The sequence below is a fragment of the Bos indicus genome, chromosome 26 (genome assembly GCF_029378745.1).
Source record: "Bos indicus isolate NIAB-ARS_2022 breed Sahiwal x Tharparkar chromosome 26, NIAB-ARS_B.indTharparkar_mat_pri_1.0, whole genome shotgun sequence".
In the NCBI taxonomy this organism is placed as follows: Eukaryota; Metazoa; Chordata; class Mammalia; order Artiodactyla; family Bovidae; genus Bos; species Bos indicus.
This window is the reverse complement of record NC_091785.1, coordinates 41,667,644-41,739,732: the sequence shown is the minus strand read 5'-3', so window position 1 is coordinate 41,739,732 and position 72,089 is coordinate 41,667,644. Positions and strand designations below refer to the sequence as shown.

Sequence of the window (72,089 nt, the reverse complement as noted above, 5' to 3'; positions counted from 1 at the left end):
AGCATTAGTCACTCAGTCATGTCTGACTCTTTGCCGCACTACGGACTGCAGTCCGCCAGGCTCCTCTGTTCGTGGAATTCTCCAGGCAAGAATACAGAAACTATAAAACTCCTAGAGGAAAACATAGGCAAAACACTCTCTGACATAAATCACTGCAGGATCCTCTATGACCCACTTCCCAGAGTAATGGAAATAAAAGCAAAAATAAACAAATGGGACCTAATTAAACTTAAAAGCTTTTGCACAATGATGGAAACTATAAGCAAGATGAAAAGACAGCCTTCAGAATGGGAGAAAATAATAGCAAACAAAGCAATTGACAAAGAATTAATCTCAAAAATATACAAGCAGCTCCTTCAGCTCAATTCCAGAAAAATAAACGACCCAATCAAAAAATGGGCCAAAGAATTAAACACACATTTCTCCAAAGAAGACATACAGATGGCTAACAAACACATGAAAAGATGCTCAACATCACTCATTATGAGAGAAATGCAAATCAAAACCACAGTGAGGTACCATCTCACCCCAGTCAGAATGGCTGCTATCAAAAAGTCTACAAACAATAAATGCTGGAAAGGGTGGGGAGAAAAAGGAACCCTCTTACACTGTTGGTGGGAATGCAAACTAGTACATCCACTATGGAGAAGAGTGTGGAGATTCCTTAAAAAGCTGGAAATAGAACTGCCATATGACCCAGCAATCCCTCTGCTGGGCATACACACTGAGGAAACCAGAATTGAAAGAGACACGTGTACCCCAATGTTCATCGCAGCACTGTTTATAATAGCCAGGGCACGGAAGCAACCTAGATGTCCATCAGCAGACGAATGGATAAGAAAGCTGAGGTACGTATACACAATGGAGTATTACTCAGCCATTAAAAAGAATACATTTGAATCAGTTCTAATGAGGTGGATGAAACTGGAGCCTATTATACAGAGTGAAGTAAGCCAGAAAAAAAAAACACCAATACAGTATATTAGCACATATATATGGAATTTAGAAAGATGGTAAGGATGACCCTATATTCGAGACAGCAAAAGAGACACAGATGTAAAGAACAGACTTTTGGACTCTGTAGGAGAAGGCGAGGGTGGGATGATTTGAGAGAATAGCATTGAAACATGTATATTATCATATGTGAAATAGATTGCCCGTCCAGGTTCAATGCATGAGCCAGGGTGCTCAGGGCTGGTGCACTGGGATGACCCTGAGAGATGGGATGGGGAAGGAGGTGGGAGGGAGGTTCAGGATGGGGAACACATGTACGCCCATGGCTGATTCATGTCAATGTATAGTAAAAACCACTACAATATTGTAAGGTAATTAGCCTCCAATTAAAATAAATTAACTTAAAAAAAAAAAAGAATACTGGAGTGGGTTGCCATGCCCTCCTCCAGGGGATCTTCCCAACCCAGGGATCGAACCCGAGTCTCCTGCATTGCAGGTAAATTCTTTACCATCTGAACCACAAGTACCCAAAAAGTGGGCAAAGTTCTATAAGCATTAAAAAGCATTCACTAAGTTTACTTATCAGTAGAATCTCTAATGTGCTTGGAAGCCAAAGTTTAAATTAACTTGATCTAGAAGACCCAGATTCTTTCTCTACAAATTTGAATTATTACATATAACTGCCAAATTTTTTTGTTTTTAATTCTTACACTAATAGGAACCATGGGATATCTAAAGCTGTGAGAATATGAAAGAATCATGCCATTTTCTCCATGTCAAGTCTAGTTAACCTGGACCAGAAATTGCAGGCAGCTGAGGTGTTGGCTTCCATCAGTGTAACCCCAAGCCCTGCCACCAGCTTGAGTGGTTGCCCAGATGGCCTTCTACAAGCTTTGGAATTCCACTCACCGAGTCACATTCTCCCAACCAGGCCATCTTCCTGTTTCCTTTGTCTGGCACATCATAGGCACACTGGTCATACCTAAGTGGTCTAGTGGTTTTCCCTACTTTCTTCAATTTAAATCTGAATTTGGCAATAAGGAGTTCATGATCTGAGCTCCTTAGTTCAAAAAACCAAGATCATGGCATCTGGTCCCATCACTTCATGGCAAATATATGGGGAAACAATGGAAACCGTGAGACACTTTAATTTTGGGGGCCCCAAAATCACTGCAAATGGTGACTGCAGCCATGAAATTAAAAGACGCTTGCTCCCTGGAAGAAAAATTATGACCAACTTAGACAGCATATTAAAAAGCAGAGACATTACTTTGCCAACAAAGGTCCATCTAGTCAAAACTATGGTTTTTCTGGTAGTCATGTATAGATGTGAGAGTTGGGCTATAAAGAAAGCTGAGTGCTGAAGAGTTGATGCTTTGGAACTGTGGTGTTGGAGAAGACTCTTGAGAGTCCCTTGGACTGCAAGGAGATCCAACAAGTACATGGTAAAGGAAATCGGTACTGAATATTCATTGGAAGGATGGATGCTGAAGGTGAAGCTCCAATACTTTGGCCACCTGATGCGAAGAGCTGAATCATTGGAAAAGACCCTGATGCTGGGAAAGATTGAAGGCAGGAGGAGAAGAAGGTGACAGAGGATGAGATGGTTGGATGGCATCACCGACTGGATGGGCATGAGTTTGAGCAAGCTCCAGGAGTTGGTGATGGGCAGGGAGGCCTGATGTGCTGCAATCCATGGGGTCACAAAGAGTCAGGCACAACTGAGCGACTGAACTGAAGTGAGGCGCACTAGAAATAATTTGTCATGATTCTTGATTCACCAGCTGTAGAGAACGTATACTTTGAATAACTAGAAACAGAAAAAGGCTGGTCTTTCCTGGACTTCCCTGTGGCCATAGCTACTAGGCCAGGGGGTCTCAAACCTGAGCATGCTTTAGAAGTACCTGGATGGCTGGTGAAAACTCAGATGGCTGAGCTCCACCCCTGCACCCCCGCCCCCGCCCCGATGTTTCTGATGTGATGAGGCTAAATCGAAGTTGGAAAGAACAGGGCAGAAATGGCCACTGCTCGAATTTATTTATTTAGCTGTAGCAGAGAGACATCTTTCCCTAGGTCACATAAAGGTGCCCTGGGGGATGGGACATTCTGAAAACTCTGCTCTAAATCAATGGTGACCTCGGAATTAATGGTCCTCATTGATGAGAGGAGGTGACAGAGATCCTGATATCCAATAGAATCATCTGTAGAGCTTTTTTAAGATGCTGGTGCCTAGAAATTTGGCAAAACTTGGATACATTCAGTTACTGATAGTATTGAGTCGATGTTGATTTTCTGATTTTTTTTTTATTGTTATTTTTTTTAACACCAAAAACATTTTGCATTGGGGTATAGACAACTACCAGTGTTGTGATAGTTTCAGAACAGCAAAGGGACTTTGATCATTTTACTGTGGTTGCATAAGAGAAAGCTGGTTTTTGTTTTGTTTTAAGAAAATACACACTGGAATATTTAGAGGTAAAGAGCCTTCATGTCTGCAAGTCTTAAATGATTCAGAGATGGAGAATGATCAAGCACGCATAGTTAACATTTGAGGAATCTAGGCTAAGGGTTTTGTACTATTTTTACAGTTTTTCTCTAAACCTAACATTATTTCAAAATTTAAAAAGTTAAGGGAAAAAAGCGCCAGTAAGCACATGAAAAGATTCTCAATATTGTTAGTCATCAACAAATCAATGCCACAATGAGATGCCACTTCACAGACACTAGGGTGGCTAGAATTGAAAAGTCAGATGATAACAAAAGATGGCAAAGATGTAGGGAGATGGGACCCCTCATATATTACTACTGGGAATGGAAATTGGTACAGTCATTTTGAAGAAGAATCCATCTGTTGCACAAATAATTAAATGGAGTTAGAGACAGCACTTTGCCAACAAAGGTCCACATGGTCAAAACTATGATTTTTCTAGTAGTTATGGATGTGAGAGTTGGACCATAAAGAAGGCTGAGCACCAAAGAATTGATGCTTTCGAATTGTGGTACTGGAGAAGACTTTTGAGAGTCCCTTGGATAGCAAGGAGACCAAACCTATCAATCCTAAAGGAAATCAGTCCTAAATATTCATTGGAAGGACTGATGCTGAAGCTGAAGCTCCAATACTTTGGCCACCTTATGTGAAGAGCTGACTCATTTGAAAAGATCCTGATGCTGGGAAAGACTGAAGGTGGGAGGAGAAGGGGACAACAGAGGATGAGATGGTTAAATAACATCACCAACTCAATGGACATGAATTTGAGCAAACTCCAGGAGACAGAGGAGGACAGAGGAGCCTGGCATGCCGCAGTCCATGTTACATGCTATAACATGGATTATCCTTGTGAGAGATTCACAAGACCTTCCGTGGGGTTACTGGATACGTTGCCCTAAACGAAAGAAGTCAGTCACAAAAGACTGTATTATATGCTTCCATTCACACGAAAAGCCTAGAACAGGGAAATCTAGAGACAGAAGGTAGGTTCCTAGCTGTGAGGAGGACAAGGAGATAGAGAGGTAATAGCCAAAACATACAAGGTTTCATTTTGAAAATATTACAAAATTGACTATGTGTGATGGCTGCACGTGTCTATGAAGATACTAAAACCCACTGAATTGTACACTTTTCTAAGGAGAATGGGATGCTATTTTAATTATATCTGAATAAAACTGTTTTTTTTTTTAAAAAAAAAAAACCCTCTGGGACGTGGTTGAAAATCCCTGGTGTCTAGTTTTCAGGGTCTTCCAAGAACTCTAACGAGCAGCCCAGCTGACGACCGCAGGCCATTCCTATATATTGACACTATGCTAACACATGTTTAAACCATCCAGTTATTCTATAATCAGGGTAATATCCCTAGAGATCCAAAATTCGGTGGCACTGGGAATTCCATTTGTCTAAGCCACAGCCCTTCTTTAATCAGCCAAACTGTGTTTGATGGGTCGTCCCATGCCATTCCCCTGCCCCACTTCAAGACTGGAAGCTTCCTGCATCGGCTGCCTGGCCTGCCCATTGAGCCAGACAGCGCCAGCCACATAGCAGACACTGGGCTCATGCTGGCTGACTTGGAGATGCTCGCTCGCAGCTGAAGCCAGGTATTACATTTTCATCTTGATTTTCCTTTACTTTCTTCCGCATGGTTCCGTCTTTGATGTGGCCTCCAGCAGTCACTACCGCACTCCTGGATGCTGATGGCGGGGCACCAGACATGTGTTATCCGTGATGACTCACGAACGAGGTACTTTTCCACTGGGCCCGCGGCCACAGCCCCTCCTCCACTCCATCCTTCTGTAGTCACCTCACCCTTCGGAGACTTCCGTCTCTCTCTCCTCCTGGACTCCACTTCTTAGGGACAGTTTCTGGGCGCTCAAGCCTAGCCATTGCCTGGCACTCTGTTGTTAAATTGATTCTCTATTCCTTTAAAAAAAAAAAAAAAACAGAATAACCACCACTTTTAGAAATCAGACTTGCAAGCTGAGTCTCCGTCTGCCTTCATGACCTGTAGCTTCATAGGAGAGGAGGGAGAAAAAAAACAGAACTCTCAACTGGAGGAAGACTGAGCACGACTCCTTCGATCATTCAAAGGGATTTCAGGAAATCCTCCCGCTAACAGCCCAATTTCCCTAGCTTGAGACTCAAAAGGAAACAGAAGAAAGACCCCAGGGGGTTACTTATACCCCGAACAAGAAATGCAGGATATAAAACTGTGCGTGCTGTTTGCCCCCGATTGTTTTGTTGTTTTTTTTTTAAATCATCAGATGCAAACCTGGAAGGAACAAAGTCTGAGTGTTAACAGTGGTCCATTCTGGGTGGAGGCGTGACAAGTGGTGGAAGGTAGTTTCTGCTTCTTTTTATTTTTTGTACTAACCATTAATATGAGGGGAGAGAGGAGTCGAAGGAAGGAAATGTCAAGAAAGCCAAAGCTCTGAAGAGGGGGCAACCCGCCCAGTCGTGCTCTCCTGGGGCCTGCCAGCTGTGGGCTGTGCTCCATTCCTAGTGGGCTGGGGTCACTCCTAGTCCCTTAGGCATTTCAGACACCTTGTCGCTCCTCTGAGCTCAGCTTCTGCCCCATCCATGACTGCTTTCCATCCATGACTGGACACGGAGTAAAAAGTGTCAAGTGCTTAGCACCAAATAAATACAAAAATTTTACAGAGTGTTCCAAAACTATATTTTCTGACATTTTTAATATGAGGGTGCCTTTGTAAGTTTTTTAATCTATCAGAACATCTCTACATCTTTTTTTTCAAGATTTGTTTTGATGTGGATCAGTTTTAAAGACTTTATTGAATTTGTTACAATATTACTCCTGTTTTATGTTTTGGTTTTTGGGCCACGAGGCATGTGGGATCTCAGCTTCCCAACGAGGGATCAAACCCACTCCCGCTGCTCTGGAAGATGAAGTCTGAACCACTGGACCACCAAGGAAGTCTTTATACATCTTTAAAAAATAAAAAAGCTTAACATCTTTCAGATAATCTGAAATATCAGTTATCTTCATATCTGAAATAAAGTCAAAGTGTTGCTCAGTCATGTCCAACTCTTTGCAACCCCATGGACTGTAGCTGCCAGGCTCCTCTGTCCATAGGATTTCCCAGGCAAGAATACTGGAGTGGGTGGCCATTCCCCTCTTCAGGGAATCTTCCTGACTCAGGCAGGGATCGAACTCATGTCTCTTGAGTCTCCTGTGTTGCAGGCAGATATGTTACCATCTGAGCCACCAGAGGAGCCTTTGGTATCTGGACACGGTTTATCCCTCCAGTTCTGTTTTCCCTGTTTCACCGTCACCATTCCTAAGGGCCAGTGCTCTATGTCCCGATGCAAGAAATTGCCCTTGCAAAATCTATGGAGGTGGCAACTCCCAGGATACCTTTGAAGATGGTGTTTGGATATCACAGCATAATTTGACAATAATCAGAACTGCTGTGTATTGGCATACAAATGAAAGTATAGATCAGTGGACCAGAAAGGAGCCCAAATCAGATTCATGTGTAAATCACCTGATTTCACAAAGGCATAACTGCAATTAAATATGTTATTTTCAATAACTGGTGCTAGATTAATTGGCTGTTCACGTGGAGGGGAAATGAACATTGGTGCCATACAGACATAAAATGTAATTAATCCAAAGTGGATCATAGACCTAAATTTGAAAAATAAAAATAAAGAGGCAGGGGTTGTATGGAGAGCCTAACCATTTACTATCTGGTCTTTTACAGAAAAAGTTGGTAACGTCTCACTTACACAATCAATAAAAGGATAAGTCAAGGCCTAATTTGCAGCATTTGCCAATGGTGTAAATACCCCCGCCAAGCTGCCAACATGACGTCACTGAGTGTGGAATTGGGGTGAGAGAGGGCACAGCATCCCCTCAGGTCCAGGAGTTGTAAATAACCCCTAGATAACCCACTAAATAACCCACTGGGCGAAAGCAAAGTGTGGTAAAACTAGAAAGTGATGAGCTTGAGTTTTTATTACCTTTGTTCCTAATGAAATTTATGTAATTTTAAGTTTATAAGTCTGATTTTCAACTATAGCTGTTTGACAACAGCCAGCTTGCACAATTACCCCAAACTCACAATTGACTCTCCAGAGCCAGCCCCAGCACCTCACCGATTGGAGTGACTCATGGCCAGGCAGACAGATGTCAGCCCTCTGGGCCAGGTCCACACCAGGCTCTGCAGAACTGGGGAGAAGGCCCTTGTCTGCACCCGCTCTGCCGTCTGGCCCTAAAGCAGAAGCATCTCTTACCATCCTATCTCCAAAGGCAGATGTTACTCACAGCCTTCTCTGTGTTCAGAGCCCACACCCAGGCTTCCTCTCTCATGGTGCACAGGGCCTCCTATCTGCAACCTCCTTCTCCCCAAATGCAGCTACCAGGAAGATCCCTGGGGGCGGGAAAGACTCATCTGCCCAGATTCACCAAACACAGGTGGTGTCTCTTCTTAGGTGAACTAGCACCTCACAATAAGATAAACTTGATGTAATTCCAATTTTTTTTAAAAAAGGTAGGATATTTTTGAACTCCAAAATAAAGATCCAGAGGTTCAAAAATTGAATAGAAAAATATTTATGTGCTATTAAAATGTATTATTCATTGTAATTGCTCATATGATTCTGGCAGAGAAATACCCATATTCAGGTTACAGGAAGTTCAGAAATGCACTCCACTATGAGTGATTATCATATCAGGGCCTCCCTGTAGCTCAGTTGGTAAAGAATCTGCCTGTGATGCAGGAGACCCTGGTTGGGAAGATCCGCTGGAGAAGGCATAGGCTACCCACTCCAGTATTCTTGGGCTTCCCTTGTGACTCAGCTGGTAAAGAATCCACCTGCAATGCTTGAGACCTGGGTTCGATCCCTAGTTTGGGAAGATTCGCCTGGAGAAGGGAAAGGCTACTCACTCCAGTATTCTGGCCTGGAGAATTCCATGGACTGTTAAAGTCCATGGGGTCACAAAGAGTCGGACATGACTGAGCGACTTTCACTTTCATGAGTGATTAGTGCTAGAACCTGAATGTCTGTGTTTCCCAAAATTCATGTGTCAAAACTTGACCCTCAAGGAGATATGCTAGGAGGTGAGGCCCTTGCAATGTGGTAAGTCATGAGGGCTCCACTCTCACCCCTATAAGAGATCCCCGGGAGTTCCCTCCACCACATGAGAGAAGAGTCAGGAGACATCCGCCTATGAACCAGGAAAATGATTCTTACTGGACACTGAGACAGCTTGATCTTGGACTTCTCAGCCTCCAGAATGGTGAGAAATAAATTTCTATTGTTTATAAGCCACCCAGTCTAAAGTATTCTGTTGCAGCCACCCAAGCTAAGACACTGATAAAAGCCTTATTTCAAATCAGTGGGAAGAAATAGATTTTAAATACTAACCACATAGAGAAAACTGGAAGAACTCCTGTGCTTGTGTTAAGGATACTGGTCCCATCTCACTCAGCATCTCTTGCAACTTGTAACACATCCACATGACAGGAGCTTCTGAATATTCTATGTCAAGAAGGTTCTCTGGCTCAGAAAAGGTGACATGCTTCTTTCCATCAAACAACAAAGACTTCTAGAACTCAACACCTGGTTCTTCCATTGCCAGGAGGCTGAGCTAGATGGTGTAAGCACCTTTTTAGATTCTTGGTAAAATTCTGTCTCTATAGAAGATATCAGGCTTCCCAGTTGGCACTAGTGGTAAAGAACCCACTTGCCAGTGCAGGAGGCCTAAGAGACTCGGGTTCGATCCCTGGATTGGTAAGATCCCCTGGAGAAGGAAATGACAACCTGTTCCAATATTCTTGCCTGGAGAATCCCATGGACAGAGGAGCCTGGTGGGCTACAGTCCATAGGGTTGCAAAGAGTTGGACACAACTGAAGTGACTTAGCACCCATGCTAAGCTGCTAAGTCGCTTCAGTCGTGTCCGACTCTCTGCAACCCCATAGACGGCAGCCCAACAGGCTCCCCCGCCCCTGGGATTCTCCAGAAAAGAACACTGGAGTGGGTTGCCATTTCCTTCTCCAATGCATGAAAGTGAAAAGTGAAAGTGAAGTCGCTCAGTCGTGTCGGACTCTAGTGACCCCATGGACTGCAGCCTACCAGACTCCTCCATCCATGGGATTTTCCAGGCAAGAGTACTGGAGTGGGGTGCCATTGCCTTCTTCATTAGCACCCATAGATGATATCAAACAAAGAAAAATTTTTATTCCTATTTGAGTGTAATCTCTCAAAGTAGGTGGTTCCAGGTAGCCTTTCTCAGTGGGGTTCCTTAACTGAACCCCAAAACCCAGATGGTGATGTGGGTTGACTGTATTCTCAGTTCTCCTAAGGAGATGCCTAGGAGAGAATTCATTACGCACAATGGATGCTTTAGGGCTGTGATCTCAAACTACTGGCACTAGAATCGCCTGGAGATGTTAAAACAAATTGCTGGTCCCCTCCCTACAGGCACTGGGGAGGGACAGATAAAGTTGCATGTCAAGTTCTCTGATGATGATGATGATGGTGTTCGACCACACTTTTAAGAGCCACTGCTTTCAAGAATTAGAGTTTACTTTCACTGCAGGCTCAGAAGAGCCATTGGGTGATTATGGGTGACCTGAAAGTCAATGTAAAATTGGACGTGATGAGTGTGAAAGGGACCCTTGACCTCCAACAGCTGGGCGTGACTGCTTAAATCATGCATACTTGAGTATTTTTACAGAACTGCCATTAATACCAGGATCTGTTTAAATTTTGCTTCCTGTCTTATTTACTTCTTTTTGGGGCCAATCTAATCAACCAAAAGCTAGATTGGGGTGTTTCCATTTTCTAATCTCTTCCAAATTTTGAAGTCATTGGGTTTTTTTTTTTAAAGACTACAGCGGTGAGAGAAAAAGCTATATAATCAGCCCAGAGTTTAAGAACAAAATCTTAAATTGAATTCCAGTTCCAATTAACTGAATTGAACATTGGCACAGGAAGGGAGAGGCAATCAGGTATTTTGGGGTCATCATGGCTTGTGTTGTGGGGAAGGTGAGAAAGCAAGTTCAACATCTCAAGGAGAAAGTTGCATCTTAATGGAAATTGAACAATGAGTGGAATTAAACATCTAGAAGTGGCATTCAGGCAGAATGACAGCAAGAATGGCAGGGAGGTGGGAAAATCAGGAACGGAAGAATGATTCAGTGGACCTGTTTGTTGTGCAGGAGACACAAGGAGCGGTATTAGGAGGTGGAAATGTGAGGGCCTGAAGCTAAGACGTTTAAACACTTCCCATAAGGAGAGTGTTTCTCAAGTGGGAAACCCAGACTTGTTCTCCTGGGATCACTGATTCCTTATGAGAAATTATACATGTCACACTTGAATTTTTAGAAGACCCTGATATTTGATTTGGGCTTCCCTTGTGGCTCAGCTGGTAAAGAATCCACCTGCAATGCAGGAGACCTGGGTTCGATCCCTGGGTTGGGAAGATCCCCTGAAGAAGGAAAAGGCTACCCACTCCAGTATTCTGGCCTGGAGAATTCCATGGACTGTATAGTCCATGCGGTCAAAAAGAGTTGGACACGACTGACTGACTTCCACTTTTCACTTTCACTGACATTTGATTTAGATGCCTTCCTCACACCTGAATCAGTTCAGTCCCTCAGATATGTCCGACTCTTTGTGACCCCATGTACTGCAGCACATCAGGCTTCCCTGTCCATCACCAACTCCCTGAGCTTGCTCAAACTCATGTCCATCAAGTCAGTGATGCCATCCAACCATCTCATCCTCTATTGTCCCCTTCTCCTCCCACCTTCAATCTTTCCCAGCATCAGGGTCTTTTCCAATGAGTCAGTTTTTCACATCAGGTGGCCAGAGTATTGGAGCTGCAGCTTCAGCATCAGTCCTTCCAATGAATATTCAGGACTGGCTTCCTGTAGGATTGACTGGTTTGATCTGCTTGCAGTCCAAGGGACTCTCAAGAGTTTTTCCAACACCACGGTTCAATAGCATCAATACTTCAGCACTCAGCTTTCTTTATAGTCCAACTTTCACATCCATACATGACTATTGGAAAAACCATAGCTTTGACTAGACGGACCTTTATCGGTAAAGTAATGTCTCTGCTTTTTAAAATGCTAAGTTGGTCATAGCTTTTTTTTCAAGGAGCAAGAGTCTTAATGTCACGGCTGCAGTCATCATCTGCAGTGATTTTGGATCCCCCAAAATAAAGTCTCTGTCTCCATTGTTTCCCCATCTATTTGCCATGAAGTGATGGAACCAGATGCCATGATCTTAGTTTTCTGAGTGCTGAGTTTTAAGCTAGATTTTTCATTCTCCTCTTTCACTTTCATCAAGAGTCTCTTTAGTTCCTCTTCGCTTTCTGCCATAAGGGTAGTGTCATCTGCATATCTGACGTTATCGGTATTTCTCCTGGTGATTTTGATTCCAGCTTGTTCTTCATCCAGCCCGGCATTTCACATGATGTACTCTGCATATAAGTTAAATAAGCAGGTTGACAATATACAGCCTTGACATATTCCTTTCCCAATTTGGAACCAGTCTGTTGTTTCATGTCCAGTTCTAACTGCTGCTTCTTGACCTGCACACAGATTTCTCAGGATGCAGGTAAGGTGGTCTGGTATTCCCATCTCTTGAAGAATTTTCCACAGCTTGTTGTGCTTCATATAGTCAAAGGCTTTGGCGTAGTCAGTAAAGCAGATATTTTTTGGAACTCTCTTACCTGAATTCTCACACCTGAATACCACCACTTTATTTTAGGGTCCTTGTTTGTGTCTGTAATTATCTTGGTGCCAAATAAGAATCAGATATCACAACTTGTCATATAAATGAAGTATTCGTGTTAGTTCATTTATTTTGAAGACATAGTGAGTTCTTGTCCTGTATATTTTGCTCGGCTCATGCAAATACATTTGAAAACTTGTCTAATTTTCTAGGAATATTATTTATTAAAATGAATTCTAGAAAAGACTGGTTCTAAGTGCATCAATTTTCATGGAGGAAATGAGGTTGTCAGGATGCACCCCCACAAAAGGGTCTAGAATGTTTAATGGGGAAAGTTCACCAACTTTTTAATCATTCCAATTCTTTTCAAGTCATTCCAAAACAGTTTAGAAGAAGACAATCTACTAAGTTTTTTCCATGAAGCTATTTTAACACCACAAAACCTACAAAGACGAGACCCATACAGAAGAAAAGTACAAACCAGTATCACTTGTATTTATGCAAAAATTCCTGATAAAATTATAGCAAACAGAAGCAGCTTATTTAAATATAACATATCCTGACCAAATGGTATTTATTTCCAAAATGTAGTGATGGATAATAGGAAATGAATTAATATGATTCATCAAGTTAACTGATCTAAGGAGAGAAACAAGATTATTTCCATGTTAGTCACTCAAGCTGTGTCAGACTCTTTGCGACCCCATGGTCTGTAGCCCGCCAGGCTCCTCTGTCCATGGGATTCTCCAGGCAAGAATACTGGAGTGGGTTGCCATCCTCTTCTCCAGGGGGTCTTCCTGACCCAGGGAATGAACCTGAGTCTCCTGGATTACAGGCATATTCTTCACCCTATGAGCTACCAGGGGAGCCCAACAGATACTGAAGGTATTAATAAAGTTTAACTGTCCTTCTTCATTTAAAAAAATAAAATATGAATAGTTGAATCAAATGTTCCCTTCAGTGGGAATCCAGCACCATGCCCTTCAGTGGGAATCTAGAGGGCTTTTCAAAACAGGAGCATGACAAAAATGACTGCAATGACCTGTTATTTAACTGTAACCTGCAATTCGTGAGCACAGGCTCAGGTGGGCTCTCAGAACTGCCGAGACGTCCTCTATGTCCCTGGTCCCCTCCTTCTCCACAAGCAGGGACAACTCACACCTACTCTTCCCTCAGCTTCGTAATACTGCCTTCCCCATCTCACTCATCGCTGAGGATCACTTCCTGATTCGCTGAGACTTCCTCCCACTCATGCCTCCGCTTACTCTGCCCTCCTACCACAGACAAACATCAATGTTGTTGTATAAAAAGCCAAGCCCTCTACTTGTGCACTAGATTCCCTCTCATCTCCCCGCCAGACTTGGTTCCAACAATCCTTCCCATCTCCTACATCATCAGTCTTCCTTTTGCTATTGGGTCATCCCATCAACCAAATGCCACTATTCCATCTTAAAACAAAACAAAACAAAACTTGATTCTGCTTTTGCTAACAGCAAGCATCCCACTTCTCTGCTCCTGTTACAGCAAAACTCCTCAGAGCAGCTGTGTTTGGCTCCACCCCACCAAAACTGCTCCTATCGATTCCCAGTGGCCTCCACATGGACAAACCCAATTTCTCAGCTGGCTTCTTACTAGACCCGTGAGCATCATTGACACGTCTGACCCCTTCCCCTTGACTCATATGCGTCCCTTGGCTTTCAGTTGACCAGTAACCACACCTTTTCATTTTCCACCACTGGTTCCTCTTCTGAGCTCTCAGCATTGGAATGCCCCATCCATTCTTTGGTCCTCTTTTCTTCTTTCTTCGTCCCTCTAATCCAGTCTCGTAGCTTCAAACGCCATCTAGTATGTTGAAGGCTCCCCAGTTTTTATCTCCAATGAAGATTTCCCTCCATTCCAAATCTGTATATCCAACTGCCTTCCTGATGTTTCTCCTTGGTATCTAATAGTCATCTCAAACCATCACACTCAATACTTCAGTTACAGCCTCTGTGTCCAAACCTATCCTACCTGCAATCTTTGCTACCTCAGATCATGGACTACGTGATTCTCCAGTTGTTCAGGCCATAGGACTTGCCTTCACCTCTAATACATCACTTCCTTTCACTCGTCATTTCTAATCCATTAGGAAATCTTCCACCTTTGCAATACAGACAGGCAAAAGGAGAGTGAGAAACAAGGATAGTGCTAACATGAGGCAAGACGAGAAGCATGTTGTATATGAAAGTCACAAAGGAAAAGATGTTACTGGGACCAATGGTCTCTACTCGGAAATAATAATAAGGATCCACAGGGAACAGAATAAGTTCGTCATGAAGTTACCAAAGACAGGCAAAAATGAGCCTGAGGTGGTTAAGTTCCTAAATCATGAAGTGTGCGTGTGTGCTCAGTCATGTCCAACTCTGCGACCCTGTGGACTGCAGCCCGCCAGGCTCCTCTGTCCATGGGATTCTCCAGGCAAGAATACCGCAGTAGGTTGTCATTTCCTATTTCAGGGGATCTTCCTGACGCAGGGATGGAACCCACGTCTCTTGCATCTCCTGCATTGGTAGGTGGATTCTTTGCCACTGTACCATGTGGGAAGCCCATGGCAAGTTCCCCACATTCCCACCCACTCAGCCATTCTCCTGGCTCCCCCACCCAACGCTGACCAATGCTAAAGAAAACCAGTATGACAGGGTAAAGGGGAAGGGAGAAAGGGGCAATGAAACTTCAAGAGAACAATTTAAATTTTATGCATCAACTTGGATACTTCAAATTTCAGATCAACATTTCCAAATTTACTGTCTGGTCACGTAATTTTTACTTTTTCTCTCCTGGGACCTTTCCAAGTCCCCAGTACTTTGGCCACCTCATGCGAAGAGTTGACTCATTGGAAAAGACTCTGATGCTGGGAGGGATTGGGGGCAGAAGGAGAAGGGGACGACAGAGGATGAGATGGCTGGATGGCATCACTGACTCGATGGACTGAGTCTGGGTGAACACCGGGAGTTGGTGATGGACAGGGAGGCCTGGCGTGCTGCAATTCATGGGTCGCAAAGAGTCGGACACGACCTAGCGACTGATGTGATCATCTTCTCAGGTTCCCTGTGCACTTCATACTGCACACTGAAGACACCAATTTGACCTGACTTTATCAGAAGTTCCAAAGTTTCTCCACATGGAAAAACACCTCATTCTCACCTTACACCCAGTGACTATAACCAGTTTCCACACTCTTTCCAATTCAAGAATTCAACATCCTAAAGCTATTTTAAAATCCTTATTTTGGTAACCTTATTAATTTATATAATGGCAATGTCAGGGCTTAAAATCTTTCAGGGAGGTTATGATCAGGATATTTATCTACTATTGATTCTCAAATATTAGATGCAAATGCATGTATAAAGAAATCTATCATTTGAAATATTATGGTTCTGAAAAACACTGAAAATAAGTTGAAGGAAAGTTCAACTCTTTGGAGATAGTACCATATTAACAGAGCAATTCTCAAGACTTCTACTGTGGCAGCAATACCGTAATGGTTAAGAGCCCAGACCTTGGAATAAAAAAGACTAGATTTTAAACCTAATGTGAATTTAAGCAAATGACTTTTATTTTCCTCCTGTAAAATGGGAGGTAAATGTGATTATAAAAGGGCAATAATGAGAGATCCTTGTGGTGATGGCATTGTTCTGTTTTATGGGTAGAACTGAGTGAAGGGTATACAAGAGCCCTGGATTATTACTTACAACCTCATAGGAATCTATGCTTATTTTCAAATAAAAGGTTTAAAGAAGTCACTCACAAATGTTGCATTAAATTTTATATTAATTTCTAAGTCATCCTAGGCAATTACATGTTTTAATTTTCTAACTGAAATAAAGTAAGATTTCAAATTACTTCAAATTTAACAATGATACAACCAGAAGGTGGCGCTATTACTCCATGAATATGCCACATCACAGACCTAGGCACTGACACAAAAATACCACACTAGGACCTTATGGATCAAAATCGTAAATGCAACAGTAAATTGCACTGAATACTGTAAATTCAGCAGTATTAATACATGTTTTAAATGAAGTTTGACAAAAACGTGATTTTCATAAGTCATTAAAAAATAAACAACTCATACAATCAATTCTAGACCCGCTTAACAGGGAAGCTGACGTATGGCAAATACAAACCCATCTAAGTGAGTTTACAGCCATGTCCTGTGTGAAATGTCAAACCCCCCCATAACAAGGAAGATTGTTATGAAATCTGGTACTAAGCTGTTGCATCATTCCATTTTTATATGAACATTTTCTGCCTCACTGTTAGAACTGTTCATACACACACAAGTACGGCTTTAACTACAAGTAAAAAGACGACTGAGAAAGGGATCTATTTTTTCCTTTTTTGTAAAAGTAACGGAAGTTTTTAGAACTTTCTCATTTTTTTAATTTAAAAACATTTAAAATACTTTTCAGAGAAAGAAATTAAGTTGCACCAGTTAATATATCCTTATCCAGTTTCATTAGATGCTGGATACACAGCAAAGGTGGCCTATTTGTTATTAGTAGCAGGTTTGCGAGAAGCAGCCTCCAGCACTTAATGGGGTGTTTTAACGAGTCGTGTCCACAGCCCACGTGTGGATCAGCACGTCCTCTGCACTCATTTGTAGTCATCTCACACCCATCTAACTAATAACCACGCAATACAAGTGCAGCCCGGATGATTCAAACGGTGCTTTGAATCCAACATTGTTGATATTGCCTTTGAGAATATGTTTTCTAATTAAGCAAAAATAAGCTCATTTTCCCCAAAACACTCATCTTTCCTTGCACAATTTCTTATCAAGTTATGCCTTTCCAAGGCTACCAACTAATTAGCCTGTTCTTAAACATGTAAATTCACGTCAATTAACCAAACATATTTTGTATTCATTTTATTTCATTGTTTACACAAGAACTGAATCAGTCCTGAGAAATAAGTTAGAATTAATTCTGAGTTTATTTTGAAGCATTACAGTGTTTAACCAGTTTGACGTATAAAGATACCATACCAGACATAAAAGTAAACATTGGGAAGCACACATACATTCCCATTCTGAGAGAAGACATGTTACATATACAGAAAAAAATGCAGCAAATATTAAGGTATTCAAAGTAATTCTTTGACAATTCGGATGTGACATATTTACAAGAAAAGTATATGTTTTAAAATAATTAAATAATTTTCATAGAATTATAAAAGTATTGAGATAAATATTAGAAGACCCTGACAATCACAAGAACATTTTCCTATGCTACTGAATGCAAGGGTAGTTCTATAAAAAGTCCCAAAATAGAGCTAATATTTTGCCACTATGAAATATATCAAATTACCAATACCAAAATATTAAAATGAACATGCAGTGTGGAAGCTGTACCAAAGAAAACAGCATCAGGCTCCTGAATATCGCCCACTGTCTGCATAAGACTTCTTAGGCGTGCTCATGAGAAAAGAGCTTTCTAAAAGAGCCGACGAAATGGATGCATCTGCAGAGAAAATAACAACTTAACACCTTTTCATTCTACCATTTTCAAATGTAGCTGCAAAAAAAGAAGAAAAATCTAAATATAAGTTTCAAAAATAATAGCTTATGAATAAAAATGTTGAGTGGTGCATTCTTTATGCATTTGGATTTTTAAACTGATGCTATGATAATTCTAGTGTAACAGATAGTAACCTCTGGACCACACTCTGATTTAAGAAATCCACTCCCACTTTCTCGCTCTCAAACAAAAAGTCTTCTGAGAAAATGAAAAGGAGAAACAGCGACATGTATGAATTCAAAACAAAACAGTACTGTAATATGGCAAAATATCATAAAAAATAGCAGCATATGAAATTCAAGACTATTTTCTTAAAGCGAATGTTTAAGACTGAACCGTAGAAACAGTACTTGGTCAAACTGGTCTGTTATTCAACACCTGAAACTAACGATGTTTTTTAGAGAGGAGCTTATGTTTTTGACATCCCCATGATTAAATGTATACTCAAATTTGTGCTTAAAACATGTATTGCACAGACAGTAGAATAACAACATTCTGGTATCTCTAACACAAAATGGTATGCTATTTAGCACATTAACTTATGCTACTAAAAATTAATTTTATCCCAATTGTTTAAAACCAATCACATAGGACTTTTACGCACATTAATCTCAAAACATTCCTAAACAAGATGAACACTTGAATACAGGTTACTAGTGACAAAAAGCAGAGGCTACAACCACATGACTGAGGGCAGTATCTTTACATATAAACGAGGTCTTCCACTGATTCAAATATAGAAGAACTATTTACAACATTTTGACAAGAAAATCAGGCCTCCAAGAAATTTCATACCAAATAATTTTCACTGAATAAAAAGCAATGACTGTGCTGCACATCTTGACTAAGATTTTACAAACAAATGTCCAAGATCTACCTATCTGAATTCTAACTCTCCCCTTTTCTCCAACAGTACAACCCACAACCCTCACTAACAGTTCAATAATACCCTCTCTATGCAAAATGCACTGCTCACCTTGAGATCCAGAGCAACAAAAATGGTTATCGTTTCAAAACTGTCCACACTGTAGTATAAATTTTACAGCACCACAGACATCACGAGTTTAGACATCTTTGTCTGGCAATATTTCAGTCAATAATATTAACCAGTAAGAATGTGTAGAGACTGAACATCTAATAGGAAGTCACAGTAGCATTTTTAAAACAACCAAAGTAATTATAAGCATTTTTCATGTTTTAAATTGTGAAGCGGCTAAACCGTCAAATTCACTAGGAAAAAGTGTCTCTCTCACACACACACACACACTGTTATCATCCCAATGAGAACAAAGCTTCAGACAGTTGATACTAACAGGGCATTTTTCTTTCTTTTTCTTTCTTTTAAAGAAATTACATTTAGTTTGGCCACTTGCTAGCTTCCTGGCTTACCAGCTTATAAAGAAGACAGCGACGAGGCAGGATATTCTACGCATTAAAACCCACTTCCCCTTTATCATCTTTGGCGAGAAGCCTTGTGAAAAGGACACTGAGGGCTGATGAGGCGGGTCAGGCTCCACGAGCTTCCACCTCACACGTCACTGACCGGAAGGCTTGCGTCATCCAAGTCCACGGGGTCACAATCTTGTTCCTGAGGGCCATTTTTACTTCGAGGTTTTAGCAGAGCTTGTTCGGTCACTTTGGAAGCTGGTTCTCTTGGAGAGACAGTCTGGACCTTGAAGTTCCCTGGCTTGACCTTGGCAAGAGATTCATAAAATCCTCGCTTCTCCATGGGAAAGCTTGAGACCAAAGAGTTGCTGCGAGAGGCTGTGGAATGTGGGGTGGCTGCTGCGGCACTGGCAGAGAGGAGAGCGTGTTTGGGCTCGGAAGGACTGTTGGAATGCTCCTGCAAAGAGGAGTGGTGGTCAGACACAGGCAATCAATAACGACAGGGTTAGTAACTCAGTGTGAGACTTTATTCTCTGAAAAACAAACAGAACAAGACACACACAGAGCAGAAGCATGAGCCGTGCAGCATACGTGTGCAAGTTCTTTCCCAAAGCAGTGCATTTTTAGGGGTGAGTTTAGAGCGATGACAGCCAACAACCATTTCCACTGAGAAACCAGTTCTGTCACCAAAGTCCAATCTGGCAGCTTTGACACTTCAAAGGCTCAGTCAGCCTAGACTGGAATGCAGTGTACCAACTGCAACTGAACTGTGTTTAACAGGGGGCCTATCAGCTTTACCATTTTTACTTAAGAGTTTATTCTCAATAAACAGTAGGAATTATCCCATATGTTTTAGAAAGATTAAACAATGAAAATGTAGAATATAAAAATAAAAGGCAATTATTTCTTTAATAAGCAGAATTAAACATTTTTCAAACCCATTATTTTATCTGGTAGCCTCATAAACTTAGTTTTTGCTTCCCTGATATCATAGTCCTTTTGCTTCTTATTTAACTGCATTTATTTATTTTTGCATATGGCACACATTCACATGGCTTGACATTTTAAAGAGAGCAAAGGGTACATACTTAAGCATTTATTAAAACTGTTATAAGATAATTTGAGTTGTGAGTATTCAACACGCTTCTGACTAAATCAAATCTGAAGTTAACCTTAAATATGACCATTCCAAATGCACTGCCATATAGTTCCTACTTCATTGTGTTCATTTGTGACATTGGTGGCTTTGAAAAAAAAAGGGCTATAAACAAACCACCAAAACACTACAGATTCCCATTACATGGCTAAATTTCACCTAAGAGCTAATAAGCCATGCAAACTATAGTAATATAGAGTTTATCCAATGCATGTGCACCTGTGAGTTTGTACATATTACCACAAAGGTGCATGTCAAGTGGTGTAGTATAAAAAAGTTCCCAAATACATGAAATACAGAAATCAAAATTCTTATGGCAACTCAGGAAATTAAGCTTTAGAAAATAGACAGGACTTTTTAAATTAGTAAAGTTCTATTTTTTTTCCATTATTTTTTTAATAGACATATTCAACCTGATAACTATAGTGAAATAGTTTGCGTTAGTGTTGACAAAGTCAGTTACGATAACTGCAGAAGGCAGTTTGGTTAACTCAACTTTCTAGAATCAGTTGTGAGTAGTGAGTAAGTCCGGGCCCTCTAGTAAGAAGGCATGTGTGCGTGAGAGCCCACATACGTGCTGCATTCCCCAGTTCTTGACGTATACCTCTGTATACAAGGGTTCGACAGCCTTCTGGCCTGCCGCATCTGGAACACAGTGCAAAGCTAAGATTAGAGTTAACCTATCCTGGGAAGGGGAGGAAAAGAGACAGTTCTGCTGACAGAGACAGAGAGTCCACTTTGCCCCCACCACAAAGCACAAAACACAAACACCCTTCTCCAGCTTTTCCTCTTCCCAACAGATATTGTTTTTGCAGAGAGTCTCATACTTGACCGCTGAAAAGGTCACATAAAACACAGGTGGTTACAAAATTAACACCTCTAAAAATAATTTCTGAGCTATTCCAAAAAGGATATAAGAATAACTTTAAAAGTGAGAAAAGATGGGTTTTTTTAATATTTACTGACCTAGAGTCATTTCTAACAAGAAAAGATTAAAAGACAGTATTACTGCAATACTAGCACTGCAGGAAAATACTAGAAGTGCAGAATATCAGCACTGACAATGAGTCCCAGTAATAAAGGCTATCATGCTGTGTATTAGTGTTAGACTGCCTTCTGTAGACAAACATACTGCATTTTAAGATGCTTGCAAGTTTTTCATTCCTTAGTAGATTTGTATTTTCAGACCACAGATCAGTGACCAAAGTATCCTAAAGCTAAATCTTATTCTTATGATGTACATGTTAAGTTAAAAAGTAAAAACATATTCCTTACTGAGAATGTTTAGCTGGTTTAATCTACTATACTGCCACAAAGATAATTAACATAGTGAAAAGAAGCCTTTTAAATTAACCAAGTAAAAAATGAGAATGAAATGCAAAGAGAACATTATATTTAAGGTTCAAGCTGCTCAACTGTCTTATGGCGCTATTAAGGCAAAAAACCTAAACTGAAATTACAGGAAGTTAAAAAGGAAACTGAGAAAACTTCACAAAATTGTGTAATGCTACAACTAAAGGTGCCTTAAATGATTAGGTCAAATACCACACTAAGACTTGGTAAAATTATACCAAATCTGGACTTACTGACAAGTAAGAACTCCTAAAACAAAACAAGGAAACGTTCATTCTTTAGTTGCCCTGTTTGTGCATTTAAGACAATACAATGCACAGAAAAGTTATGTATACATAACACTATAGGAAGCATTAAATTAGAAATGCATTATTTTTTTTTTTGCAAGTCCAATCGGTATGAAAGTCAACATGCAGATAAATCTCAAAACAGAAAGAAATCAAAAGGATTAGGGGGAGAGGAAGAAAAATAACTTGACAGGATTGGGGATCCAAGGGAGTATCACCCCAGAGAACAGGAAACATACAGAAGACGCTGATCTGCCGGGTCCCCGCTGAGCTACAATGGCACCCGAGACTGCTTTAATCCAACTGTGCATCTCTTCAGGGCTATCAGCCTAAGGGGAAGGAAGCATTCATTCAAGTTTTCCTCAAAATCAGCTCTTGTGTCTATAAATCCAATGTGTTCATCTTGGTAATTAACCATCAACAAAAAAATCAGCCTAAGGCAATGGTTTCTAAGAAATTTTAGAAATCGCTTTTTTGAACCAGGTTTTGCCGGGTAAATTATAACACACAGAAGTAAGTTGGGCACTTAATGTTCTAAGATGAGACATGTCAAAAAGTGTCAACATGAACAGTTTTGGAGAGAAAACAAGAGGAGGAAGTCAAAGACCTTCTCATTTTGCTCTCCAATCATTGTACTTGTCTGAATTTTCAAGATGGATTATTTATGTAATTGTGCAGTAAAAAAAACAAAAACCACTGTGACATCATTTTATGTTATTTTTCTAAAAACAATTTCTAATTGTACCCTAAAACCCTAAAAGTGGTATCGGCAGTCCTATGCCAAAGCAGGCTCTTCCTTGATAGGACTGTGGCTTCCAATGTGCATTAGAAGCCTTCCGATGACTTCAATTAAACAAGGCCCTCAGAGGGGTGGCGAGGTAGGGCCCCTTCTCGATTAAGTTTAAAAATTCTAAAGACACAAGTAATATTTTTGAACCAATGATAATAACAAAGAGATTTTAAAAGGGAAAAATTCAAAGCAGGCAGAGGTAGAGTATACTTTCGTTCACTACAAACAAGAGCACCAGTCTAGAAATCAGTTTGGTAAAAGACAGGTTTAAAAAAGCTCGTGCTCTAATAGTGACTCCTGATCTAGAAACTGATCAGAAGGAAGTAAGAAATCCAGACAAGTTTATTCACAAAATGTTCACTAACACTTTATACCATAGTAAATGTACAAAAACTATGTTAATGAATGATCAGTAACAGTACAGAAATAGTTTAATGGTAAAACACTCATATGAGAGAGCATAGTTCTAAAAGGCTTTCAGAGAATTCTTAATGACGTGGGAAAAAGTGACCATAATATAGTAAATAAATAGGATATAACACTATATTTCATATGATCCCACTTGGTATAAAAAGATATAGCCTAATAAGAACAAACAAAAAAAAGAACAGCTGCCTGAATGTAGAATTCTATGTTTTATAAAGTACCTTTCTCTTCATATTTCTGTATTTTTCTATATTTTCTGCAAAAAGCATATGTAATAACTTTTAAAAACAAAACTAAATGTTCTTATAAAAAAAACTTTTAAGTAAATCAATGTGTTAAATAAAAAGCATATTTTAAACTTAAACATAGGATACCTATCCACCATTAGTGAAATAAGATCTACTATTTACTTTTATTACGGATATTTGAGTCCCTTTTTTTAGAAAATTACCAAAAAAGTGATATAATTGAAATTCCAAAATATGTGCAAATATAATCCAAATTGAAAATACAGACAGCATATAAATAGCACATTTCCCTTCCTCCATATAAAACTTAATTCTATTCAATTAACTTACAGCGAAGAATATCTCTTTGCTGAACATATGATCTACCAATAACCTTAGATACAGCATCATTTTTATTAAGTTGGCAATTACATTTGTCATATTTTTCCTTACTTCTATGAGAAACACGTTTATTTATGTTATTTTCACCTCTAAAATTATTAATTCCTTGTTAGGAGGATCTATAATCTCGAAAGAAGTATCCTACCTGCACATAGAAAGTTCGAGATGATGTTACAATTTCAAAGAGGTTGTCTCTCATCATTATGTCACTGTTAACAAAACAAATTTTCCAATTGTACTCAAGAAGCAATTATTTGATAGTTTTCTTTTCACTTATTTACCCAGTACCAAATATGTGTTAATAAATATTAAAGGTAAAATATTAATTTACTTAAAAAATACCAAATTATCATTTTTCAATTTATTCTTGCATTGAATTCTATACATTTTATACAGTTACATGTATTTTTAGAAAAGTGCAAAAACAACTTTAAAATCCAAAGTTTTCAACTGTGAAGAAAGAGTGTGCTCAAAGAAACAGTGGTACAGTTAACATACTTTCTTATTAAAGCTCTATTTTGCAGCAACCTTGAAATATTAAAATTATTAATACATCCATCTGTCAAGTATGACAGAAGTTGTTCATATTAAATTCTGTCCTTTCCATTAATAAGCTTAAGAATTGTTCCCTAATTTGTAGTTTTCAAACAAACAAAAAAATCTCAATATTTAATCTGAAGGCTTTGAAAGTTTTAGCAAAACTCACTGGCAGTAATATAGGAAAACATCATCTGAAAGTGCATCGATTAAGCTGAGGAACTATATACTGTGGGCTAATAGTTGTGTTAGGCACCAAGTCTGAGGGGGTGCTTACCTTTGCTTACATTCCTGGACTTTATGAACCTCCTTAAGTGGTATTACGCGGAGAGGTTCCTTTTCCTATCGTAAAAAGGGCAGATAAACAGACATACATTTTTAAAATCTCTCTGATCATTAGTTGTCTTATTTGGAGATCTACTGTGAAAATCATGCTTCCTTCCTGACGCACATCTAAGACATAAATCTACCTTCTTGAACCATCTAGCATTAGAAGGGCTCAAGTATTATAACTGTATACACACTGTGGTTTGAAACAAGGGAACTGACATATAACCCATGTTCACACTACTGATGTCCTGAACGATACTGTAAGCTTATTAAAAGCCAACAACCATCCATCTTTTCCTCGATGAACCGCTATGGACCCAGCGAGTATTTCCTCTTTTTTTTTTCATATAGAAGGGACCAGAGTAGTAAATAGCCAGCTTCTCCGAGTTAAATTTGTCATTTTAAAAAACAGAGTTTATTAAACATGTACTGCTGCCACTGCTGCTGCTGCTGCTAAGTCGCTTCAGCCGTGTCTGACCCTGTGCGACCCCATAGACAGCAGCCCACCAGGCTCCCCCGTCCCTGGGATTCTCCAGGCAAGAACACTGGAGTGGGTTGCCATTTCCTTCTCCAAAACATGTACTAAGTGGAGACATTACTTTGCCAACAAAGGTCCGTCTAGTCAAGGCTATGGTTTTTCCTGCGGTCATGTATGGATGTGAGAGTTGGACTGTGAAGAAAGCTGAGCGCCGAAGAATTGATGCTTTTGAACTGTGGTGTTGGAGAAGACTCTTGAGAGTCCCTTGGACTGCAAGGAGATCCAACCAGTCCATTCTGAAGGAGATCAGTCCTGGGTGTTCTTTGGAAGGAATGATGCTAAAGCTGAAACTCCAGTACTTTGGCCACCTCATGCGAAGAGTTGACTCATTGGAAAAGACTCTGATGCTGGGAGGGACTGGGGGCAGAAGGAGAAGGGGACAACAGAGGACGAGATGGCTGGATGGTATCACCGACTCGATGGACATGAGTTTGAGTGAACTCTGGGAGATGGTGATGGACAGGGAGGCCTGGCGTTCCGCAATTCATGGGGTCACAAAGAGTCGGACACAACTGAGCGACTGAACTGAACTGAAGTGGCAGGACATGTGCTAGGTTTTAAATGCGTCACTTTCCACAATTCTAGAATACATGCACTATTGTTCACCTGAGCAAACAGGATTAGACATACTAATTACCTCAACTAAGGCTACAAAACCAGATACAAGATTCAAGTATGACATAACCAGTTCCTAGTTGGCACAGTATTCACAGTAAACATTTCATGAAATACTATATACTGTATTTCACTGAAAATGACACACCACTGAGTTTAAGACATACCATTATTCTATGCAGCACTAAGAAAATCATCAAACCAAGCACAAGTGCAGCTTCTGAGACACCAAGGCTGGTACTTTTTGAACCAAGTAGCTACTGCTTCCAGCTAAGGCTCTTAGATTTTGAAGTCTAAGAAAGGGTCCCAAGCTAAAATGGCTATTCCTGTTATGCTATGCCATTTTTCAATTCATTCAAAAATACTTGTTGATTATTTTCTAAGTACCAGGCGCTGTGTTGATAAAAGGGTCCAAAAGAGAATCTTTGCTCTCAAGAAGCTCGTGCAGTTAACTGGTAAAGACAAATACGTACACAGTAACAAACCATAGTGGGAAGTGTTATGACCGAGGTGGGTATCGGGTAACACATGTGTAAAGGAAAGGCATACAAGTTTTCCAGAAGAACAGACACCTGAGATGAATTTTAAAACATGCCCTTCCTATTCTCCAGTGCTCTGCTGTCCAAGAGGAGTCACTAGCTCTGCCTAACCATTTGAATTAAAATATTAAATATGACCAGTTTTAACTTTAAAATTAAATACAGTCAGGATCATCAGTCACAGTGGCCATATTTCCAGCTGTATTTTACAGCCACAGGTGCCACTAGATCTGGCCAAGGCAGATAACAGAACATCTCTATTAGTGCAAAGTCCACCTGGGCAGTGCTGCTCTGTCCTGTCATCAAGGCATATGGTTCCTCTGTCAAATGTCCATCAGAGAAGAAGTAGAACTGCGCTCAATTCACCCAACAATCTACTGCAGAACACAGGTCACGTGACAAGAGTATTTTAAATAAGGATGCTACTCAAACAAGTGAAAGAGGGAACTTCAGTCTTTGATTCTACCTTCAGATGGGACGAAAACATCTTATGTGAAGAAACAAAAAAGTCAACCTGAAATAGGAAGAGAAAATGCCAAGGGAGGGCAGGGAAGAGAAGGCAGAAATACAGAGGGTCAAATGTGGACTTTCTCCCATTTCCTCCACAGCCCCTGTAGAGGAAATGTGTAGACTGAGGGGTTCTGATGTTTTTAATTCTTTCCGAGTAGAATGCCTTTGAAGGTACACTCTTTTTACCTAAGATGTATTGAACGAAAATACTGTTAACCAAAAGCATCACAACAAAATACACTGAATATATCTTTGCCGTCATCAAGGCATATGGTTCCTCTGTCAAATGTCCATCAGAGAAGAGGTAGAACTGCGCTCAGTTTATCCAACAATCTACTGCAGAACACAGGTACTTGATAATACAAAATACACTGTATATATCTCCAAAAACCAGAATTTAATTATTTTAAAAATAGAAAACAGGACAAGAAACTACATAATTACCACAGTGTAACACTTCTAAAACCTTTTTAAAGCAACATTTATGACAAAGCAACATACCAGTTCAGATTTGAAGTAGCCTATTGTGTTTTCATCCAATTGAAAATATCTTCTCTTCCAGTTTTTCATCTACCAGAGATGAACACAGACATGAGACTTCTGTTTCTAAGATGTCAAATGTTAATAACCACTTAATTCTTCTGATATGAACCCACAATCAGAAATGTCAAGCACCGGAAAACCTCACCACCCTCCCTTAGAAGAGGAGATACAGGAAATTTCATCTCTTTTGCTACTCAGGCCTTGAACTTCTAATTCAACTTTGGTGCTTGGCTTTTAGCTCTTATTATATGATTTTATAATATAGTCTTATATTTTTGATGCTCTGAAAGTTAAAAAAAAAAACAAAACAAAGAAAGCACTTCTCTATGCCCTGCATCCCCCACAAAGTAAAGACTGTTAAGAGTTCAACAAGCAAGCACAGGAAATGTTATTAAACTATATCAAGCTTCTTCATCTATAACATGCATGAATCCTCAACAGGAACTTTATAATACTAACTAGTAAAGTAACATGTTTAATAAAGTGAACCTACTCTGTATAAACATTTTTTGTCAATGAAATAATAGTTTTTGTGAAAGCACTTCAGATTTTCTAAGGGTCAGTATTTTGGATTTAAGAGTGCAACAGAAAGGAATGTCTCAAGAGCCCTAATTAACACACAGCCTGATGAGAATTCTGATTTGATCTACAGACATGCAAGAACGAAAAACCTTCAGCTTTCACCTTCATTTCCTGTAGCCTAAAGAGGGTCAAACAATTAGGAGTGAAAGAACTTGCCTTGGTTGGCCTGAGCTCATCAGAGCTGCCAGAAGTTACTATATAAGATCAAGCAGAATTGCCAGTAGATATTTAAGTAAAAAAATTTTTTAACTTTATTTCTAAACTTTGAAGTTTATTTTCTCATGAAAATCTATAGATTTAGTTCATATTTTAGAAAGGGAATTTGGAACTGTAATAATACTGGTGAATGTACTTGCTCTTTCCACAGTTTCTTATCATCGATTTGTTATCTGGGCCAACCAGCTATTACTAATGGCCAGGTGCTATGCTGTGACCTCTCTCAACTGCATCTTTCAAAAAACCTTCTGGATGGTAGGCTTTATAATATGATTTTCTACATACACACACACCGAAAAAAAAAAAAAAAAAACTGAGAGCCTGAGATGTTAAGTCAGTAACCCAAGGTCTCAGCATTTTCAACTCGGGTCAGCCCAACCCTGCACCAAATAAGTGATCCACACCCCACCCTCCTTGCCCTCCTTTTCTGCCATCTCCCTACTAGAGTTCCCTTTCCCTGACCCACTCCCAAGGGGGTAAAAAAAATCAACAGAAACCCTTCCTGGAATAAATTTAAATTGTTAGGAAAGTTCGCTTAAAATTGCAGGTTAGTTGTAATGGGCATTAACTTACCTAGCCGCCTACGGACCAAGAAAATAATAGCACTGAGTTTTGAACACAATAACCCCTATGCCCTCTCCTGACTCCTGGTCAGCAAGCTGGTCTTTCACAAAACAAAGCAAACCATGTGTATGTTGACAGTTTGCTAATGCATACTCATTTTTCATTATTTCACATACTGTGTTAAACTACTCACCACTGCTCCTTGTTTTACACAATACCCAGCTTTGATAACTGCACTATCTGAAGGTGGTTTAGGAGTGAAGTAAGGAAGATGGCTTTGTGACCGCTTCAAATTATTTCTGTCAATAGCTTCACCACATTCATTTACTTCTTCTTTCTAAAATGAAGCAAAATAAAGTCTTTTCTTGCTTGTTTAGCTTAAAAGCATGCTTGCAATTCATGCTGTTATCCCAGCAATCTTAAAATCCATTAGTGAGGAAAACAGATCTTCAAGTATTTTCTAATTAATTTGAGATACTTAATCATAACTTTTAACAACACTGATTAAAACCCAGATTTCTATCTCTCTTTTTCTGCAAAAGTCTTGCCACCAGCACTTTTTTTTTTTTTTTGGTAGGGGATGCTGGGGTTTAACTTTCTAATTTGAAATAATTATAAATATTCACAGGAAGTTGTAAAAACACAATGTACAGGAGGTCTTACGTGCCCTTCAACCAGTTTCTCCAAACAGGGAAAACTATTCTATGGCACATTATCAAAACAGACACTGAAACACGTCACAGACCTTGTCCACATTTCCCCAGTTTCACACGCCTGTCTCTGTGCATGCATCATTCTATGCAGTTTTATTACCATATCTGTGATCCCGCCACCACCACAGCACAGAAGTGTCCACCACCACAAGGCTCCCTCAGGCTGCCCCTTTAGAGCCTCCATCCCCAACTGCTTGGCCCCCACTAATTTGTTTTCCATCCTTATTATTATGACATTTAGAGAATTTAATACAAATGGAATCATACAGTACGTGGGCTTTTGAGACTGGCATTTGCCACTCTGTATTATTCTCCTGGGAATTCATTCAGGATGGTCCTTGTACCAATTGTTCGACCCTTCTCACTGAGAGCAGTAATGTCACGGTTTGGACGTCCCATTGGCTAAATCACCCATAAAGGGCACTTGGGTTACTACCACGTTTGGGTGATTAGGAATAAAGCTACCACATAGTCATGATAAACAATGTGAAATAATTTTTGGTGACTTAGAAAATATTTCAGACCTAAGGAAAAAAAGCAGTTTACAAAGTATTTCCATGTCTAGGGGGTAAAAGGGCCTGGAAGAAAGACTCAGAAGAAAACATGTAAAGTGTTAAATGTTGTTTACCTAATGCTTTCCAGATTTTTTACAATAAAAACATACTTTTGAAATAAGTATAAAAGTTTTATGTTTTAGTGACTGCATTTATTCAATAAAGATGTACCATTTGACTTTTGATAACAATACAAAAATCAATATGCAGTAGCTAAACCATCACACAATAGAAGAACTGACTTCTTACCTGAGTTGGGGTAATGATGGGCACACCACCAACAATGTCAGTTCTGTAAGAGACCTGCTTCTTTCCACATTCGCCTTGGCGACTTGGGTTATCAGGATGAGGCTGTGAGTCTAATGGCTTTGGGACCTAAAACAGTAACTTGATGAATCATTTTGCAACAAGCATTATCTGACATCCTCTTTTATCACAGAATTTCCAACCAATCATAAGTCTATATATAACTGGTATATATAAAAATTATTTTATATATATATATATATATAAAACCCTTTAAGTTTTCATACTGGTTTTTCTTTTACAGTATTTATGACACAGCCATCATTTACCGTGTGCTTCCTTGGGCAGGTACTATCTCATATATTTTCCCTTTTAATCCTCCTGTCAATCCTATGCATAGGAGGAGCATCACCACAGCTGTAAGAAAACAGGCTCAAGAGGCACCAGGGAATGTAACTCTTGATCTTGGCTGGTCCACGTTCTAGCTCAGTTCGTATAACTCTCTTTCTCATTTAACCACTATAACGACATCCCCATTTTATCAGAGCACTTGAGAATGGGTCACAGCTCTGTGCTGTTACCCTTCCCATCCCTCCAGTCCTGCCCGACTGTGCAACATCCCAAGGACAGGGGATCCCGTCTCTTCAGATGTCCCCCTAATGGCTTTCTCCCCAGGCCTTAGGCCAACCCTCCACCCTCTCATCCATAATTAAACTATAATACCAGTCGTGGGCAGAAACAAAAGAATGAAGGGAATAAGAAGGACAGGGAAGAGAAATGAATTCTGGAGGGGGAAGTTTCCTAAATTCTTCTAAAAGATTTTATCTAAGAGGTTGCACGTTTTGGAGAGCTTTTTAAAGACAATATGACTACAGACAGAATTTTACTTGCCAAGATTCGCAAAAATACTTAAGAGTGAAAGGGCTATATAAAGTTCACTATACCCAGAAACAATCTGCTAAAGAAGTCCCAGTGTTTTCTAGTGAAGAGCATCATCTACTTCAATTATTCTGACAGAGAAAATGTGGCCATGTTAGCCATAAGAACAGAAAAATGTACTAAAAGAATTTGAAACCAGAGAAAGAATTAGCTCTCCAACATTTGTATTAGCTGCAATGTGCTGCTGAAAGGTGACCCATACGAAAAGTGGCTACTCCCTATTTCAAGAAGTTGAGGGTTTAGTCATATGTGAGAATTTCCTAAGAAAATACCTCTAATATCTCCTTAAAAATATACTAAAATTTACTTTTTTTTTCATTTTTCTTCTAGAAATGATAGTATATTAGAAAACCCTTGCCTATACCGTTAAACCCACCGCTTCTCATTTATCCTTATAACAGAATGCTAAGTACAGCCTAAGTCCAATGTTAATAGCTCAACAATTGACTTAGAATTGCATTTTACAATCAAAATTATCTAAATTGCAAACATTTCTAAGAGCAAGAAAAATATAAGCAGAATACTCATGAATATAGTTAACTCCCTTAAAAATTCTGAATGGAAAGTGAGCTCTCAAGGTAGTCATTAAAATAAACACATTTTCAGAATCAAAAAAAACCAGTCAGGCAACTTGTAATAAGAATCAGAAAAGTGACCTCACTAGACAGATGGGAAATGTCAGACACTGAACATGCTTGGTTTCACTGCCGATTGCTTATCCACTCTTCCCTGCTTCCCATCCCTGATTGTTGTGATGGTTTTTCTGTGAGAGATCTGCATGTATTTTTGGCAAGCATCTGCACATGATCCTAATGATAGGAAATTCTAACAGCAGAAAAAGAAAAGCTAAAAGTGACTACAGAAGAGATGAACAAAATGGCAAGCCTGAAGACTGAAACCTAAAACATTCAAGAACAAACTCCTGGATGTTAGGAGCTTTCTGAGGGCTCTACCTACAGGCTGAAAAACACAAGTATAAAGCCTTACACTTTGGATTACATATATACACCATCTTGGTAAGACAGAAGTTCTGTATTCAGGTTATTCTATCTACTCCCAGTTGCCAATTAAAATGGAAAAAAAAAAAAAAAAAAGTGTGGAAGTTGGGCCATAATTTCAAAACACTTGTTTTTAGATTAAAATCAAATACTGATTTTTTAAATCAAAACCTACAGTGGGAAAGACACTATTTTAAAAAATAGTAGGTTTATTTAGGAATATGCCATATGCATCTTGGATATTCCTTAATAATCAACAGGGGACCAGACCCCATCATATTTATAGTTATCAATATAAATAGTTGAAAGTGTACTTTGAAAGTTGACTTTCCAAATTCTAGTCATCAATACTTCCTTCAAGGTTGGTTCCTCTCAGTTCAGTTCAGTCGCTCAGTCATGCCCAACTCTTTGCGATCCTACGGACTGCAGCGCACCAGGCCTCCCTGTCCATCACCAACTCCCAGAGTTCACTCAAACTCAGGTCCATTGAGTTGGTGATGCCATCCAACTATCTCATCCTCTGTCATCCCCTTCTCCTCCTGCCTTCAATCTTTCCCAGCATCAGGGTTTTTTTCCAATGAGTCAGTTCTTTGCATCAGGTGGCCAAAGTATTGGAGTTTCAGCTTCAACATCAGTGCTTCCTATGAATATTCAGGACTGATTTCCTTTAGGATGGATTGGTTGGATCCCTTGCAGTCCAAGGGACTCTCAAGAGTCTTCTCCAACACCACAGTTCAAAAGCATCATTTCTTCAGCACTCAGCTTTCTTTATAGTCCAACTCTCACATCCATACATGACCACTGGAAAAACCATAGCCTTGACTAGATGGACCATTGTTGGCAAAGTAATGTCTCTGCTTTTTAATATGCTGTCTAGGTTGGTCATAACTTTTCTTTCAAGGAGCAAGCGTCTTTTAATTTCATGGCTGCAGTCACCATCTGCAGTGATTTTGGAGCCCCCCAAAATAAAGTCTGCCACTGTTTCCACTGTTTCCCCATCTATTTGCCATGAAGTGATGTAACCAGATGCCATGATCTTAGATTTCTGAATGTTGAGTTTTAAGCCAACTTTTTCACTCGTCTCTTTCACTTTCATCAAGAGGCTCTTTAGTTCTTCTTCACTTTCTGCCATGATGGTGGTGTCATCTGCATATCTGAGGTTACTGATATTTTTCCTGGCAATCTTGATTTCAGCTTGTGCTTCATCCAGCCCAGCGTTTCTCGTGATATACTCTGCATTTAAGTTAAATAAGCAGGGTGACAACATACAGCCTTGACAGACTCCTATCCTGATTTGGAAGCAGTATGTTGTTCCATGTCCAGTTCTAACTGTTGCTTCCTGACCTGCATAAAGATTTCTCAGGAGGCAGGTCAGGTGGTCTGGTAGTCCCATCTCTTTAAGAATTTTCCAGTTTGTTGTGATCCACACAGTCAAAGGCTTTGGCATAGTCAATATAGCAGATGTTTTTCTGGAACTCTCTTGCTTCTTGGTTTCTCTACTATTGCTCTTTCTCTCTTTTTTGTAAGTAAGAGGAAAATTGTTTTAATGACAGCCACCAACACACAGTCACACAGAATTCATCAAAGTGAGGAAAGCCATGAACTATGGTGCTAGAGGATGGTCCATTAAGATGGCATGGTACTATAATTAGTAAGTAGATAATCACCATTCCCTTACCCACTGTCCTCTAATCACCTCTATTCTGAAACCATATACTTCCAAAACCTAATTTTGAATTTCCAAAACTTTCAAAAGTTTATATATTACATTGTACTCAGCAGACTACTAAATTACACAGTTTACCAAATGTCACTTGGAGTGATTCTATAGAAAGGTAAACTACACATACATTAAAATGGAAACTTGAAATTTACAAAGAAATCTACATGTAAATTACAAGCAACTTCCATAGGGAAGTACACCAGGTTAAAGATTCTGCACTTAAATGCATATGGAATTTTAACACTGGTAAGATTTTTTTTTAAAGAACAGTGAAATAAAACATTTCTTATTAAAGCATGGGAAATTCTTTCATTGCTATCCTATGAGTTAATGTGTACCTATAGAAAACCAATTTTTACTAAGTGATACCAATTCTATACTCAATTTAACAGCTATAACCACTTTGTTGACAAGCACGGATTTCTATATCTTAAATTTATATTTTTAAACGTGAATTATAAAAACACATATACAACAGATTCATCTTTAAACTATAAAAGTTTCAACAGCTGCAAGACCACAAAAGCTATTTAAGAGTCCACATACTTTGACACATTACCCAATTCCTTATCAGTTTCTCTTGCATTTGAGTAAGCTTAAAGTGTCACTTGTATAAGACAGTTTCATACCATTAATAAATTAGATACAGCAATTCAAAAGACCTCCCAAATGGTAAAAAGTCTGAAACCATTCAATTCACTACTTTTTCTCTTAAAGCACTAAGAAACAATGCTGCTGCTCATTGCAAATTGTTAAAAAAAGAAAAATGGATTACTTCCATGAAATTACTACATATTGTCTTTATAAAAAATTTCCCAAATAGGGAATATTTGCAAAGAGTCAAAAACAATCAGTTAAAGCCTTTTAAGAAAATGCACTTCTGAATCAGTTGAAAAAAACTGCTTTCCTGAAACTGCACAAACCTAAAATAACTTCTGCTTCATGTACAGATCAGATGCAGTGCGTGGGTGTTTTCTGTCATGTGGTAACAAGCTGTTCTGGTGCAAGACCCAAAAAAATCGACCTAACTCTGAGAACAGCTTTAGTTATATTAACTCTTTATTGTGTTATGACATAAATATGGCTTATTCATTTAAATGGAAACGAACATATGCTGACTGTCAGGGCATATGTCTTTAAAGAGTAAGTCATATTGGGTCAGTAAATAACCTCATTTTAGTAAAAACACCCTTCCATTTACACAACCTCACCCAGGACCTCCTTCCCTATCCTTCCCATATGGGCCTGCTGTGTGTGCTTCTCCACCAGTGTGTAAGAGGGGAAAGGGAAGGAGAGGCTTCATCAGGGAACAGCTCCCGTCACTTGCTCAGCAGCAGTACTAAACTCTCCCAGAAATCTGTGTTCTGCTTTAGGGTCAGAGAAGAAGGATGGAGGCTCATTCTTTCAGGAAGCAGTGAGGCACTGAGCTTCAGAGTTAAGCTGCAGAGTCAAGCAGATGGTGTGGCTCACAGCTCCACAACTTAACAGCTATCAAACCTATACATGTCACTCGATCCTTCTAAGCCTCACTTTTTCAGGTACTTTCAGGTAAAACCTTCAGTGCAAGGCCTGGCACACTACAGACAAACAACACATATTAATGTTCATCAGAAAACCAAAAAGAGAAGCCTGAGTTGGAAGCAGGAAACTGCAGCACAAGAAAATGAGTGCCCAGGAACTGGAGGGGAAAAAACAGTGTGACAAAAAGTTTCAAGCCTGAGACAAACCCCCAAGGACCACGTGGGCAGGACCGCCTGGATATTACAGTTCTTCAGATCAGTCCCTACCCCTGAAGTCATTTCTAAGCCCTTCACTATCTTGTCCTGCTCCTATCTTCAACTCCTACCTACCTACGACCAGTCCCAGTTATGGCTTAAAAGGCAGACAGAATGCCATTTCTATTCCTTGGGTAGGTGGTAAGAAGTCTTTTAATCTTCCCTGCAGGGAGAGGGGGGGAAACATATCCGAAAGGTAGAACCCTATCTGCATTTTCCCTTAGAAACTTTAGTGTAAACAGCAGTTAGAATCTACAGTAATCAGACCTTTATTTGGTATACAATGGGTTAAAAAGGCATCAATGGGCCGATTTTTAAGGGCTAATAGTTACCATGTATTAAAATAAGAAAAAGCATTCATATTATAACCTGTCTTTTAAACAAACTTTGAGGAACTCTGGGATAAACTGTTGGTAAGCTAAGGACACTCAGTAGGTATATTGCACAATCTGTAAAGATCACATGAAGATAATACATTTTTTTCACACAAAAAATACATATACTTACTGTAATTTTAATAGCTTTGTTCAACACATTCACCCATTCTACTAGGTCCTGCTGATCATTGGCTTGTAGGAAATATTTCCTCATCCCTGCATTCATAACTGTTGAGAGAAAAAACAAACTACAACAGGTGAAATTGTGTACTTATTACCTAAACTTATGTCTGCGACAGCTGAAAAACCTTGCCAGCTTCAGTACTGTGACTCTTGAATTTGACAGAATGTTAGACCATATATGATATTGCTTTCATCACTCAATAACATAGAGTACTATCAGTAAGACTCTAATTTTAATGGTCACATTTCTCACTATATGTAAAAATATCACAATATAGTTAGCCAATCCTCTAATGACGGACATTTCGGCTATTTCTGATTTTTTAAACTATGTAAAATATCCCAATGAAACATCATGTACGTACACTTCTCCACACTTTGGCTAGCATTTCTATAGGACAGATTTCTTACCATAGGCTTCAATAATAAGAAAATTCACATTTAACATTTTTACAGATATTAGTAAACTGTCTTCCCCAAAGGTTGAATCCAACCAATACTGTATCCAAAGGCCTAAATTATCTAATATTCCTCACTAGCACCTCTTTTGTTTTCAGCCCTGAGACGCTGTGACATTATTTCCTAGACTTCCTTGCCAGCCTGGGCATGTCCTGCTAATGGGTGGTACTGGTGGGAGATGAGAGGTAGGAGGAAAGTGGGGTAGGGGATGGCTCTTGCTGACGCCCCTCCAGTAGCAACAACACACAACCAGCCATGGCTCCAAGCTCTTCTGCTGCTCCCTACACCAGCCTTGAAGTCCCCTCAGGAAGTCCTAGGTTCTGGTAATATCACCTCTTCCCTTTCTTCTCTCCAGCCTGGTGATGGAAGCTGCTTCATATAGTTTTTAATCACTGGGTTACTTCAGCATTCCTTTCGTGCGCCTTCAGCCTCTCAACATCTGGTCAACCGATTCCCTGTAACAAATCCCTTGGGTTTGAAACACTAAGTGTGGTGTGTTTTCCTGACTCTCTGTCCACCCAATTGGTAAAAACTTATAGCCTGTCTAAATCTGAATCTTTGATTACTGAGACAAATTAGTTTTCTATGTTTACTGGTTGTCTACACTTGTTTTGTAAGCTCTGTTTATTTTCTTTACCCATATTTCTCCTGAGTCGTTCATTTACTTTTTCTTGATTTGTAAAAGCTTTATTTATAAGAACTTTTCTCCTTGGAAGAAAAGCTATGACCAACCTAAACAGCCTATTAAAAAGCAGAGACATTACTTTGCCAACAAAGGTCCATCTAGTCAAAGCTATGTTTTTTCCAGTAGTCATGTATGGACGTGAGACTTGGACTATAAAGAAAGCTGAGCACCCAAGAATTGATGCTTTTGAACTGTGATGTTGGAGAAGACTCTTGAGAGTCCCTTGGACTGCAAGGAGATCCAACCAGTCCATCCTAAAGTCCGTCCTGAATATTCATTGGAAGGAATGATGCTGAAGCTGAAACTCCAATACTTTGGTCACCTGATGCGAAGAACTGACTCATTGGAAAAGACCCTGATGCTAGGAAAGATTGAAGATGGGAGGAGAAGGGGACAACAGAGGATGAGATGGTTGGATGGCATCAGCAACTCAATGGACATGAGTTTGAGTAAGCTCCGTGAGTTGGTGATGAACAGGGAGGCCTGGCATGCTGCAGTCCATGGAGTCACAAAGAGTCGGACACAACTGAGCAACTGAATTGAACTGAAGAGCTTTTATGTTAACCCTTTCAGTTTTATTTCAAGTACTTTCCTGTCTGTCATTAGTCTTTGTCACTTAGTTCATGGTATTTTGATGAATCAGAAATAGCCTATCAATCTTTTTCTTTTCTTTAAAGACTCTAGCTTTCACATGGTACTTAGAAAATCTCCCTGACTCAAGATTATAAAAATAAACCTTTATTTTTCTAGCACTTATTCATTTTATGTTTATAATCTTAATACATTTACATTACATTTATACAGTTTCATTTACATATACCCATTTAGTGACTACTACTTCTATAAAGCAAAGCATTCCTGCATATAGTGGTCAACAAACTACTATAGTCCATGTTCAAATTAAAGCTTATTAATTATATATTACATGATTTATTTAAAAAAAAACCATTATTCTAAGAGCTAAAGCATCTGAACAACTACGGTGCTGTAATTTTTTGTTTTTAATATACTTTTTTAAATGACTTCTATAAGTCTCCAACAAAATTTTAAATAGCATACTAACACTCAGCTGAACGTGACTAAGGCAAGGGGGGAAAACGCTTACTTCTCAAACTCACTAGATTATGAAACTAAGACTGAGAACAAGATACTAAACCAGAGCTTCCTTGAATTGATTCAAGTCTTATCTTGTGAAGGGCTATAAAACAATTAGTCTGGACCTAAAGAAGTTTAACACACTATAAATCTGTTCTTTTATATCCTACTAGTGACTGGAGAAATTATAAATGCCATAAATATAAATTAAGTGAGTAACTCACTAGGCTATTACATATGTCAATATATAGTTTTTGTTTTTAATTTCCAACATTCAGTAAAGCATCCTTTATAAGCTTTTCCAACTTAGGCTGAAGCTGCGCTCCCCTCATAATGGCTTTTTCGCCCCTCAATATTATTCTGGGCATCTGCCTAGAATATCTGAAGAGTTTAAAATTCTAAGCACTTGGTAATACACTATACCTGCTATAAAGGAAGTGCTTAATACATGTATTTTTTGAATAAGTAACATTTATAGGAAGGTATCTTTTCAGGGAAAGAAGAGAGGTAAATATACCTCTAAAAAGACTCTTAAAACAATTTGCAGTCTAAATAAAAAATCATGTGCTTTAAGAATTATTTTCATGGCAGGAAGAGGCATAGTGATTTGATAGGAGGGAAAATCTGAGCCTGGAGCTAACCAAACCTAACGAGCTCATGCACCTACTAGCAATCCCATCTTATACTATCTATTTAGTCTCTGACTCGTTTTCCTCGTCTATGAAATGGAGCATAACACATCCCTCCTTTGAGAGTGGAGGCAATGTGTGTAAAGCAGCCAGCACAGGGCCTGGGAGAGAACAGAAGCTCCCTGTCACCGTCTTCATCACCTTCATGATAGTCAGCATCAGCTGGAGATTTCCAAGTAAGGAAGCACTGTGCAAAATGTTGGAGCAAATTACAAAAAAATTTACTAGCAGTGATGGGAACAGGCAAAGAAAGGAAAAAAACTTTTAATAAGAATAATGATAAACTGTATGAAACCTGTTAAGTTTCCACACTTTTAAAGCAAAGGTTTCATTGTGCATAATGAATGTAGAGCAGAGGCTTGAGCACTTACTAGCTTTTCACTTAAGTACTTTCCTTACTTCATTTCAAATCTTTACCATCAGAGTGAATGTACCAAATGGATAAAACCTGAAGCACAAACATTAGCTTGATTCCAAATAAAAATCATCTCACAACCAAGAATTAACTGCTCTGGTTCAAATACGGTAATGGATCAAATAGTTATGAGACAGTTTATCATATTTCTTTGCCAATTTTCCTCTGTTTTCTCTATTCCCTCTTTCCTTTCTCTGTCCGTTCTTTCTCTATTAGTCATACATCAGTTTTCTGAAGGGAGCCTCTAATTTAATTTTATTTCTCTTCTACTACCTGCTTCATTTTTAGCTTTCTTTGCCTTGTTCTTCTGAGTTTTTTCATAGTCTCATGTTCTTTTTCCTATTTGACAGTTTTTTCTTCTCAAATGTCATGTAATTCTGGGCTAGCCATTCATACTTAAAAACAAGATACCAAAAAACTCCTTGGAAGTTCTCTTGAATATTATGTAGGGATTCTGATTGGTGGGCATCACTGTACAGCAAGCCCCTCTGGTAGAAATGCCAGCTGTCAGTACCTATGGCTGTCTTCTCTGGGCTGTTCAGATTCTTGCCCCATTTCCACCTGGCTGCTGATGCTCTGGGCCTGGACACAGGAAAGAGTTGCATTTGGTGTGCTGACTTTTATTTAATCCTCCCGTTTTCCGTTTCATGCCTCATTCCCCCCTCTTCTCCAGGACTACTGTCTGCAGGCACATAGCCTGACTGATGCTATTTCGGGAGATACTACACATGCCATTCCTTGCTGGGATGGGGGAAGGGTGGCCGCCTGCCTGAGCCAGCTGGAGGTAGGGACCAGAGGTTGTTTCTACAGAGACATGCAAACAAAGTCCCTGTGCTGGGTCCCTCCTCTCTGATGCTTCCCTAGACAGGATCCAGCACCTAGTCTGTCCGGAGCTGGCACGGGGGCAGGATGTGGAAATGACTAGCTTTTCAGGGGCCTCTTCTACTCTGCTAAGTTATTTCCTCCTCCTCCATCCACTTCCCACCTTTTTACACTGTGAATTACAGAAATCTGCTCGTTTCAGGGAATATGGTTTGAATGTTTCTTGTTCTCACTGTTTGGGGGCAATTTGAGAAGAAAAGGGGGAGGAATAGTCATTGGAAGGACTGATGCTGAATACTGAAGCTCCAATACTTTGGCCACCTGATGCAAAGAGTTGACTCATTGGAAAGGACCCTGATGCTGGGAAAGACTGAAGGCAGGAGGAGAAGGAAGCAGCAGAGAATGAGATGGTTAGAGAGCACCACCAACTCAATGGACGTGAATCTGAGCAACTCTGGGGAACAGTGAAGGCCAGGGGAGCCTGGCATGCTGCAGTCCATGGGGTAGCCGAGAGTTGGACATGACTTAGCAACTGAATAAGAACAAAAAGTGAGAAAGTCTTTATGCTGCCCTTTTTATGGAAGCTGTCGGTCCATTTTAGAAGTCAGCGCCTCTTTCTGAAGGTAAACATGTTATGAATCCTTCCTTCCTCTAATGGGGCCTTCCAGGTGGTGCAGTGTTAAAAGAACCTGCCTGCCAATGCAGGAGACCAGGAGACGGGGGAGGGTCTGGAAGGTCCCCTAGAGAGGGAAATGGCAACCCACTCCAGTATTCTTGCCTGGAAAATCCCATGGACAGAGGACTCTGGCAGGCTACAGTCTGTGGGGTTGCAAAGACTTGGACACAACTGACCAACACTCCCTTTAACAGAAGACTAATAAACTACTGGCAGAGCAATAGATGACTAATCTTAATCTCTGATTTCAACGAAAATCCCTCATTCTAAATACCGCGATAACTTAATGTCAGATCTTTCCCTGTATACTTACTGCTAGCCCTTCAAACTGTATGTTTGAGATTTTACATTAATGAATTTCAAGAGTGTGTGCATGATATACTCTAAAATACAACGTTCTCTGTCACGTGACTTACCCCCAGGAGCCTTTCACTCAACAAGGTTCTGAGGCGTTTTCCGATTTAGCAACCAAAAATTATAAATTTGTAAAAAACATATGACTTTTTATAGCTTCTTAGTGGTGATAAAAGCATTACAGAGGATCCTCATACTATATCCTGCTTGTATCACACTTTCTTACTGGACATATACAATGCTATCCCTACCATACTGCCTACAGAAGAAACCTGCCCTTCCCAAGCAAAAAAAAACATATTTAACAAATATCTTCTACTTTAATGTAAAACAGTCTCTTCTGAGGTCAGCTGGAAACTCCTACTAATTTTTGTCCCTTTCCTCACTAATGTCCACTAACACACTGAGGGCATACAGATTCTCCCAGTTTTAACTATACCCACTATAATAACAGATTCTAACGTTCTCTGTTCTTGATCTTCAAGCTCCATCTCGTCCCTAATTATTGTCACCAGAGTATTTCCATTTGGATGTTTCTCCACCATTCAAACTCCACACTAAATATTTCACCCCATATTAAATATTTCAACCTATCAAATCAGGTCTCCTAGATCCTCGATTTCTTTCCTTGAAGCAAACCTATTTGATATCTCTGTCTTCCCTTCAGTTCCCACAGGTCCAGTCACCAAGTCCTTGTGCTTTTCCTTCTAATGTTCTTCACTCCTCCTCTTTTCCTCAATTGCCATTATCCTAATTCAGGCTCATGTTAGGAACAGTAGTTTAAAAACCACTTAACCCATCTCCTTGCATCAAACTCTCCTATCAACACAACAAAACTTCCTTCACCTTCTATCTTCTCTCTGCTGCTGCTGCTAAGTCACTTCAGTAGTGTCCAACTCTGTGCGACCCCATAGACGGCAGCCCACCAGGCTCCCCCGTCCCTGGAATTCTCCAGGCAAGAACACTGGAGTGGGTTGCCATTTCCTTCTCCAATGCATGAAAGTGAAAAGTGAAAGGGAAGTCACTCAGTTGTGTCCGACTCCTAGTGACCCCATGGACTGCAGCCTACCAGGCTCCTCTGTCCATGGGATTTGCTAGGCAAGAGTACTGGAGTGGGTGCCATTGCCTTCTCCAATCATCTCTCTAGATGGTCTCTAATCTCTTACCTCTCATTTTCCAAAACACATCAAGAAAAAAATCACCTGTCAACATATTACACCCTAACTCCTGCCTTTTCACTTTTCAGTCTCTCACCACTCTCTCTAGCTTCATTCAGTGTTCAGATCCCCCCATACACCACGTTCTTCTCCCCTGTACCCCTCTGTCCAGGGGTCCTCCCACCTTTTATCCCTAGTGTGATAAAGGATGATCACACTAGCCTCATGTAGTATGGCTCCCTTGACTCCCAAGATCCCCAAAAAAGGATCTGAAGCTCTTCTTCTGTGACTCTACTAAATAGATTGCCACCCCTTTATCTACCACCTGTGATAAATGCAATGATAATTCCCTGGCCCTGTACCTGATTTTGGGCTCCAAAATCACTGCAGATGATGACTGCAGCCATGAAATGAAAAGATGCTTGCTCCTTGGAAGAAAAGTTATGACCAACCTAGACAGCATATTAAAAAGCAGAGACATTACTTTGCCAACAAAGGTCCATCTAGTCAAAGTTATGGTTTTTCCAGGAGTCATGTATGGATGTGAGAGTCGGACTATAAAGAAAGCTGAGCGCTGAAGAATTGATGCTTTAGAACTGTGGTGTTGGAGAAGACTCTTGAGAGTCCCTTGGACTGCACGGAGATCCAACCAGACCATCCTTAAGGACTGATGGTGAAGCTGAAACTCCAATACTTTGACCACCTGATGTGAAGAACTGACTCAGTGGAAAAGACCCTGATGCTGGGAAAGACTGAAGGTGGCAGGAAAAGGGGATGACAGAGGATAAGATGGTTGGATGGCATCACCATTGAATTAATGGACATGAGTTTGAGTAAACTCCAGGAGTTGGTGATGGACAGGGAGGCCTGGTATGCTGCAGTCCACGGGGTCACAAAGAGTTGAACACGACTGAGTGACTGAACTGAACTGTACCCGTCTGTGAGATTGCAGCCTGGGAGACTGTTAAGGGCAACAACTGCTTCTTATTACTCTCACAGCCCCCAGTGCCAAGCAAAGTGCATATACACTGGACCTTCATTAAATGTTTACTGAGCACTTAATCAAATACCCTTAACTACCTTGCTCCCAAGCTGTGAACTTCTCATTTCCCATAAGCTGTAAACTAAATCCTTTCCATTATTTAAGCACTGAACATCAAATGATAATAAAATTAATCTTGCTGGATGTGATCACTGTAATCACTGATAATGATTACACATAATCGCTGATAATGATTACACATGGGCAGAGTGGGAGGAGGTTGTGACTGGGATGGGACACAGGAAGAGGCTTCAGGGGTGGGGGAGCAGTTTTACTTCTTCACCAGACTGTAGTTTCAAGGCAATCTGCCTTAGAATAATTCATTAACCCGCAGGACTAAGTCGTGGGCCTTCTGTGACTGTTTTCTCTTGCAATATGATGTAATTATATTAGTCTAACTTAAAATTACTAATATATAAAATACAGCTACTCACCAAAACAGAACTCAGCCTTTGGCCTTAGTTTAGTTGCATCGCTAACCTAACAAGAGAGAGAAATGAATCACTCACTTCTTCATATGCTATTATAATCAACCTTAAACACTGTGAACTTCCACATGTACAATTTCCCAGTACTCACACACATTTAGCAACACAGATCTAAAGTTAAACTTTAAGGCAAATGAAAAACAACTATAAATTAAATTTAGAACATGGGTCCCAAATGTAAGATACGCAAAAACAAATGATACTTCCATGCTCTCTTTTAACAAAATTGTTTTTTCTTCAAAAGAAGTATGAAGAAACTGAAAATAAACCAGTAAGTTTTATGTCACACATATAAACATTTTTGGTTTCATGTAATTTTCAAAATACCCTCAAGGAATACTCCAAAGAAACCATGAATTCTTCCCAAATTGCATATTTCTAAATTAACTGCATGAGGAAATGGTGGTGGGTAAGGGCCAGATTGTATATTTAATAAAAGCCAAAAATCCAGAAGACACTCATCTGCAATGAGGAAACCAATGGCACTGGATCCTCACTTGTACATTAGAATACCCTAGGATAAGGGACCCCTTTTACTACATGCAGCACGTGGTTCCATCTGGAAAGTGAACAACTAGCTGCCCCTGGTTGCTGCTAGCCTTTATAAAGCAGCTCACATGGAAGCCCATCCAGGGCTGTTTGCCACCATCCAGGGCTGTTTGCCACGCTGCTGCCCAGTGTCTAAGGGCCCAGTGCCCTTAGAATTGTAGCATCTGTTCTGTACCTTCAGAAGGAATTCTAAGTTTAGGTGTCCTGACTGATCCCAACTACAAATTCAGAGCACTGAATCACAATGAAATTTGTTCCAGGGATAAATTCTGAGGGAGAAGTGGCAAGTCTAAAGTAGAGTACAAGGGTACAATTCAAACTTCAGTACGCTATGGGGCAGAGGTGAAACTTCACCACATAGAGAAGGTTATATTTAAAAAAGGAAGCAATGGAAGAGGGGAAAGCAGTGGCCAGTCAGTCTGCCTGTTTTATTGAATTAATATCTTAATCCTTAAAAAGACCTCCCGTTTTTAAAAAGACCAGGCAATAAGCAACTGAAGAGACACAGGCACACAGGCAATTTCTACCTCAACTGCCTATTCCAATAAAATAGGCCTTTCCACATCACTTCACTAAGAGTCAAAAATCCCTGGCAGCACGTTTACACTGCAGTATATGTATACTGCAGGCAATCAAGTAAACTGATGAGGGGGTGGGGTGTTGGGGGGCATCTACAGTTTATTCCACAATGGAATCCTACACTTCCTAACAAAAGTTATAGAATTTAAGTTGCAAGCCACCCTGAAGTATTACTAAATGTCTTAAATTTATAGGAACACTTGAGGTATACTTAAAATTTGTCTTCTGCAAATTTACATAATAACGATTTTAAAGTAAAATGGTTCCCTTTAAATATGTAATTTTTGTTGTCCAAGGACTATTTTATTTTTTGGTCAATGAATAGCTCTATTATAATACTGAATACAAAGCTTTTTATTTATCAAAAATATCTTTTTCTTTTAAACAGAGGCATTCTTGTAAACTGGTCCTCTGATGAAGACCTTTGCTAACAAATCCCAATATACGCATAATAGTATGTATATGCATATTATTTAATCATACTGTGTTGCTACTTTCATATCTCAAGTCATCACTAAGCTTATTACTTTCTGTAAAACAAAGCTATTAATAGTTCCTCAGCATCTCTCTATCTCAGTTCCCAAAACAGTAATAAAAGATAATAAGAGGGGGAAAACTACCTAATACAAATCTAAATTCTTGAAAAGAAAAATAGTATTGCAAAAATTTCTGAGAAGTCAACAAACATGAAAAGAAATCAGTAGAGACAAAGTCAAATGAGGGAAAAATCATCTTTCATCATGAAGATAGTTCGTATTCTCCTCAAAGTAAGATGTAAAGAAACAAAAAGTCAAAGGTAATGAGATTAAAAATTAGTTTAAATAAACACAGATTTAGAAAAATCTTAACCAGATTTCCCAAAGACAGAACCTAACTATTAACAGATCAATCCACTTCTGACATTCATATGCCTAATCATAAAAGTTAATGTTAACTTCCCAATTTGCTACATTCTATAATTTAACTCTGTACTCTTTCTAAATTTGATGAAATTTCCTAATTTTACCAAAGAACTTCCTAAACATAGTAATCAGGTAGTGTTTTCAGTGTGATATGAACTACATCATCATCTTAAATGACAAAGAGAAGAGTCGGCTCCCTTTATTCATACTCTCATTCTTAGGGATCTTCATTCAAGCATGAATGTAAGACAATACACAGAGACTACCTTTGAAATGTAGGTAAGTTTAATGGCGCCAACACGTGATGATCCAGAAGGTAGGTTCTATAAACAAATTATTAACATATAATTAATATCCAACATTACAAATTTATTTAACATAAAATATCCTATACACACTAAAAAAAAGTTAAGAAATCAGATGTTTAGATGTCACACTTTACAAGTTAACTTTTCAGTTCAAGTATTCACTAGGTTTGAAATCAAGTGGACAACAAGGATAACAACAATGAACTCTTTCTGTTCCACCACAACACATTCTGTTATAGCTAAAGGCTATCTTGTTATCATTATATCTAAACTTTTTTCATGAGCTTAACAAACCATAAACAAGATCAGATTTTGTTTCAGAAAGCAATGGGGAAAAAATATTTAGACATAAAACAGAAAGGTAAGAAATTTCAAAAAAGTACATATACTACTTTGTTTTATTAAAATTATTAAATCACATATATGGCTTTAAAAAGACTGGATTTTCCCCCATTTAAATTATGTTAGTATTTATTACACCATTACTAATCTACATTGATACCATTTTTCAAGAAAATTATTGACACTTTTAAAACAGGGAATGTATATATTGGCACATTCATTAAAAATATAATTATTCTTCCCTTCCAAGTTTGGGATATGGTATGTGTCTTAAAAGAAGGAGAATCATTTCTGCCTGAGGCTATCAGAAAAGACTCAGTGGAAGAATGAAAAGCATTGAAGCTAGACTTTATAAAGAAAAAGTTCGAAACACAAAGAACAGGACAGCGAATATTCCAGGCAGAGAAACAGATGAGTTTCACCAAGTGGATGAGGATGTTCTGTACTGAAAAGGGAAAGAGACTGTGCTGGGCTGTAAAACGGAGTCACACAGGGTTGAAGTAGGAAACAGTGGTTTAGGAACTTAAACTAACAACCTAATTATAGAGGACCTAAATAAGAAACAAAGTAGCAAGGAATTTATACTGTTAAGACTTGGAGGGAATTCCCTAGGCATGCAGTGTTTAGGTCTCAGTCCTTTCAGTGTGGTAGCTGGGTATCAATCCCTGGTCAGGGAACTAGGATCCTGCAAGCAGCCAAAAAAAAAAAATTGTATATATATACACACACACACATACATACACCATTAAAGAAGGCTTCTAAGCAGTTCTGTAACGAAAACTGTGCTTTAATTAAAATGTACTGGACTATAATAATCAGGGAAGATGGAGATGGGAAAACCAGACAGAAGAATCTGCAAAAAAGTAATAAACATAAAGACTGATAGATGATTTCAAAAGTAAAAGTAAAACAATCCTGATTTTGAAAGTTTCCTCCACTATAGATTAAGGATCAATTTTTAACTTCCTTTATAATAATGTACATTAAAGAAAAAAATCTATGGGTTTATTCTCATGAATGATTAGGAGGTACCTGTCTCAAACCTCTGTAAGCTTAGTGGAAACAGTTAATGATATGGAAGCCTAGACATTTAAAAGATGGGATTCTCAAACACAAACTGATTATTGTTTATAGGGGCATGTCTTTTCAAAACTCACTTCTATGCAAAGTAAAACTGCATTATGTTTTGCTTTAAACTCCAGACTATATATTGATACAAGCTTCTAAATTTATATCATAAATATGTACATAAAATTATAACTTTTAATGTGTATCTTTAAATGGTTGTCCTTATACAAAATGTTTTATGTTTAAAGGGTTTTTTCTTTTCAATTTGGATAAGGAAATGAAATGTTAAAATGTCTTCAAGCTCTTCTAACCACTATCAAACAGTTTTTTTCCCCAAATACTGCTATTCCACAATTTGAAATCATTATTTTTCAAGTCCTCCATAATTCTATCATTTGAACTAGGTGACTACAGCTCTAATCCCATGGGTGAGAAAAAGAAATGAGCAACTATGTCCTGACTGCATGACATAAAGGGTCATAAATTAGTGACACGGTACAATGAAATATAAGTACCTGGCAGATAAAGGATATTCAAAATACCTAGTTTCTACAAAGTGGTATGATTGCTGCCAATTTCAATCAGGAAAGAAATGGGTTTCAAATCTGTTATTTGACAATGAACAAGAAATAATAAACTAGTATGACATTTAAGATAAAAAGAGAAACAAACTATTCTTATGAGTTCCTCTACTCATTTTGCGAAAATCCTCTTTCAGGTTTTTTCAAATTCACTTTCTAATAAAGCTACTTAATTAACTCTCCACCATTTCTCACACCATCAACAAAGCACAGAAAGCCCCAAACTGATTCCCTAGTAATACTCTAGAACGGATTTTTAAACCAATGGTTAATGTAAAGAAAGCAGTGATCAGAGGAAGAATGGCTCCCTAAGTACAGGCTATTAAATCAGTAGAACAGTGTGCAACCAGGTTGAATCATATGAAATCGCCATTTTTTTTTTTTTTAGGAGATCAAAATGGTAGTAAAATGGCAATTTCATGTGGTTCAACCACAATAATGTTAGCAAGACATTTTACTAAAGTTTTCATAAAGAGATATGTCTTAATACATTTTAAAGTGACACTTTAAAGCTGGTATTGAAGGCTAATACACTGGATGATAGAACACAGATTGTAAAAGATTCTTATCAGTTGGAATGAAGAGATAAAATTATTAAGAACAAACTGAATAAAAAGACAAATTTAAAATTCTGCACTCCATTCAAAAAAACTAATGGGCTAATTAATTACACCACAGAAATCTGGCTTTAAAAAAAGAGTTAATGTGAAAAAGATCTAGCTAAGTACACACTTTCACATATACCCTCCCTGCTACAGCCAAAGCCAACTGTTTTCCAGGTACGCCACAGGGTTCCTTACTTTGATTTCCTGCCCCACACTACTGGGTGAGCACTGAATACCCATTTCTCCACATCCTGGCCAAAATCATACTCTTTCTTCCAGGTCAATTCCAAATGTTACTACCACTTCTGGGAGGACCTTCACTCCCTCTGCTAGCTACAATCACAGCTTTCCTCTGAAATCCAAGTTTATTGTTCCTTTGGTGTAATATACATAATCTATTTTGTTCTTTTCCTTTAGTTCTGTTTAAGTGGGAAGTACTGACAAAAGGAGAAATTCTAAGGAGAAGAACCTATTATATAAAGACAGAGAAACAATCAAGCAGTTGTAAATAACATTCAGGAGAAACTGTACAAGAGTCAACCAGATCTTATGAAAGAGACAAATCAAGGGAAGCTCATAGGTAGAACTGAGCAATGGCTTGTGTGGGAAGGAAAATCAGAAACTGGAATCTAGTAAACGGTAATCAGAGGGAGTCAAGAGGGGCCAAGTTACTCCCCACCTTGGAAACATGGAGTGGGACTGTGCTACAGATTAAGAGATGGGCAATAAAAAGAACTGGATTCATGTTTTTAAAAAAAAGGGAAAAAAGGGTAAACATGAACTTCTGATTTCTGCTGACTGGTTCCTTCTCCCAATGACTCTGATCAAGTAAATAAAGGTATTAATCATGTAGCTGCACAGACAGGTTACTGTCACCCAAGGAAGTTGGTCATACTCAGAGATAAGAGAGTAAAACAGAGTATCGATAAGTTCAATAAGGACAAGGGTAGAGAAGACACAGTTCCTAGCCAAAAAAAAGCCTCATACAAGGTCAGCAATCAAATAATGTAAACTGAATTAAAATACAAATAATCCTCCAAAATTTGAAAGGCTGCATGTGGATACAGGACCAAATGTATAGAGAATCAGAGGGTAAAGTAGATCAATAATAGAAGATACAAAGAACTAGATTTTGGCATGCAAAACAATAATTAAAGCTGTCTCAAATATAATAAATACCTTTTAGTAATGTGTAGTTCAAACAACATAGTGAACATCAGGGATAAATGGGTCTCTTGCATTAAGGAGGAGACTGAATTAATACTAAGGATTAAGATCCCTTACAACTCAAAAAAATTAGTTTGAAGTTTATAATTTCTTTTAATTATCAGCAGAAGTTGTCAGTAATATCTGGTATAGTAAATGATAAATGGATAAACTTCAAACCCAAGATATATGACATTATATTTTCTAAAATAATGGCTGATGATCAACTTCCAGTTACACTGTGTGAGCTTGTGTACATTGTAAACCCCTAGAGGCCCTGATTATCATCTTATTACCTTTCATATAAGAGAATTTTTTAAAAAACCTATCACTATCAAGGTCCAATTCACCATCTCTCCTTGGTCTGTCCCCAGCAGAAGAGACGATGAGGGGATGTTTGCTTCCGGACTGGACTTGCTTTTCACAAAGTCCTGCTGGGATTACTCAGCACCCTGTGGCCTTCAAGGGTACTACTGACTTACTACTTCTTCAGTTATCAAGTATTTATCTTATTCTCTTTTTTCTTTGATTTTTTTTACTGAAGTGTAGTTGATCTACAATGCTGTGTTAATTTCTGCTGCATATATATATACACACACACACACACACACACACACACACGTGTGCACAAAATGAACATATTTTCTGCATAAATGAAGAAAATGAAAGAAAATGAATTCATTTTTATATTCTTTTCCATTATGGTTTATCTGAAAGTATTAAATATAGTTCCCCACAACTCAAATTCTATATGAACAAATATAAATGTATTAGCAATATGCATTTTGCCTAATCTAAAATCAATATTGAAGAGAAAAGAACACCACACTCGTTGTTAGGGGCTCTGGTTCCTTCTCTGTGAAACAGAACAGAACCTCCTACCAGTCCCTGCTCTCCTCAACTTTTCATTCCTCACCTGTAGAGGTCATCCCCTAGACCAGATCAGCTTAGAAGTTTGCTAGGGACTCATCTCTTGCTTTGCACTTACTTTCTTGCAATATACATCTCAATTTGAATTAAGAGTTTCACGGGTAAAGAAAATTTAAAACTTCTCAACAGATGATCTCCAGGCCAAGGCCTCTCAAAGATGATAAAAATGGTATTCTAATTTTTAATAGATGACATCTGCCCCCAATAATTTGCAAGGTAACAACAACAACAACAACAACAAAAAACAAATTCACAAATGGCTGTCACTCAAATCTGACACTAAAAGATGAAAGGACTACACAAGTGCAAGAGTGTCAACCTGGTTAAGCAGCTTATTTACCAGAAGACAGTACTCTCGCCTGGAAAATCCCATGGGCGGAGGAGCCTGGTGGGCTGCAGTCCATGGGGCTGCGAAGAGTCGGACATGACTAAGCGACTTCACTTTCACTTTTCACTTTCATGTATTGGAGAAGGAAATGGCAACCCACTCCAGGGTTCTTGCCTGGAGAATCCCAGGGACGGGGAAGCCTGCTAGGCTGCCGTCTATGGGGTTGCACAGAGTCGGACATGACTGAAGCGACTTAGCAGAGCAGCAGTAGTCTCTATCTTAGAGACAGTATCTTAAATCTAAATAATCCAAAAACTTTCTACCAGAGTTAGAGTTGTTTCTCCCAAGGAAGGAAAAACAAACACATGCCTAAATTTTTATCAAATAAACTGAGCTTCATCTTCTGAACTTTATCACAGTAGGATTTGGGGGTATACAGGGCAAGGAGAATAGTAGAAATAAGTAGTCAGTAGAAATAAATTTAAATATATGTTGTTTAGGAGACAAATCCTAACACCTGAATAGTATATCAAATACTTTAATAATTAATAATTAAAATTCATATGCTTTTGAAGAGGGAACCTTTTGGATTTTACAAACCTGTGGATTATCCATGTACCATACAAAACTATCTTCTCTGGTATCCAGTATGAAGTACCTCCGAAGAAACTTCCCACTGTTTTCATTTTCTTCAATGTCTAGAAAACCACAAATGCGATTCTGACGATCCACATAAGGCATTTCTGAGCTTGAACATTACACTGTAAAAAAAAAAATTAGCAGTAAGTACTTCTCAGTGGACTTCAAGCACAAAATATGCTATGGTACAATTTATTCAACAAAGAGCCTACTTTCCAACATTAGTTGGGAGCTGATCAATGTGAATACATAAAAGCAAGGGCAAAAATCACCTGCAATTAAGTTTACTGTGAGTGGTTACTATATGCAACTGTACACTGATGGGGACAAAGGAGAACTATTCATCTCAGCTGAATAATTTACTTACTTTTTTCCCCAAGAGTAGGCACCATCATCCCCTCTTCATGTTAACAGATAAGAAATTTAACACTGAGTAGGGGAAGTGACTTTCCAAAATTAGTGAACTAGTAGGTAATGAAACAAAACATGAACCAAGATTCTTGGACTCTAGAGCTTGTATCTTAACCTTCCCATCTAAAACCCTTAGAATTATTAAACCAAAACGAATCAAAATAAAGTAAGCTAACATGATAAAAAGAGAGATAAGCAGGTATTCTATGCTTAGTCACTCAGTCATGTCTGACTTTTTGAAATACCATGGACTGCAGCCCACCAGGCTCCTTTGTCCATGGGGATTCTCTAGGCAAGAATACTGGAGTGGGTTGCCATGCCCTCCTCAAGGAGTCCTTCTCAACCCAGGGATCAAATACACGTCTGCAGCATTGCAGGTGGATTCTTTACTGTCTGAGTCACCAGTGAAGCAGGTATTATGTGCCTCCTAACAGAAGACACAAACATCAGCAATGAAGTGCATATAACAACAACAACAAAAATGTTTTATCACAATCTGATCAAGTCTCTAGATTTCCATAAGGTCAACTCATAATTCATAGGAAATAAAGAACACAGAGGAACATATCAAACTGCAAAAGTGGGAAACATTAGGACCAAAAGTCCATTTTCTTCAGCAAATAAATTATTAAAGGAAAAAGAAGAGAGAAGTTACAGATGAAAAGAAACTTCAGAGGTATATCATATTTTGATTCTGAAGGACTGAAATTTTTGCTGTGTTGATTAAAGTTAAAAATCATGACTTGGGTAAAAGGCAGTGTTTCCATCCATTTTTCTCTAGAACTATAGATATGTGATTCCCTCCTGATGTGATGCAAATCTCTAGATTGTTCTTACTCTGGTCCTTCTAGAGCCAGTGTCAACATCTTGTGACAGATTGAATTATTTACGTAACTAGTTCTTCATTAAACTCATGGCGAAAATTCAGTTAGAATATGCCCTGATACACTGCCTATCTAAATCACTTAACTGTATGCAGCTAGAGAAATGATGACACACACCAAAATGTTTAAAAAAAAACTATCCATTAAGTTTGTATACATGTGTTATCATAAATCTGACACTTGGAGACAATTTTTTCATAAACATATCCAAAGTTTTTAAAAACTTCTAAAATGTAACCAAAACTTGAAAAATCAATACACTATACTAACACATATTAACAGGTAAAAACTATCAACTTGTGTGGTATACTGCTATGAAGAAAGACACAGGCCAAAGGAACAGAATTAAGAGACGAGAGACAAACCCATACATTTGTGGCTGATTTTCAACAAGGGTGTCAATACCATTCAATGGGAAAGAAAAGCCTCTTGAACAAACAGTGCTGGGACAACTGGCTATTCATATGAAACTGTTATATTTTTTACTCTCTGTCATGTCAAACTCTTTGTAACTCCTCCTCTGTCTCCAGACAAGAATACTGGAGTGCGTTGCTATGCCCTCCTCCAGGGAATCTTCCCAACCCAGGGATTGAAACCAGGTCTCCTGCATTGAAGGCAGATTCTTTACCACCTGAGCCACCAGGGAAGCCCTATTCATATGCTTTAGAATTAAACTGGACCCTTATCTTATAGAGCTTCCCTAAGAGCTCAGTTGGTAAAGAATCTGCCTGCAGATGGGGGTCACAAGTCCACCTATGGCTGATTCATGTCAATGTATGGCAAAAACCACCACAATATTGTAAAGTAATTCAGTTCAGTTCAGTTCAGTTGCTCAGTCATGTCCAACTCTTTGTGACCCCATGAATTGCAGCACGCCAGGCCTCCATGTCCATCACCAAGTCCCAGAGTTCACTCAAACTCAAGTCCACCGAGTCAGTGATGCCATCCAGCCATCTCATCCTCTGTCGTCCCCTTCTCCTCCTGCCCCCAATCCCTCCCAGCATCAGAGTCTCTTCCAATGAGTCAACTCTTCACATGAGGTGGCCAAAGTATTGGAGTTTCAGCTTCAGCATCATTCCTTCCGAAGAAATGCCAGGGCTGATCTCCTTCAGAATGGACTGGTTGGATCTCCTTGCAGTCCAAGGGACTCTCAAGAGTCTTCTCCAACACCACAGTTCAAAAGCATCAGTTCTCCGGCGCTCAGCCTTCTTCACAGTCCAACTCTCACATCCATACATGACCACAGGAAAAACACAGCCTTGACTAGACGGACCTTTGTTGGCAAAGTAATGTCTCTGCTTTTGAATATGCTATCTAGGTTGGTCATAACTTTCTTTCCAAGGAGTAAGCATCTTTTAATTTCATGGCTGCAGTCACCATCTGCAGTGATTTTGGAGCCCAAAAAAATAAAGTCTGACACTGTTTCCACTGTTTCCCCATCTATTTCCCATGAAGTGATAGGACCAGATGCCATGATCTTTGTTTTCTGAATGTTGAGCTCTAAGCCAACTTTTTCACTCTCCACTTTCACTTTCATCAAGAGGTTTTTTAAAGTAATTAGCCTCCAATTAAAATAAATTAATTAAAAAAGAAAAAAGAATCTGCCTGCAATGCAGGAGACCCCAGATTGATTCCTGGGTTGGGAAGATCTGCAAGAGAAGGGATAGGCTACCTACTCCAGTATTCTTGGGCTTCCCTTGTGGCTCAGCTGGTAAAGAATCCGCCTGCAATGAGGAAGACCTGGGTTTGATCCCTGGGTTGGGAAGATCCCCTGGAGAAGGGAAAGGTTACCCACTTCAGTATTCTGGCCTGGAGAATTCCATGAACTGTATAGTCCATGGGGTCACAGAGAGTCGGACATGACTGAGCAACTTTCACTTTCACATCTTACTCAAAATGAATTAATTATTCATTTTCAGTTGAATTAGATGAATTGTTGAATTAGATGAATTGAATAAGATGAATTAATTGTCTTACTCAAAATGAATGAAAATAACTCAAAATGAATTAATCAAAATATAACAGCTAAAACTATAAAACTTTAGGAAAACAAAAGAAAATCCGTGACCTTGGCTTTGGCAATGAATTCTTATATATGACACTGAAAGCACAAGCAACAAAAGAAAAAATAAGACAAATTGGACTTCACAAAAATTAAAAAATTTTTTGCATCAAAGGACATCAGGAAAATGAAACAAAACTGTATATAGAATGGGAGGAAACTTTTGAAGTCACAGTCTAATATCCAGAATATACAAAAAAAAAAAAAAACAACCTCTTAAACTCAACAACAAAAGTACAAATCCAGTTTAAAAATGGACAAAGGACTTAAAAAGACATTTCTCTCAAAGAAGAGAAGCAAATGGCCAACCAGAACACAAGAAGATGCTCGATATTATTTGTCACTAGGGAAACGTAAATCAAAAGCACAATGAGCCACCACTTCACACCCACTAGAATGAATATAATTAAGAGAGGAAAATAATAAGTATCGGCAAGGAAGGAGAGAAATTAGAACCCTCCTACATTGCTGGTGGGAATGTAAATGGCACAACAGCTGCATAAAACAGTTTAGTGATTCCTCAAAAGTTAAACACAGAATTACCATGTGACTCAGCATCTCCACTCCCAGGTATATATCCAAAAGAATTAAAACACTTATACATGAACTTATGCTTATACTCAACTTATACTCAAACACTTATACATGAACGTTGACAGCAATACTAACCACAAGAGCCAAAAAGTGTAAACAACCCATGTCCATCAACATGTATAATACATACAATGGAACATTATCCAGATACAGAAAGGAATGAGCTATCAATACTTTCAGTCAAATTCCAAGATATTTTATAAACACTGATGAGGTGATTCTATTCTGTAAGTTGAAATGCAAAGATCTAGAAAAGCTAAATCTATTTTCAAAGAACAGACTTATACTACTTGATTTCAAGACTAACCATAGAGCTACAGCAATGAAGATAGTGTAGGATTGGTGAAAAGATAACAATAAATACAGGGAACAGAATAGCATGCAGAAACAGACTCATATATATACCGTCAACAGATTTTCAACAGATGTCAATGCAATTCCAAACATCTTTAATAAATGATGTTGGAACAATTCGTGAGTCATGTCAAAAAAAAATTAACCTGAAATGGATTGGAAACCTAATATACGATTAAAATTCTAATACATTTATATATACACATATATAAAATATATACCGATATATATTTTATGAATATATGGGATTCCCAGGTGGCTCAGTGGTAAGGAATCCACCTGTCAATGCAGGAGATTCAGGAGATGTGGGTTGGATCCCTGAGTTGGGCAGATCCCCTGGAGGAGGAAACGGCAACCCACTCCAGTATCCTTGCCAGGAAAATCCCAAGGACAGGAGGGCTACAGTCTGTGGGGTCACACAGACTCGGACTCGACTGAGAGTGCACATACATACATGAATATATACATATATGAATGAAAGTCTTCATGACCTTAGGGTTAGATAAAGATTTCTTAGGTAAGACACGAAGAGCCTAAACCATAGACATGGTTAATATAATGGACTTAATAAAAATTAAAAACTGCTCTTTGAAAGACACCAGTTAACAAGTCAAATGATTAGCTGCAGAACATGAGAAAATATTCAGTACACATGTATCTATCACATAACACATATCCAAAAATAGGCAAGGAACTATTACAATAAGACAAACAAAAAAACTGGAAAATAGGCAAAAAAAAATCTGAACAGACAAGTCAACAAAGAAGATATAATGGTTTTTTAAAAATAATAAAAAGAAAAAAGACATACAAATAATAAATAAGCATATAAAGATGCTCATCATCATTAGTCAAGAAGATGCTACAAATAAAACCTGTGAGATACCACTGCACACCTACTAAAATGGCTACAACAAAAACAAAGAAAACCCTGGCAATACCTAATGCTGTCAAGAATATGAAGCAAATGAACACGTTCTCTCATATTACTGAAGGGAATGCAAAATGGCAAAGCAACTTGGGAAGACACTTTGGCAGTTTCTTAGAAAGTTATACTACCCTTAACAATACAACCCAGCAATCCCACTCCTAGGTATTAATCCAAGTGAATTGCAATCTTACCTTTACACAAAGTGAAGTGAAAGTGAAAGTCACTCAGTCATGTCCAACTCTTTGAGATCCCAAGGACTATATAGTTCATGGGATTCTCCAGGCCAGAATACTGGAGTGGGTAGCCTTTTCCTTCTCCAGGGGATCTTCCCAACCCAGGGATGGAACCCAGATCTCCTGCATTTCAGGCAGATTCTTTACCAGCTGAGCCACAGGGAAGCCCATGTATATGCAAATGTTTAAAACGACATTATTCATAATTGGCAAAAAGCAGAAACAATCCAAATGTTCTTTAACTGGTAAATGAAGAAACTGTGTTACATCCAATACAGTGGAATACTACCTAGCAAAATAAAGGAACAAAGTAGAGATATATACAAAGTGTGTAAATGCCAGATGCATTTTGCTAAGTGAGAGAAGTCAGACCAAAAGGCTACAGGGATAGAGAACAGATCAGTGAGAGTGGCTGACTTCAAAGGGTAATTTATGGAGTGACGAAACTGTTCTGATCATGATTGTGATAAGATACACAACCATACATTTATCAAAAATAGTAGGCTCACATACCACACAGAGTGAGCTATACTGCATATGAAGGAAAAAAAAAAAAAAAGAAACCTACAGTGATATAAAGCAGACAACAGTTGCTAGGGCTTGTCATAGGCCTGACTACAAAAGAACACTAGAGAAAAAATTTTTTGGCAACACAGATGTTGCATATCTAGACTGTGGTACAGCTTAAACAATTACATGCATCCATCAAAACTTATAGAACTGTACACTAAAAGGAGTAAAATTTACTGTATGTAAAATTATACCTCAATAATGGTGATATGTTTTTGAAACATACACACTCACCCAGAATGGCTAAAATTAAAACAGACTGACACCACCAAATATTGTCAAAGGTGTGGTGCATCCAGAATTTATGTACTGCTGATGAGAATGTAAAATGGTACAAACACTGTGGGAAAAGTTCTGGCAATAAAACCAAACATACACCTAACCCAGCCATTCTATTCCTAAGTATTACTCAAGAGAAATGAAAGTATATTCATGCAAAGAGTAATTCATAAATATTCATAGCCGCTTGATTGATAATAGCTCCAAACCAGAAACAACACAAATGTCACTATTCACAAAAGGTGAATAGATTTTGAAAATATAGTATATTTATAGTATGGAATAGCACTCTACAATATAAAGGAATTCGTAATGCATGCAACAAAATGGTCAAAACTCATCAATTGTTAACTTTAAAAGTTTAGTGTATGTGATTTAACTCCAAAAATTTTTTTAAATCCAGAACAAAAAATTCACTGATAAATGTGACTACAAATAATTTTTTAAAAAATATTTTGTGTGGCAAGTCCTGATAGTAAGTCAAAACCAGTAAAAAATACTTGCACCTTACATGACAAAAGGCTAATCTCCCTAAAATTTAGCTTGCAAAAAATGTCAAGGGAAATATATCAAAACTTCAATAGAAAAATCAATTAAGACATGAACACATATTCCACAAGAAAAAACATAAAAATGACCCTTAAATATATGAAGAGATGCTCAACTTCACTCATATAACAAAATCCCAAAATAACATACAGAGATATAGCCATTGCTACTGACATCACAAAAAAAGGCAACAGACTTCATGTGCCTCCTTGTGGAATTTATATACCATCTATCATTTATGGGGGAAAAAAAGTGTAAAAAATACCCGAATCAAGATCTAACTACCAATTTATAGGAAACAGAGAAGACAGAGAAAAGAACATGTTCAACTATATCAGAGATTCAAATAGAAAAAATTCAAACTCTTGAAGTTTCTCAGGACAAACAACATGGTTTCTTCAGAAATAAATTAGAAAGGAGCAGCGGCAAAGAAACTGGAGGAAGAACCTATAGATTAAAAGACCTGAAAAGATGTAATCACAACATGTGGACCTTATTTAAATCTTGTTAATAACAACAACACTGGCTTATCTAAGGAAACTGGATATTTGAATACTGCCTCAAGATATTAAGGAAATAGCTAATTTTTTTTTCCAGTGCAATGACATTGTGGTTATATTACTAAGAAAATGGATCCTTATAATCTAGAGATATTTATTTACACAAAGTGTTATATCTGAGTGTGATATCTGTGGATATCACAGCTCTTCATTACAAAAAGAAAAGTTCCCCCCAAAATCTATACTGCACAGAGATACCATTTCTCATCTATGAGACTGGCAAAAATTCAAAAGTTTGACAATATGCTATAACAGTAAGGCTGTGAGAAAATAGGAACTCTCTTAAATTGCTGGTGGGAATGCAGAATGGTACAGCCCTGCCGAGGTGAATTTGACATCATTTAACAAAATCAAATGTGCATTTCTCCTATGACTGACAATCCTACTTGCTATTGTAATTCTCAAACTCTTTTATTTGAATGATAGTATTTCATGTACTTCAACAATAGGACAATGCAAACATATTGATGCTATGATTATATTTAAAATAAAACAATTTTTATTTGTTATTAGGAATCTGGATTTTCGGAGTAAAAGAAAAAATATACAAATGCAACACAAAAGGAAAAATTCGACACAATGCATCTGAATTAGTATGATGGAAAGCTATGACAAACCTCAGTTCAGTTCAGTTCAGTCCCTCAGTCATGTCCAACTCTTTGCGACCCCATGGACTGCAGCACGTCAGGCCTCCCTGTCCATCACCAACTCTCAGAGTTTACTCAAACTCATGTCCGTTGAGTCAGTGATGCCATTCAACCATCTCATCCTCTGTCGTCCCCTTCTCCTCCCGCCTTCAATCTTTCCCAGCATCAGGGTCTTTTCAAGTAAGTCAGTTCTTCACATGAGGTGGCCAAAGTATTGGACTTTCAGCTTCAGCATCAGTCCTTCCAACAAATATTCAGGACTGATTTCCTTTAGGATGGACTGGTTGGATCTCCTTGCAGTCCAAGGGACCCTCAAGAGTCTTCTCCAATACCACAGTTCAAAATCATCAATTCTTCAGCGCTTCAGCTTTCTTTATGGTCCAACTCTCACATCCATATATGACTACTGGAAAAACCATAGCTTTGGCCAGACAGACCTCTGTTGGCAAAGTAATGTCTCTGCTTTTGAATATGCTATCTAGGTTGGTCATAAATTTTCTTTCAAGGAGCAAGTGTCTTGTAATTTCATGGCTGCAGTCACCATCTGCAGTGATTTTGGAGCCCCAAAAAATAAAGTCTGACACTGTTTTTACTCTTTCCCCATCTATTTGCCATGAAGTGATGGGACCAGATGCCATCATCTTCGTTTTCTGAATGTTGAGCTTTAAGCCAGCTTTTTCACTCTCCTCTTTCACTTTTATCAAGAGGCTCTTCAGTTCTTCTTCACTTTCTGCCATAAGGGTGGTGTCATCTACATATCTGAGGTTATTGATATTTCTACCAGCAATCTTGATTCCAGCTTGTGCTTCATCCAGCCGGGCATTTCACATGATGTACTCTGCATGTAAGTTAAATAAGCAGGGTGACAGTATACAGCCTTGACGTACTCTTTACCTATTTGGAACTAGTCTGTTGTTCCATGTCCAGTTCTAACTGTTGCTTCCTCACCTGTATACAGGTTTCTCAATAGGCAGGTCAAGTGGTCTGGTATTCCCATCTCTTTCAGAATTTTTCAGTTTTTAGTGATCCACACAGTCAAAGGCTTTGGCATAGTCAATAAAGCAGAAATAGATGTTTTTCTGGAACTTTCTTGTTTTGATGATCCAGCAGATGTTGGTAATTTGATCTCTGGTTCCTCTGCCTTTTCTAAATCCAGCTTGAACATCTGGAAGTTCACAGTTCACGTACTATTGAAACTTGGCTTGGAGAATTTTGAGCATTACTTTACTCTTGAGAAGCCTATATGCAGGTCAGGAAGCAACGGTTAGAACTGGACATGGAACAGCAGACTGCTTTCTAATAGGGAAAGGAGTACGTCAAGGCTGTATACTGTCATCCTGCTTATTTAACTTATATGCAGAGTACATCATGAGAAACACTGGACTGGAAGAAGCACAAGCTGGAATCAAGATTGCCGGGAGAAATATCAATAACCTCAGATATGCAGATGACACCACCCTTATGGCAGAAAGTGAAGAGGAACTAAAAAGCCTCTTGATGAAAGTGAAAGAGGACAGTGAAAAAAGTTGGCTTAAAACTCAACATTCAGAAAACGAAGATCATGGCATCTGGTTCCATCATTTCATGGGAAATAGATGGGGAAACAGTGGAAATAGTGTCAGACTTTATTTTTGGGGGCTCCAAAATCGCTGCAGATGGTGACTGCAGCCATGAAATTAAAAGACGCTTACTCCCTGGAAGCAAAGTTATGACCAACCTAGATAGCATATTCAAAAGCAGAGACATTACTTTGCCAACAAAGGTCCGTCTAGTCAAGGCTATGGTTCTTCCAGTGGTCATGTATGGATGTGAGAGTTGGACTGTGAAGAAAGCTGAGCACCGAAGAATTGATGCTTTTGAACTGTGGTGTTGGAGAAGACTCTTGAGAGTCCCTTGGACTGTAAGGAGATCCAACCAGTTCATCCTAAAGGAGATCAGTCCTGGGTGTTCTTTGGAAGGAATGATGCTAAAGCTGAAACTCCAATACTCTGGCCACCTCATTCGAAGAGTTGACTCATTGGAAAAGACTCTGATGCTGGGAGGGATTGGGGGCAGGAGGAGAAGGGGACAACAGAGGATGAGATGGCTGGATGGCATCACTGACTCGATGGACACGAGTTTGAGTAAACTCTGGGAGTTGGTGATGGACAGGGAGGCCTGGCATGCTGTGATTCATGGGTTCACAAAGAGTCAGACATGACTGAGCGACTGAACTGAACTGAACTTACTAGTGTGTGAGATGAGTGCAATTGTGCAGTAGTTTGAGCATTCTTTGGCACTGCCTTTCTTTGGGATTGGAATGAAAACTGACCTTTTCCAGTCCTGTGGCCACTGCTGAGTTTTCCAAATTTGCTGGCATATTAGGTGCAGCACTTTCACAGCATCATCTTTTAGGATTTGAAATAGCTCAACTGGAATTCCATCACCTCCACTAGCTTTGTTCTTAGTGACGCTTCCTAAGGCCCACTTGACTTCACATTCCAGGATGTCTGGCTCTAGGTGAGTGATCACACCATCGTGATGATCTGGGTTGTGAAGATCTCTTTTGTATAGCTCTTCTATGTAGTCTTGCCACCTCTTCTTCGTATCTTCTGCTTCTGTTAGGTCCATACCATTTCTGTCCTTTATTGTGCCCATCTTTGCATGAAATGTTCCCTTGGTATCTCTAATTTTCTTGAAGAGATCTCTATTCTTTCCCATTCTATTGTTTTCCTTTATTTCTTTGCACTGATCACTGAGGAAGGCTTTCTTATCTCTCCTCACTAGTCTTTGGAACTCTGCATTCAAATGGGTGTATCTTTCCTTTTCTCCTTTGCTTTTGCTTCTCTTCTTTTCACAGCTATTTGTAAGGCCTCCTCAGACAGCCATTTTGCCTTTTTGCATTTCTTTTTCTTGGGGCAGTCTTGATACCTGTCTCCTGTACAGTGTCATGAACCTCCATCCATCATTCTTCAGCACTCTATCAGATCTAGACCCTTGAATCTATTTGTCACTTCCACTGTATAATTGTAAGGGATTTGATTTAGGTCATACCTGAAGGGTCTAGTGGTTTTCCCTATTTTCTTCAATTTAAGTCTGAATTTGCCCATAAGGAGTTCATGATCTGAGCCACAGTCAGCTCCCGGGCTTGTTTTTGCTGACTATATATAGCTTCTCCATATTTGGCTGCAAAGAATATAATCAATCTGATTTTGGTATTGACCCCCTGGTGATGTCCATGTGTCGAGTCTTCTCTGTTGTTGGAAGACTGTTGTTGGAAGTCTTCTCTGTTGTTGCTATGACCAGTGCATCCTCTTCGCAAAACTCTATTAGTCTTTGTCCTGCTTCATTCTGTATTTCAAGGCCAAATTTGCCTATTACTCCATGTGTTATCTTGACTTCCTACTTTTGCATTTCGGTCCCCTATAATGAAAAGGACACCTTTTGGGGGGTGTTAGTTCTAGAAGGTCTTGGAGGTCTTCATAGAACTGTTCAACTTCAGCTTCTTCAGCGTTACTGGTCAGGGCATAGACTTGGATTACCGTAATATTGAACGGTTTGCCTTGGAAATGAACAGAGATCATTCTGTCGTTTTTGACATTGCATCCAAATACTACATTTTGGACTCTTTTGTTGACCATGATGGCTACTCCATTTCTTCTAAGGGATTCTTGCCCACAGTAGTAGATTAGATATAATGGTCACGTGAGTTAAATTCACCCATTCTAGTCCATTTTAGTTTGCTGATTCCTAAAATGATTCCCGCCCATCAGAACAAGACCCAGTTTCCCCCTCAGTCATTCTCTCCCATCAGGAAGCTTCCATAAGCCTCTTATCCTTCTCCATCAGAGGGCAGACAGACTGAAAACCACAATCATAGAATACTAACCAATCTGATCATATGGACCACAGCCTTGTCTAACTCAGTGATTAACTATGAGCCATGCTGTGTAGGGCCACCCAAGACAGACGGGTCATGGTGCAGAGTTCTGATAAAACGTGATCCACTGAAGAAGGGAATGGCAAACCACTTCAGTATTCTTGCCTTGAGAACCCCATGAACAGCATGAAAAGGCAAAAAGATAGGACACTGAAAAATGAACTCCCCAGGTCGGTAGGTGCCCATTATGCTACTGGAGATCAGTGGAGAAATAACCCCAGAAAGAATGAAGAGACAGAGCCAAAGCAAAAACAACACCCAGTTATGGATGTGACTGGTGACAGAAGCAAAGTCCGATGCTGTAAAGAGCAATATTGTGTAGGAACCTGGAATGTTAGGTTCATGGATCAAGGCAAATTGGAAGTGGTCAAAGAGGAGACGCCAAGAGTGAACATTGACATTTTAGGAATCAGCAAACTAAAATGGACTGGCATGACAAACCTAGACAGCATATTAAAAAGCAGAAACATCACTTTGCTGAGAAAGGTCTGTATAGTCAAAGCTATGGTTTTCCCAGTAGTCATGTATGGACGTGAGAGTTGGACCATAAAGAAAGCGGACCACTGAAGAATTGATGATTTTGAACTGTGGTATTGGAGAAGACTTTTGAGAGTCCCTTGGACTGCAAGGAGATCCAACCAGTCCATCCTAAAGGAAATCAACTCTGAATATTCACCAGAAGGACTAACGCTGAACCTGAAGCTCCAATACTTTGGCCACCTGATGCAAAGAGCTGACTCAGTGTAAAAGATGCCGATGCTGGGGAAGATTGAAGACAAAAGGAGAAGGGGGTGGCAGAGGATGAGATGGTTGGAAAGCATTACTGACCCCATGGACATGAATTTGAGCAAACTTCGGGAGATAGTGGAGACATCTCACACTTAACAAACTGGGTGCAGATATACCCCCTTGGCAATCTGTTCCCCTCTGTCCTTCCCATCTCAGTAAACAGTCATTCACTTCTTCCAGCTGTTCAGGCAAAATCTGGAGTCACACTGGATCAAGACCTCTCTCGTTCCATGTCCAATCCATAAGCAAATCCTATTTGCTCCATCTTCTAAATACATCCAGAATCCCACCACTTCTCACCAGATGCATTGCTGCCATTGTGGCCCAAGCTATCATTACCTCTCAGCTGGATTACTCCAAGGGCTCCCCTCCCACTTCACTCCATTCTCCATAAAGCTGTCAGTGATCTCATTAAAACACATAGTCAAGTGTTTATTCAATATCTGCAATTAAACATTCATTTCATTTAATCCTTATAACAACAATTTTACAGATGAGAAAACCAAAGAATAGAAGATTTTTTGTTTAACTTTTTATTTTGTATTGGGGTATAGCTGACTAACAATATGACAGTTTCAGGTGATCAGCAAAGGATCTCAGCCATGCATATAGATGTATTCATTTTCCCCCAAACTCAAACAGATTGCTAAGTAACACTGAGCAGAGTTCCATGAGTCTCTTAGTTCCATGAGTCTCTTAGTTCCATTGAACCCGGGTCCCCTACAGTGGAAGTGTGGAGTCCTAACCACTGGACCTCCAGGGAATTCCTTTCTCTAAGATCTCTTTCAAAGCACAGAAGGTTTTAAAAATAACTTGTCCAAGGTCACATGATTAAGAAGTAGCAGAGCCAGGATCCAAACCAGGGGAATCTGGCTCTAAAGCCCATGCTCTTCAATACTGTATAATGTCACTCTGCTCAAAAAAACTCTGCAACTTCAGCTGCTTATTAGAATTACCTGATGCCTAGACTAGGGCATCCAGACCAACTAAATCAGAAACTCTGGAGATGGGATCTAAGCATCGATACATTTTTATAGCTTCCCCAATAATTCCCATGTTCGGCCAGGGTTAAGAATCATTGTTTTAACTCAATCCCATCACATTCAAAGTAAAAACCATAGCTCTTACAAAGATACACAGGCTTCACCTACCCCACTCAACCTGTCCCAAACGCCCTTGATTAGCTACACATCTGGCCACTGGATGCCTGCTACACTAGACAAGCTCCCCACTCAAAGCCTTTTCACTCAAATATCACTCTCTTAGTGAAGCCTTCTTGACATCCTATTGAAAACTGAAAATGCTCCAAATTGTCCTGCCCCTTCCCATCTCCCTTCTCTGCTTCATTCCTCTTCTTAGTATTTAATGCTAACAAACAATATCATTTACTTATTTATCTATTTCTTGTCTGTTTCCCGACACTGGAAAGTAGGCTTCATGACAGCAACATTTTTTTTTTCCTATTTACTATTGTTTCTCCAGTGCTTAAAACAGTGGCTGGAATATGGAAGGGACTAAGTAACAATTTGCTGAATGAAATATTAAGGAATCCATAATTATTGCATTAAATATTAACATTTAAGTTTCCAGACAGAAAGCTCCTTTTTCCTCATCTGATAAGAAATTGTTTAGATTTAACTGATTTGCTTAGATGATGAAACAGATAAAATTGTATTAAAACAAAGTCTATCCTTCAGATTTACTTGTGCTCTTAGGAGTAGTTAGAGCATACAAACACTCATAAATTGACACACACAGTTAAAAACACTTCATCAGTCAGGAACCATGAAGTGAGTAAAAAATAAAAATAAAACAAAAATTAGAAAGAAAGAAAGAAAAGAAAAATTAAATTCTGCATAGTGAGACTTCGTGAGGCCCACAGGACTTCAGTACTATTTGCTGATTAGAAGTTGAGTGGAAGTACTCTTGTCCCAAAACTGTTGACAAACACAAAGCCAAAGATATACAGAGATCAAGGATCAAACATTCGTGAAGTCTGGCACCAACACCCGCGCCCCCTCCCCCCCCACACACACAACCCAGGGCTGTGGTACCCTAACTGATGCCTTACCATCATTCCACTCCATACAATCACTTGACAGAAGACAGGGGAAAAAAATGAAAAGTATTTCAGTGTTCAGGAAGAACACAGGGAATTGAAGATGCTGTCTACCCACAAACTGCAGAAGGGGGCCCCAAGAGAATCATTCACCAAGATCAGAAGTGCCCACGAGGAGAAGAGAGCGTCACCCCATTCTCCAGTTAGATGTCGGCTTATGAGGGAGACTGAGTGACTGTCCCGGGGCCTACATGAGCAGGGGGACAAGGAGAATTGTTGAGAAATGGCAGGCAGTGCACAGAAAGGGAGCAGACTTAAGCAGCCTGAATGCTGACATCTGACATCAAGAGGAAATAAGCTTCCAGTGAGTTAAGTGAAAATTACAGAAGGTAGCTGGACTTGAGCTGTCTTTCTGTTATCAAAAAATCTGGATGGCAGAGCGAAACCCACCTCATCCCCAAACACTCATATGGTCAGCAGGCAGACTGAGAGGACAGGAACAAGGAGGACGGAGTGTAGGTTAGTAAAGGTCTACCCACAGCAAATGTCATACCCAAGGACTGTGCAGTGGGGAGTTTCCCTGCAAGATCTCACCAAAATTTCCAGTTTGGAAGCCTACCAGTCAACATTAACAGCCTGCCATTGTTAATCAAAAAAGAACTTTATTAAGATGGTGAGAAATAGTTGCCTTTTCCCATTTTTCTTCTAACTAGTCCCTGTCCAAATAGACCGACAAAGAGGGAAAAGAGGTATCCAGGGAGCATGTAACAACCCCTCCCCACTGCAAGTGCTTCGGGGATGATGTGGCCAGATACTGGGGTAAAGAAGAGGGGCTTTCATAGACTGAAGGTCTAAACTGAAATAGTTTAGACTGGAGCTTTTAAAAGCTGTAAATGATAGAAAAACTACCACTTGCCCATGGAGTCATGAGGTAGCAAGAGGGAAGATCCAACAAAGCATGGTTGAAAGCAGTCGATGCTGAAAAATATAATCGTCTTAAGTCTGGTTCTCACCAAGCTCAGACTGCTCAATGACCTGAGGACACATGGAACAGCATCACTGCCCTCAACTAATGAGAGCAACACCTGATGTGGAAATTCCCAAGGGGGATTTACTGTACCCGGTAAGACGCTACATTAGAAGTCCTCTGAGAGTGCTTCCAATTCTAAGCGTTTGTGACTCTCCTTTCTTCAAAAAGAGGTTAAACTTCTTGAATCCAGAATCCAGATTTCAATAGTTAAACTATTAAAGGCGAGGTTGTCCAACAGAGTAAAACCGCAACTTTTTGAACAATAAAACTCTCAGATTGATAAGTCTGATAAGAGTTTCATGAAGGAAAAAATATTTGACTTCAATATTTTTAAAACTCTCATGACTTAAATAGATTTAAGTGTTAAAAAAATCCTAAATGACTTTGATTTTCTTTTATATTCAACAGAAATTCCAGTTCAAAGAATGTTTACAATATAAAATCCTCAAAATACCATCTTCCTGAATCAAAGCAACTCAGCTAATCAAAGGCTTACCAAAATAAACAGCAAACACATGTTTGCTTAAATATCTTCTAGGAATTACAAACTCACATGTTCTTTATCATACAGCAGCTACTAGGAAAAGAAATCACTCAGAGTTCAAATGGTTTGATGTCACTCATTAAGCACAACAAAGTCCTATGGCTACAGCAAATACCAACAATTTTTATTTTTATATTTGAAAAATCCTACACTTTTATATTTCTAAAAATAATTAAGCATTACAGACAAGTGTCTAAGGCCACAGAAAGTTTCTACTCTAAGAAGTCTTTCCTGATACCAGTCAATAAAATTTCCAAATGCTATGGACTTACAAATGCTCAAAAGAAATAAAGCTAAATTTTAATATTTATCTCCTACCAAAGCCATTTTATTGTATTATTGTAGATCTAAATGTGAGGCAAATCATTTTGAAATTTAAAATCAAATTTTAATATTATCAAAAGTAAAATGCTCAAGCATGTAAAAAAGCAATATTTGTATATTACCTTAGTTCACAGCTTTGGCAGTTACTGCCACAGAACTTGGAATTTTCTAATAAAGGCAGAATGTAACTACTGTCACATCTGACTAATTACTACATTTTGTTCAGAAAACTATTTATCTCCCTCATTCTTAAATGACAGTTATTTAAACAAGAATTATTTAACATCAAGCAGTGCATCAATGTGAAAGCCCAAGTTAAATTACACTAATAAATTACTTGACAGATTTTATTCTGGATTACAAATTGTCATCAGCAGAACTCACTGTGGGTTTGGCAGTAGGGCTGTAAAAACTTTCAGGCTTAAATAAAAGTCTTATTTTTTTAAGGTGCATTAAATGTTTTTTGAGAAAATGCCCTATAAAAAGATAAAATGTTTCCACCTTTCCCAAGTACTTTTGAAGGAGTCTTCAATATCACATCCTATATATTAACAACCAACCTGTGAGTACTGCCCACAGTGACTTTTTAAATAACTCAATGGTATTCTTAATGTCCTTAAACAATTCTAAAAAGGTCCTTCCGGCTTATGAACTCATGGCAGTTTCCTAACAATTGTTTACTTATCCTGTTTCACTGTCTCTCCTAATCTATGACAAACTCAAATTTACACACCAGTTCTTTCCTATTTTGCTATGTTGCTAAAACTTAGGAGAGGGGGGATACAAACCTGCTACTTCCCGCCTTTAGCCAAAGCAACAATAAAAATACTAATTAACAAGATAAAGTGAGGTAGAAAGCAGTTTCATACAAATCACATCTTCTCAATGTCACTAAAGTTATCCTCTGCTTACCACAAAGTCATGGCCATATCCTTTGATATGGGTATACTCTTCAAGAGAACCCTGTCAGTGGATACACTGTAGGGTTTACAGCTCTACAAAATTGACTATTAACTCAAATTCTGCTAAGCTTATTCTTGCTTAAATCTACAAATATTCTAACATGTCATTTCCCCCGGGGAGATATGACCAAATTAAGGAATATTTTAAACAAACTCTTTGGGGAAATATTTTTTGCCACAAACATGTTAATATGAAAATTTGAGTATGAAAAAAATAGGCTTTTTATTCAGAAAGAATCTTACTATTTTTTTAAATAACAATTCTTCAAAGTCTTTTGCGAAGAAAAACAGTTTTACAAAATTACTTTTTCAAATTTTTGTCTGAATCATATAAAGGGTACCCAAATTTTACTCAGAAGTATTTCAACGGCATTAAACTAACCCAGAAAGTTTGGAAGCCGAGTGCCTGGGGGAAATAAAGCCGACTGATGAGTAGTTCTAGGACAAAAGACAAAGGTATAAACCGCATAGTGCGCTATTGGTTCCAGTCATTAAGCACACAGGAAATAAGATTTTTTCTAGCTGAAAAACTAATTCACAAACGGCAATGGCTTCGTTAAAGCAAAGAAAATCGTAACAAAACTGACAACGATCAACCGTAAAGTAAGAAAACGAGCAGTTGAAGACTGGACGGTGAAATAGGAGGGGGAAAAATGGCACAAATTGCCTGGCTATATCTTCTATAACTTCCTCTTAGATCTGCCCCCAAACAAGAGCGATCTAGTTTCATTGCTGAGGTGCCCAGCGGGGTCAGATGCTCTGCCGTGGGGCACAACACAACTAGAATTCTACCAAACACCACTTTCATTATGACAACACTCTCCCCTCTGATGGTCTGTCCAGGGCGGTCAATAGAAAGCATTCGAAAGAAACCACAAACCATTCAAGCAGGTCCCAAAGCGGTGCGACTGGCAGCTGCTGGCCTCTTAAGCTTTCAAGACCTGAGTTTGCCTCATCCGTCCTACCTGCGTGACCCTGGACGAGTCACTGCCAACTTTTACCGCCCTATGGTCATTGCACCACGAAGGTGCGAGGGTAAAAAAGGCACGAATACTGCAGGATGCCGGCGGGGGGACACTGGGCGGAGTCGACTTCTGACTCGGCGAGTCCTAAAGCGAAAGCGCAGGAAAAAGAATAGAAAACCGTGCCCAAAGCAGCTGAGCACCCCCTCCGGGGGTGGGGGTAGGCACAGCCCCGAAAGTCACCCCTGCTCGACAGGCGTCGCCCGCCGGGAATCCCCACCACCACCCCCGACAGCTGGCCGGCCGGCCGGGCCAACCGGGAGGCGAGGGCGCGACGGTACTTTTGAACGGAGCCACCACAGAGCTCCTCGGCGACGGCCGCCCGGGGCGCTCCCCACACCCTCCTCGGCCGGACGCCGCCGAGGGCCGAGGTCAGGAAAACAATGAGGGCTCGGGAGCTGCGCGGGAAGAGAGACCCCCGCCGCCCCTGACCTCGCGCGCGCAGGTGAGCCCGGGCCCCCCGCGGCCTCGCCCAGGTGCAGCCGCGCTGGCCGGCCGACCGACCCCGCCTGAGGAGACGCCTCGCGGGGCCGGGGACCCCGCGCCGCCGCCCGCCGCCGCCGCCCCGCACTCACCGGCCCCTCAAGCCTCCCAGCTTTCGCTTCAGTAGGCGCCGCGCTCCGGGAGCCCGGCCCCGCTCACCCTTGCCCCGGCGCCGCTCCTCACACTCCTCACGCCGAACTTCACGGGCGGCCCTCGGCCCCCGGAGCACCCGCACCGCCACGGTCCTGGGAGGCGGGGTGTCCCACACGCACCCACAGCTGCCGGGAGCGGCGCCCACGACGGCCCGCCCGCGCACTGCGCACGCGTGCCCGCGCCGCCTCAGCCCCCCAGACGGCGGCCGAGATTCCGGAGCGGGCACTCCCAGCCGGCGGGGGGAGGACTACATGTCCCAGCAGGCACCGCGCGGACCCCCGGAGGCGTGGCGGGCCGGGCTCTGGGCGTCTCCTGGGTTCCAAGGGGAGGGCCGCGCGCGGAGCTCTGGGCCCTCGCGCTGCGTTGCATCCTGGGATCCGTAGTTTTGGAGGAACGCGGGGCTTGGCTCGCGAGTGGAGCTCGGGGTTCTCTTGTGTCACCGCCGAGAACTCCCAGGCACAGGGATCTTTAAAAATAGGCTTCATTCGCGGCAGACAATTTGTTTGCAAGCAATCCCATAAATCAGTCCGGGAAATGTAAAATTCAAAGGCTGCTGGGTGACCTGAGGGAAAAAATGCTTTACCAGCTC

General features: G+C 39.5%; 1 protein-coding gene across 12 annotated transcripts; it reads right to left on the bottom strand.

Moving 5' to 3' along the window:
- Positions 1-17,106: 17,106 nt before the first annotated feature.
- On the bottom strand, positions 17,107-71,733 carry PLEKHA1 (pleckstrin homology domain containing A1). 12 transcript variants are annotated; one of them, XM_019952895.2, is made up of 13 exons: positions 71,440-71,733; positions 52,103-52,263; positions 46,401-46,457; positions 44,051-44,096; positions 36,170-36,267; positions 30,231-30,356; positions 28,908-29,051; positions 27,311-27,379; positions 24,555-24,619; positions 23,886-23,949; positions 22,135-22,224; positions 20,830-20,900; positions 17,107-19,556 (listed from the first exon to the last, which is right to left on the bottom strand). In XM_019952895.2, the coding sequence occupies exons 2-13, from the start codon at positions 52,241-52,243 to the stop codon at positions 19,346-19,348; spliced, it is 1,182 nt and encodes a 393-aa protein (XP_019808454.1). In that variant the 5' UTR covers positions 52,244-52,263; positions 71,440-71,733; the 3' UTR covers positions 17,107-19,345. The 12 variants fall into 12 exon arrangements, 9 of the variants coding, with proteins under 9 accessions (XP_019808454.1, XP_019808456.1, XP_070637091.1 ...); XM_019952897.2 differs by having other exon boundaries at positions 20,860-20,900; positions 71,440-71,731; XM_019952898.2 differs by having other exon boundaries at positions 19,326-19,632.
- Between the last annotated feature and the right edge of the window lie 356 nt (positions 71,734-72,089).

What these genes read in the sequence shown, in the direction of transcription:
- PLEKHA1 (XM_019952892.2), bottom strand. Translation starts at nt 52,243, where the DNA reads ATGCCTTATGTGGATCGTCAGAATCGCATTTGTGGTTTTCTAGACATT. An exon ending in GTGTAAAACAAGGAGCAGTG is followed by an intron (nt 27,380 to 28,907) that starts GTGAGTAGTTTA and finishes CATCTCTGGTAG; the next exon opens with ATGAAAAACTGGAAGAGAAG. An exon ending in GCTACTTCAAATCTGAACTG is followed by an intron (nt 24,620 to 27,310) that starts GTATGTTGCTTT and finishes TTTTTACGATAG; the next exon opens with GAAAAGGAACCTCTCCGCGT.